Raw genomic sequence first — 72,089 nt, forward strand, 5'->3', positions numbered from 1 at the left:
TGCTTATATAGGGAGTATACATGGAAAAAAAAGACTTCTAGGTAGGGGAACGTCTGATTGGTTACTTTCTTTCAAAGGGTTGTGTGTTTGTTCTTGATTGGTCCCTATTGTCTAGGTAGACCACAAGTTCCTGAGTGTTAAGTCAGGAGATTTTGGTCTGGGGTCCAAATGGCGGTGGGGTGAGGTCGGGGGATTTCCAAAGGCTCTTTTCCCGGAACCTTACAAAATGGAGTTTTTCTTTTAACAAAATGGAGTAGTTTAGGTCCTTCAGTACCAACGAGCAACAGTTAATATATTAACACGTAATTCAGTGGGAATGAAGAACGTGACGTGAAAAGAAGTAAACATGCAATATATGAAAACGGAGCCCTTGAAATGTTTCTGGGAGAATGTAGATAGAGTACAATGGCACATTTTGAGATGGAAAACAGTCTCCGCATATAGCTCCATCTTTGATCCATCCCACTTCTTGGCTATCTGTTTCTAGATCCTCTGTTGGATGCCTTCTCCCACCATCATGTCTCTTTTCTTAGGGGCTCATCCACTCTCCCATGATTCTCCCAAGAGCACTCCGGCAGCCCAGAGCTGACAAGGGACAGTGGACTGAAGCCAGAGCAGTTCCATTCTTTGCGGCCAGTTAAAGAAGCTGACAGCAGTCACCCGCTAACTCAGGGAAACAGAAAGCCAATAGCTAAATACTTTCTGGGTTTGCCTAAACCTATGACCACATGTAGCAAGGATATAGTCTAATGAAGCAAAAAAAAAATAATAATAATAATCCAGGTTCATCACCAACCATCCTAAAAAGGTACGTATTCATAATAAAATCAAGCAAAAACTCAATGTTACTTGCTAAAGCTTCATACACAATAAAAATAAACCACTTCTGGAAAATTTTACAAACATATTTACTTATTTTATGGGTCATCAATATTAACCTACATAAAGGTATAGCTGAAGTTCAGCCCCAGACAGTAAATCACAAGGTACTAGAGAAGCAGGAAGGTAGTAACCTTGTACCCTCACTTCTGGTGAAATTTGTTACCTGTTGATCATGTGATGGTAAGGAAATCACCTGCAATGTGGTAGACCTGGGTTCAATCCCTGGGTTGAGAAGATACCCTGGAGAAGGGAACAGCTACCCACTCCAGTATTCTGGCCTGGAGAACTCCAAGGACAGAGGAGCCTGGCAGGCTATAGTCCAATCCTGTGCCACATTCAAGCAATCCAGGGTCAGATAAAGCACAGCCTTTTTTCCTTGAAGAGTTTACAGTCCCCCAGGGAAAGAAGAGACATTGACAGAACTTTAGAAGACTATGTAATATGAAGCTGGCCTGGACCAAAGTGAGGCTCAGACGCTACCAGAGACCATCTGTTACTCATAGTGGAGTCTCCAGGGACAAGGTTTCCATGAGGAAGTGATGCTTGACCTGAATCTTAAAAGATGACTAAGAATTAATAGGTGAATGAGAAGGATATATAAAAAATGCACTGCTGTAAGACCCCCAATTCCTGACCACAAGAGCACAAAAGCAATGGATGAAGCTTTCAGATGAAGCTAGAGAGATGGAGCAGGTAAGATCACAAAGCATGCTGTCACAGTCAGCAAGGATTTCAGGTTTGAATCAATGCAAACAGATTATTTACCATTTTAGAAAGATGGCTTATAATTTATTTATAGTTTCATAGTGCTCATACTTTATTTTTTTAATTGTTATTGAAGTGTAGTTGATTTACAAAATGTTGTGTTAGTTTTGGGTATGCACCAAAATGATTCTGTGGTATATATATATATATGGCTTCCTTGGTGGCATGAGGTAAAGAATGCAGTGCAGGAGCCCCAGGAGATGTGGGTTCAGTCCCTGGATCTGGAAGATTCCCTGGAGGAGGGATTGGCAACCCACTCCAGTATTCTTGCCTGGAGAATCCCATGAACAGAAGAGCCTGGTGGGCTACAGTCCATAGGTAACAGAATGTTGAACATGACTGAAGAGACACACACACAGAGACACACTCACGCATGCACACACATACACATACATATAGTGAAGCGTAGTCACTCAGTCGTGTCCAATTCTTTGTGACCCCCTGGACTGTAGCCCACCAGCCTCATTTTTATGGCTGAGTAATATTCCATTATATATGTGTATCACCTCTCCTTATAATTTAAAAGGAGGATGGATTTTAGTGAGATAAGACTCATTAGCATTAAAGAGACTACAGGAAACAAAAGAAGACACATCCTTGGGTCTCAAGCAGTTGATATTTGATTTAAAAAGTGGTTTGATATTTTTGTGCATGCAAACATACAAACTGGTTACAAGAGCAAAAGTAGTAATATACCTATTAAATGCTGATAAAATTGTCTGAAATAATTTTAAGAGAGGAGTTCAGCTATAACAGATTGCTAGGATTGTCACTGAAGAGAAGAGGAGTAAGAATATTTCAGAGGGCAGAATGGAATACAAAAAGCATGGACTGGAAAACAGAAAACACATTGCTGTGTTTGGAACAGTGAGAAAATCAGCCTAACTGGAAAGATAAGCAACAGACAGTTGCAAACACTGCTTATTTTTTTAAAACAGACCCAAAATTTCTCACCAACAGGAACTGGGGTGTTAGCCTGTCTGTAAGAAAGATATGGATTTTCTCAATATCTCATGAAAGTATGATCGATATTTTTAGCAATGATCATTACAGTTCAAGTTAAACTTCAAGAGAGAGAAAGATAATGGTAAAGGTTAAACAGTGATGGATCATTTTTATTTTAGAATGGATGTGACATACAAAATGGGTACTACAGGAGTTAACTGATGCTTATAAACTCTGAGATCATTCAGGATGCATGCTCAATGATGGAAAATAGGCACAGGCAAATGTTTGGCAAAGAAGTTTCTTCAAATTCTCTGTCTCCAAACCAGTGATTTCCCCCTTGTGAAGATATTGTTTATGTGCAAAGCCAGAGGTCATAACAAAGGTCTATTGTGTCCCTTGCAGTTATTCAAATTTTATATTCTTTCTCATGCAATAGCAATACCACTGGCTGGATGTAGGGATAGAAATGTGCCTGAGGTTTTGATTGACAGGTTTGGAGCTTGGTCTCCCTTGAGGAATTTTCTTCCTATAAGTCTTTGTTTTCCTGGCATTTTACACATTATACCATAATGCTTATCAGAGAATTATATCAGGTATAAGTACTGGCATTTGACTATAAAGTTTTATATATAAAAGATGCTATTTGGCTGTTTATAACATAAATGCAAGTTTATTTCTTTGGGAAGGGGCACAGAGAATAAACCAGTAATTTTCTTTCATTGACATCGGGGGAAACTGCTTCCTGCTAGATCAATGCATAAAAATTCAGTTTTAATACCTTTGTAGTACCTTACCACTGACATTTGTATGTTTAGAAATGAGTGTGGAAAACCTTCAGTATTATATGAATGAAAAGACAAAAATGATTTAATTATGAGTAGTTTATACAATATTATGATTATTATTGCTAGTGATAATAACACTGACAGATGATCCAAAGGCAAATTAACACATATTTTTCCAATTTTTATGTTGATAAAGTCCCTTAAGTGAATTAAAACCTGGTATTCTCTGCAGATCAGTACATTATTCTCTATCCTCACAAATAACTATGAAAGGATTAGTCAATTGTAGGAATTCATTATGTATAGTATTCTACCTTGCATCTATCATGCAATGAAACATTAAAAGGCAGCTTATGGAGAAAAGAATATCTTAAATTATGGAGTTGTAAATACTCTGCAAACCATTTCTTTTGATGAACTGATTTCCTGATCAGAGCAATCTTATATAAATTTTTATCATTTTATATTTTTTCCATCTGTACTTCTTTCAAGTTCAAGTCTGGATAGTTTGAGTTTGTTGCTTGTCCCCCATTAAATTGCCTGAACTCTATCTTGAAGACCGAATCATGCTTATGTTACATAACACCCAAGGGGAAACGTGTTTCCTGTGGGGACTCAGTTAAAAAGATGCCTTTTCCACATAAAGATCTTTAATATATCTGAAATCACATTTTCCCTGAATGTTAAAATCTGCTTTCCATTACACTCTAATGGTAAAGGTTTTTGCATGGGCATCTGTGATCGGAAGGTTGCCTCAGCAGGGTCACATAACAGTCTCTCAAAGTAAACCCGTGGGGCCTCTCAGGAGGCCGGCCCACCAAGCCCCCATCCTTGGAGGCAGTAGCAGGCTGGGTTGCTCAGAGTAGAATCAGATCAAACCACCAGTACAGGAATTCTCACTGGGCTGCAGCAGTTCTTAGTGAGTGGTTTGTAATGAAGTCCACATTCCAAAGACAACACATTTTAAACCGTATATGTTTAGGAGTGAAAGGTGAAGAAAAGAAAGTCAATATATGAGGTACCTGGAGTCCTCCAATTCATAGAGACAGCAAGGAGAGTGGTTTGCCAGAGTTGGAATCAGGAGGAAAGAAGGGAGAAATAGAGTTGACTGGGTACAGGACAGGATGCTAAAAATAATTCTGGGAATGGGTAGTGGTGATTGTTGCACAACCATGTGAAGTTACTTAAAACCCTGCACTGTGTTCATAAAATGGTTACAGCAGAAAGATTTATGCTATGTGTAACTTGCCGTGAGGCTTCCCAGATAGCACAGTGGTAAAGAATCTGCTTGCCAGTGCAGGAGACCGAGGAGACTTGGGTTTGATCCTTGGGTTGGGAAGATCCCCTGGAGAAGGAAATGGCAACCCTCTTCATATTCTTGCCTGGAAAATCCCATGGGCAGAGAAGCTTGGCGGGCTATGGTCCACAGGGTCACAAAAGAGTCAGACAAGACTGAACACGCATGCATCCACCCTAACACAATGTTTCCAAAAAGCCCCGTGTTAAAAAAAGAAGAAAGCAAATAAGAGGCAGTCATAGCGATAACACTTATCGTCGTGTGCCACTCTTTGTGACCTCGTGGACTGTAGCCCGCCAGGCTCCTCTGTCCATGGAAATTTCCAGGCAAGAATACTGGAGTGGATTGCCATTTCCTAGTCCAGGGGATCTTCCTAACCCAGGGATCGAACCCGCATCTCTTGCATCTCCTGGATTGGCAAGCGGATTCTTTACCACTGGCGCCATCTGGGAATCGCAAATTTTTATCTCATCCAAGTCAAAAACGTTATTCTTTCAGTTTTTCATGATCATTCAGGTTGTTTCCCTTTCTGAGGTGAGAATAATAATGACTTTGCTAACGTTTTTTCTCTTGGACATCTATATTTTCTGCCTTTTCAAGTCCCTGAGTTGCCTGCACAACCCTCAGGCATTGTGATGCTTCAGGACCTAGAGAAAGATGTTCAGTGTCTACCACATTTGTGATCTCAAGTTATCATTTATTATTAAAACTCAGGAAGTATCTAGGTGGCTTGCAGAACCAACTACCATGACTGGTTCTCTCTGGTTGAGGGATTGGCACTTTTATTTCCTATGGTGACAATTTTCCTTTGCTGAGAGCTGCAAGCTGTCAGGACTTACAGTTTCTAAATTTGGGTGCCTGGACTGTGTCATATGAGCTGGAAATGCTGCTCCACGATCCAGAGAGGTAGACCCACTTCTTCCTGAGGGACTTTAGCTGTCTACGCCACAGATGGAGCCACTGAGAAAGTTAGCTGCTATCTGAACTCGTTAATATTCTGCTATGAAATCTGTTACTAGGCAATTATGATTCAAATGGACAAATCTTTAATCTCTTATGTTTAATGACACTCGCAAGTGGAAATGTGCTTCTTCTATTTATGGTTAAATATTAAAACCAGACTTTCTTTTGAGACAATAACCTCAGTTCAAAGAAAATCAGCCATAATGCAATCACACATATGTAAATGTTAAACATGTACATAAACCGGAAAGACAATTCATGTTTGATTGTGGCAAAAATGGATTATGATTCTTTTGTAATCTTTTCTTTGAAATTAAAAATCTAAAAAAGAAATACACAAGTTCTAGTTATAGTTCCTCTTCATCATCAAGAGAAAAAGGTGATTAAATATTTAGCACTCAGAGCTCCCTATGGAGTAGTTATTATCATGCCCATTACAAAATGAGGAAAAAACACTCAGAAGAATTAAATAAAACTGCCTAAGGACAGCTAGATAGGGGCACAAACAGGGTTCAAGCTTGTATCTAGCTTAACACATATTCTCTTTTACTTCTTTATGTTTTCTTTCAATAAATGATTATTAAGATTATATGTAGGATGGGCTTCTCTGGTGGCTCAAATAGTAAAGCATCTTCCTGCAATGCAAGAGACCTGGGTTCAATCCCTATGTGGGAAAGATCCCCTGGAAAAGGGAATGGCCGTCCATTCCAGTATTCTTGCCTGGAGAATTCCATGGACAGAGGAACCTGTTAGGCTATGGTACATGGGGTCACAAAGAGTTGGACACAACTGAGCAACTAACACACACACACAGGAGGATATTGCAAACAGCCTATATAGGCTAGAAATAAACACAAGACACAAGCTCCTGACCTTCTATAAATTAGCTAATATAGCAAATGTGTTGATAAAGTGATACAGCCTTTATATATGCAGAAGAGTCTCAATCCTTAAGACTAGAATGTTTCAGAAAAGTCTTCAAGTGAAACTAGGAAAAGAGCAATTGACTGAAGGGAGAGCATGTTCACAACCAGGTGGGTTGGGGATCTGCTTCCTTGCAGCCTCAGAAGCATCACAGACACAAGATCCTTGATCTTATACACGGTGGATTATAAGTAGGTAGTTATTGAAATAATGCACAAGAGGACTAATTAATAAAATCATTTGGCTGGAAAGTTTTGTGAAGAAAAATAAAAACAAAGATAAAATTGGGAAGATGAAAAGGAAGCCTGTGGAATGGTTTCATAGCAAGAATATGGGCTTTGAACTCTAGGCAGTGGGAGAGGTCACAGGTGTGTGTGCTCAGCCACCCAGTTGTGCCTGATTCTTTGCAAACCCATGGACTGTAGCCAGCCAGGCTCCTCTGTATGAGAGTCTCCAGGCAAGAATACTGGAGTGGGTTGCTGTGCCCTCCTCCAGTGGATCTTCCTGACCCAGGGATTAAACTCACGTCTACTGCATTGCAGGCAAATTCTTTACTGCTGAGCCACTGGGGAAGCCCAAGGTCACATAACATGGATGATAATAGATGGAGTGAACATGTTGTGGTGGAGGGACTGGAAGGGGGGAGATTGGTGAAAAGGAGAAAATAGCCCAGACATGAGAACTTGTGCTGGCAGGCGGGAGAAGTGGGGAATGGAAGGATTACCCTTACTTTGAAATAATGGAAAACTATTTCAAGAATAGGAATTCCCAGCTGGCACAGTGGTAAATAATTTGCCAGGCAGTGCAGGAGACACAGGAAACATCGTTTGATCTCTGCATTGGGAAGATCTCCTGGAACAGGAAACGGCAACCCACTCCAGTATTCATGCCTGGGAAATTCCGTGGACAGAGGAGCTTGGTGTAGCTACAGCCCATAGGATTGCAAAGAGTTGGACATGACTGAGCACACAAGCATGCATTTCAAGAAGTATGGCAAGTAGATCCCAACAAAATGGATAAATCACTGTTAACAAATTTATCTTACAACTGAAGATTTAAAAAATTGGTGTGGGAGGGGGGTTCATGTTTGGGAACGCATGTACACCCGTGGTGGATTTATGTCAACGTATGGCAAAACCAATACAGAATTGTAATGTAAAATAAAAAATAAATTTGAAAAAAAAAGGAAAGAAAAAAATAAAAAATAAAAAATTGGTGTGAATAAATTTATTTAAATTTTAAGATATATGTTTTAAAGAAGTTTCATTATTTGATTGTTATTTACCATTCAGTTAATTAGCTGTCTATATCCTTTTGCACACAATAACTCATATTCAAATCTTATGGAGTCTATACAGAAAAAGGGCATCAGCCTTTTCAATTAATTTAATAAATTTGCTCTTAATTTTTAAGAACTCTTAAAAATTTGCTCTTTCCATCTTAAAGAAAACAATATAACAAAACCCTAGCCCAAGAAGATAATGTTTTACTTCAGCATTTATGAAATTACGTTTTTAAAAAATGAACATCTTTTGGCTTTCTCTAATTCCTTTTCACGAACACAACTGAGTGACTGAACTGAACTGAACTGAATTGAAGTCCTTTCACTTTGAAAAAGAACGGCAAAAAAGTTCAGAAGTGTAAGATCTTCCACTATTTGGACTGAATATAATTTCATATTTAAGTGAGTATTTCTTTTTTTAATCCTGGCCTCCTACTATAATCAAAATAAAGAGTATTGGTTACCTGCCAGGAGTCAAGTCTGACGCCACGGTACAAGTGCAATAGATTGCTCTTTGACTTCTCACGGGGCACTCAGGGTAAACTAACACCCTAAAGTCATCCTGAGTTGCCCTTCAAAATCACTTGCAGCTATTCGTTATTTAATCTCCACATCAGTGCTTCTATGACATAGGTCAGGATCTCTTTGTAGGCAACCAGGTGGCTGAGGCAAGTGACACAAATGTCAAGAGTTTCCCGGCTTCATCCAGCTGCTCAATTTTCATCTCTCTATTTATTAGACCAAAGTAGTAAGGCTTAACCCAATCGTGCATTAAAAATGCATCATCATAAAAGATAGATGTCTTGGCTGCAATAAAAAATGTTTAAACCCCCAAATAAATAAAACAATGTTTCATACAGCTGGGGTGGGGGGGGGTTGACTTTATAGAAAAGTATTTGTTAACACAAAAATGATCTTAGCATTAAGAGCTTATATTTCTTAAAAGCCCTTCAGAGCTTAGAGTACTCACCAATACATTGGGATAGATGGTGTATCAACGGACCTACTTCCTACTTTGTTCCTCTTTTGCTTTAAATGTTCATCCACAAAAGAAGCCAAGTGAAATGTTTTCTATGGGAAAAGTGTAAAAGCTGAGTGTATGAAAATATATATATATATATATATGAAGACTAGTATAACAATCAGTCCTGAAAAATGGGAGATGAATTATTGTTAAAAATCAAGAAAAAAATTAGGAGAGAAGATTGGATTTTTCTGTTTTTGATGTGAAAAGAAACGGGTGGCTTATCTTCATCTGTTTACTTCCAGACTCACCTTTCCCCAGATATGTCAGTTCTGAGTTTGAATATTAAATGTCTATCAATGTAGTAGAAATAATGAGATCTATTTGTCTATCTATTTATCTGTCTACACATGCACATTTAAATTCAAAACATACTATCATTTGATGCATTCATTTTTTTTGAAATGTCAGCATTTCATTTCATATAAAAAGACACAAAAAATTAAGGGAATAAATTAAAAGAAGGGTCAGAGATATGTGACACAATAATAGTGACACAAAGGACCCCTGGGAGCCATAGAGAACCTTTATTTGTCTCTAAGAAGCCTGCAGCTTGGTTATTTAAGATAAATACTTGTCTCAGGTCTCTTGATCTGTGCATTCACAAAGCAATAGACTGGGAAGCCACACACCCACTATCAAGTTCTCTCTTCGCTGTTTAATAACAGTATACTTTTTGCACAACCACTGAAAATTTCTGTGTCTCATGTTTAGTCCTAGGGAAAATCGTACTATAAACTTTTAGGTGTCCTCTATCTTTAGGAGTAAGGGAGAATAAAACAAAAATTAAAGAGATTTTTCTTTCCTTAAGTTGAATTCAAGAATTTTTATCATAGCTAATAAATATATTTTCAAGAACAAAGGCCAAGTTCTAACAGCAGATACATTATCCAACCTTGTGTGCATTGCCAAATATTTCCAAGGAGAAATGCAAGCATGTGTGCCTACTGCATGTGTATGTGTGCACCTGGTATTTGCCCACACCAACATACAGCTGTGATTACAAAGTAATAGCACAGCATAATGAATTCTATGAAAGTGAAAGTGTGTTAGTCGTTCAGTCATGTCTGATTCTTTGTGACCCCATGGACTGTATAGCTCACCAGGCTCCTCTGTCCATGGAATTCTCCAGGAAAGACTCCTAGAGTGGTAATCATTCCCTTCTCCAGGGGATCTTCCCAATCCAGGGATCATTGCAGTCAGTTTCTTTACCATCTGAGCCACAAGGGAAGTCCATTGAACACTATAGGTGTAAATTATTGTATAAATAATAAGTACCTTGATGCTATGGGATAGTCTTTTGGGTTTATAAAATTTATAAAATGTAAATCATAGAAGGTGTCAAAATGTAACAATTCTATTAATAATTTCAAGGTGGTTAAAGTCATACCTGCAAAAATTGGCCAGCTCTTACTCTACAATGAATGGATTAAGTAAAGACATTTAGGCTTATAGTCTAAGTGTATAATCATCCTCATTGAGAATAATATCTTTTTAAAGTTGACTGTTCATGACTTAATCTACTCTGCATTGTAGGGACAAATAAATTAGGAGTTTGGGATAAACACTATTGTATGTAAAATAGGTAACCAATAAGGACTTACTGTATAGCACAGGGAACTCTATTCAATATATCATAACAGCCTATAAGTTAAAAGAATATGAAATATATATATATATATATATATATATATGTAATATTCCCTGGACAGAGGAGCCTGGTAGGCTACAATCCATGGGGTCACAAAGAGTCAGACACGACTGAGTGACTAACTTTCACTTTCATATCTATATATCTACAGATATATATCTTGGGCTTCCCTGGTGGTGGAGCATAAAGAATTCTCCTGCAATGCAAGAGAGATGGGTTTGATCCCTGGGTCAGGAAGATCCCCTGGAGGAGGGCAAGGAAACCCACTCCAATATTCTTGCCTGGAGAATCCCATGGACAGAAAAGCCTGGCGGGCTCTAATCCATAGGGTTGCAAAAAGTCAGACATGACTGACATGACTTAGCACGCATGTATAGATATATACGTATAACTGAATTACTTTGCTGTACACTTGAAACTAACACAACATTGTAAATGAACTATACTTCAGTTTAAAAAAGAGTAAGACAAAGATGCCTATCCCATCACGTATTGTGGGTTTGCAAGGTTTCAAAATCTAAGATGGTGCCAGGGCCTAACTGGCAGGGTCACAATAATTTCAAAATTACTTAAATTTTAAATTCCAGAAATTCTATTAAGTAATGAAGTGAGAAGTGTATGAGTCCTCTTGACCACAAAAGTATTCAATGAAATATATTACAGTTTTTAAGAAAGAAGGTCCTGAGCCTTCTTGCCTTTGTTTCAGTGCTGACTCTGACACTTTCTAACCAAGTGCTTTGGACAAGTTATTTAAAAATCTCTGTACCTTGATGTCTTCCTCACTACTGAAAAGGAAATGACTGTAGTTTTTATCTCATAAAGTTAGAATCTTCTGTGTGTTCAGGAAAAAGAATCACTAGCACAGAGGAAATGTGTGAAGGATGTCTGATGTCTGTTCCATTGAATGTCCTATGTCCTTCAACAGCCTTTAGACAGTTCTGAGAACAAACAGCTAAAGCTCTGTGATTTTTTTGTTTTGTTTTGTTTTTTTGATGTTGCCTTTTGGGGACACTACTTTCTAGCTCTTTAGTCTATAGCTTTCTGTGACAAGTTGAGACTTGGTAAGATTTCCAGGCCTTTATTCTTCTTCACTTGTAATGAAGGCATTAACTAATTTGATAAAAGTTTACTGACTAAATACTATGTGGCTGATACCATGGTAGATACAGTGGATATATGAAAACTGTATTAGTTGTTATGCTGCGAAGAAAAATTGCAAGAGCTAGGGAGTGTTCATTTTCCAATGAGTTAACATTTGAAAACAAACCTACAGAAGAGAGTGAATAATCCAGGGGCATATTTGGGCCCTGAATGTTTGAAGGAAAAGTAATAGTAAGCACAAATACCCTGTAGCAGAATCACGCTTGGTGTATTAGGTATTGCAGAAGTCAGAGTGTCCGGAGAAAAATGAGGGAAGAAAAATGATTGTGACCCTCCAGGAGATGGAATCATGCAGTTTGTTTTTTTGTTTTTTTTTTTAAAGAAATGTGGCTTTTACTCTGAAGAACGGGAGTAGAGAACCATCATTAACCATGGCTTGCAAAGTCTTTCACTGATGTGTTGCAAATAGACTGAAAGAGGGCAAGAACCGATGCAATTAGAAGGTTGTTGGAATAATCCCAACAAGAAATGATAGTACTTAGGATGGGGGTGACAAGGATGAAGATGGGAAAAGAATTTGTATTCAAAGTATACTGCCTTTGAGCAAACTCTGGGAAATAGTGGAGGGCAGGGACATCTGGCTTGCTGCAGTCCATGGCGTCGCAAAGAGTTGGACATAACTGAGCGACTGAACATACAGCCTTTGGGAACAGAACCAATGATATTGGGTGGATTTGGTTGTGAGAGAAGCAGAGAGGTTGTAGACAACTTCAGTGTTTTGGTATGAGTGTCTGGGAGGGTGGAATTGACTTTAAACACTACATATCTCACAATTTTGGCAGCTCATTAATTATTAGATACTTAAGTGAGAGGATCAAGGAGAGTGCAGTACACTGTCAAGATCTGGATGCTTTGGGTATAACATCAAAGGGATGGACTTATTATTGTCATGATGTTTTGGGTTTGCCTGTGACTTTCATGCACTGACCACATATTATTGGTCATTCCTCTCATGCAAGTTAGCATGACAATAGGTAATTGGAATACCTTTTAGAAATACCCAGCAAGGTATCAACAGTGCTGTTAAGAGATCATCTCTGAAAGCATGATGGGCAGCTGCATGGTCTGAGGCAAAGGGACAGCCTTACCAATTCTTGGTACCATTTTTCGACATTTCTCCACATATAGACATTACTTGCCTTACATTATATTTCTGAATCCACAGCTCATTAAATCCAATCTCAAATGCAACAAGATGTATGGGGTGAACACTGACTCCAAGCAGAAGGAAAAAAATGAACAAAACAATTGACAAGCTTTGACTATTCAGTTTAGTTAGATAGTGATCTCCAAGATGAAACATTTTAATCTACTTTCATTTCATCCATCTAACTGTGTTGCTCCCATTACCAATTCTTACTTTTTTCCTCTGACTTGCCTTTACTTTTAATGTTTTCCTAGTCTGTTTTAAGTATGTTTAACTACATGGGAATGGAACTGTATTTCCTCCTGAGAATTAATGATTTCATACACTGCATTAATGTGCTTGTTATTACAAACTGTAAGATAAAAGCATGTTTTCTTTTATATTGTAAAGCTCTTTCTAAATATGCACACACATTCATATGCAATGCCTGCAAGCATTAGAATTGCTACACTTTGTATTTTAAATATTTTCCTTCTTCTAGTGTACCTGTTCTTTGTCTCTTTTCATGCTATGCCATTTATTTTTAATTAAGTATAAGCATTTCTCACCAGGATGCCTCTTTTTACTCTAGATGGATTCCTCTAAATTCTTTAGAAGTTCAAAACCCGTGAACATTTACTAGTATAGTGGGATCCATTCTTTGGAATGTCTCTAAAACAATGCTTGTTCTATGCACCAAATCAAAATATGCATACCACTGTCCCTGTACTTCCAAAGCTGTTTCTGATTACTGATCGAAATTCCCCTGTTCTTCATTAAAGGCTGAGATTCTTTTAAAATGCTTATTTACGGCTGCCTGGTCCGCAGGGGCAGGCTGTGGATTTAATCGCCTACAGCACCAAATCTCTTTTAACATTTGGCCAACTGAACATTAGGCACCTTGTTGGCTGGGGGGCGCCACGTTCCTACTCAGTGTTTAGATAAGGTAGCCACAAACCAATATGCTTCATTTATTTCCAAGAATTATTAGCACTAATGAGCATTACATCCACACATCAAGAAAAGATACAAAATAGAGTCACTGCTTCTCAGACTTCATTAAGCTCTGCATTGCTTTATTCAAGGGGCAAGTCTCTAATTTTAGAATGTTCTATAAAGATGGATATAAACAAATACACCCTAATTAATAAAAAGTATTTCTTCCCTGTTTAATTGGTAGCCATATTCAGATACAGCTGAGAGTTTAAAAAGATACTTCCTGAGGGTAAAAGGAGGAGATAATTAAGTGTACTATAATAGAAAGTATTTCCCTGAATTAAAATGAATTTTATTTTCTCCTGAAATAAGTAAAACAGTCAGGTGTCCACATTCATTTTGGATCTTCTTTTGTGACTGCAATATACCACAAAAGTTTTTCATTTAAATTTAATTTTTGTTATATGACTCATATTATATTACTTACTCTATGTGTTTAAGTGCTTTAAGCTCTGAATCTACAATATAAATTTAAAAAGAAGTCTTTCCTCTTGGAAATGTCAGGGTTTTTTTTTTTTTTTTCCCTCCTAAATCCAGAGTATGTTTTCAAGGTCTCTTCTAAAATGATAACCTTCATATGAGTCATAGGAATTTAAGAACATCTCTGGATTAGTCTGGCTTCAGTGAGGTTAAACGCAGCAACAGTATGCTTACAAAGAGATACGATAAGCAGTTATAATGGGTATCACTCAACACAGCACCAAATATAAATCAAAACTAACAAATGCCCTCCCCCACAAATCCTCTCAAGTTCAGTTCCTTGAATTTAATTATTATAGCAAATGGTAATATAACAAGAGTGTCTACTGTCAGAGGAAAAAAATGTTTAAAACAGATGTGAGCCATACAAAGCATATGTAAAACACATGTGATCCACAGCAAGGTCACAGGACCCATTGACAGAACACACGTGGAGTACGTGAACCACATGTGGACACATGTTGTGAAATCACGTGTTTCTGTTCAATGCCAAGACTCGTATCATATTCTAAAGAAATCAGGGGCTCTTAAATAAACTTTGTACTTCTTAAGGTAAATGGATACCTTTTTGTTTAAAATCCTGTAGTGTAGGCAGACAAGGGTCCTCAAATCTAATATTGGGCTTGAAAGTACTCAAATCCTTGTTTCACTCCTGTTTTCCTATCCCAGGGTGATTCACTTGATTATTCTCAGGGAATAAAGATTTCTTCCTTGCCCACAGCTAATTCTTTGAGAACGCCATAGCCTATAATGAAATTTAAGTAAACAGAGCTTAAGTGTGTGAATTAGGAGCATCCGTGGTTTGAATGGGTTTTTTCTTTCCTAAAACACTTGAACTGGCAAAACATTGCTACCTTATCTTACATATCTGGAATAAAATTAAAATCTTCTATACTTACAAAAAGTCATCAGCATAAAAACTCAAGGAGAACATTTATTTTATCTTATAATTTGGGGGAATAAAATATTAACCATACAATTTAAAGTGAATGTGAAAAGTCTCAGATATACATGGATATAAGCATAGATATATTACATTATTTGCTACAGCACGCAAACAGTAATAGGACCTTACAGATAGACACTAATTTAATTAGAATCTGAATACATTATTTCATGTGGTCTCTTCCACAGCCCTGAAGAAATGCAGTGCAACTAGAATTCAGTAAGGCAACTACATGGTGTTTTAAAAGAACCTACTATACGAAAACAAATGAGAGAAATAAGTTTGGCTTCCTGAATTATTAAACTGTGACTTCCAACAAGTGATACACTTTTTTGAGGCTCAGTTTTTGTACAAAGAAACAGAGAGATTATACAATTGCTTACTTAATATGTTAGTTATAAATTATGCAAGCTATTATGTGCAAAATTGTGTTGTAAATGCAAAGATGTTTTATGTATAGGTGTTAGCTGTTTCCACTCACAGTTTACACATGAAAAACACTGAGATTCAGAAGGGTAAATGGATTGTCACATCACTGATAATTAATAGGGCTAAGATGAGAAGATAGATAGTTTTGCTTAAGATTCCCCCATTCTCTTCCAAAAGAAAAAGCTGAGCAGAGTACATTTCTCATTAACAGAATATTCATTCTGCCTCTGCCTAAAGAGACATGCATTGATATCACAGATAATCATTATTATAGTAATGTCACATTCACATTTACAACATTTTATATTTTCAATGTAAAGTCTGATCCAGTGAGCATTTGTCTTCTACTTCAGGGAAACTACCTCCTTTATAAAGATAAGTAAATTAAGTCCTAAGAACACAGTAAATACATTACCTGAACTTGTATACTTATTAAGAAACAAAACTAAGAATGTAATTCAACAGATGAAATTCAAAGTCCAATAATTATTTCCCACTGAGCTAAAATATTTAAATATATAATTGCAACAATGACAGCAATATGGTGGTTTAATATATAATTTATATATTATATCCAAAATAATGTTTCTAATAATGGTGCTATTAAAAATGAGTTTGTGATGAAAGAAAACCATGGCATTAGGAGAAATTTTATCACAGAATAAAAAGAAAGATTTTCCTTTGTTACTGTTCTTGGCAAAATAAAAGTAGACTACCCAGCATATTCTGAAAAGACAGACTCCAAGCTGCTTACTGACTTCAAATGTATCTGTTACCTATTGCTTACTATTGTTTTCGAGTCATTCTATTATATCTTAAGATTTTTAAAATATTTTTCTTAGATACATTTTTAAGCTACAATTTCCTTGTTGGTATGACATTTTCTTTTAAACTTGGCTCATTGCCATTCACACTTCAAGACAAAAATTCTAATATCACTTCTGGGAACCCCTCTTGAATGATTCTAGAAAGAATTGTTTCCATCTTTCCATTGTAATTGCCACATCATGTTATTGAATACAATCAATCTCTTTGCATGCCTACTTTTTATTTCTACAGGCCTGAACATTCCTCAAGAATGGAGTCATTGTTTTTATTAACTTTGTATCCACAGTACACAAAGTTACTTAAAGCTACTTAAAATGGTGAATCTGAGGAAATAGAAAATGAATGATTGAATGATACGTTGTTGCTTTTCCTTTCTGGAATTGGTTGACTTAGAAGCTTACATGCTCAGTTCAGGTGCAATGTCATGACCGGCTATGTACAGTACTAAGCTGCTTCTATCCTAAAAGAAAATAATTCAAATAGCCACTGTATTTTTGTTCATTTCCTATTGTCTAATTATGAAACATCCCTTCAAATAATCAGCTAAAGAATTAGTCTGTCTCTTCTTTTAGATGCTTATATATTATATATATTATAATTTCTTGAGAGATATTACTCATGACACCAGAAAGAATCTTTATGTCAGACTAGCACAAAGAATCACAGACAATATCGCTACACTGGTCTGGAATTTTTTTCTGGATTTTGACAATGGATTATATACACAGATTTTTCATACCCTGCACCTCCATTGGAAATTTAAAAAAAAAAAGGGTAATCTTTTGTCGTTCCAATTTGCCACCACCCATTGACATTTCTCTATTAAAGATGTGGAGCTGAAAATGTGAGTCTCCCCCCTTTCGTCTCATATTAATGAGCCGTGAGGAATGAGCCTCCCTCACTGTTTTGACTGTGCAGTCTCTACCATGTGCAAAGCAGACGCAATGTCAGCCGCACTCTGAAGGGTCTGTAGACTTGCATGCTTTCCCATTTGATCAGTGCAAATCTGACAGTCTGCTACTTGCTTTCTTCCAAGGCTGGTTCTCACACTTAAAAACAGGAATAAGATTTTCAACTCAATCAAAACTGTCCTGTTTCTCCTTTCCTATCTAATCCTCTCCCCATCATCATCTATGCACTCCATATAGCACAGATACTATGACAAATGTTTTTAAAATCCCCTCTTATGGATCAGGTGAGGTCCAAACTACTTTCGTATTCAGACTTGGTTTGTTCAATCTAGACCCTCACCCATCTGATCACGGTGACCCTTAATCACTTCTTCTGTCCCCTCTTATTCTCCTTTATTCTCCAGCCATGTGAGGTTCTTACGGCTTTTGAAATGTTAAGTCTACTTGATGTGACTGACTTGTCCAATTTCTGCCTCTTCCGTAACAATCCTTACTGATCCTTCAAAAATCAACTGAAATATCACAAAATCTCTTCCTGTTCATGCTTTCATAGTACCTTGTACTACTTCTCTGTAATAAAATTATTTGTTTGTGCATCATATTTTATATGAGATTGGAAAATTTATGAAGGTAATATCATATGTGTATTTCCTATATCTCTGCATTCACCCAGTGATTAAAATAGCAGATGGTAAGAGTTTGAAAGATTAAAGGAAGCAATGGAGGGGAGAGAGTAGCTGATCTTATGTGAGAAAGAGCAGATACTGCACACATATCTCAAAATAGGCTTTGGATGCAAATTTAGAATTCTTATTCCTGCTTAATCTTTAGAAAATCATTTTTTGATAACGATGCACCTGAAGATAAGGTATATACATGAGTTCTGAATAAGTTTGTTTCCATCTTAAAGAGCATTAAGTTTATTGGGGAGAGGAATCTTAGGTACCCCAGTTACTATAAGTGTTAATGGAACTTAACTTCTGTTTTTATTACATGTCAACTCCCAATATTAGAGCAACTACTAAAGCCAGTAATTCTTGTATTTATCTTTTTTCTTTGTGCTCATTATTATCCAAGTTAATTTATCACTGGATTTTGGTTTCCTTATGCAATCAGGAGGGTGGCGCTCATGAACCCACCTCCAGATGGTATCAGCCAAAGATAAGATGCAGTCACATCATATTTCTAATGAAACAAACCAATACGGAGTAATTGCAATATACAAGGTGCCCTGGAAAAGAGTCACTGTTGGCATAGCTGTGAGATCTTAATTAACAAAAGGAGATCATAAAGAACATTTAAAAGTCACTAAAGCTTTATTTGTGTTATGGTTTTCTAATAATGTAAATACTAACAGTAGTATAAATGTGAAGCAGTTTTGATCTCTAAGGACCTCCCAAACATAGGACTGTCCTCCTAAACAGACAGAATAGAGTGCAATCCCCATTCAGTGTGTTATACCTCAAGAGAACTTTTCACTGCCCAGAATAACCCACACACACACACTCACTTGGACATTCTCTTTATTTCTGAAGGTCACTCTAAGATTTTAGCTTAAGCCAGATAGCTAAGTGGATTTCTTAAAATCCCAAAGGCCCAGAAGAGCAGTGATCTTTAGTCCCTGGAAGTATGAATTAATTTACATTTCAGAGACAGTTTTGCTTAAGGAGCAAGGCTGAGAAAGGGCTTAACGGGGTGGGGGAAGGGCAGGTAAGGGCAACTCCGTGTGGCTCTATGTAGACCAAGTGACATGCCACCTTTCTCACAGCTTTGTCCTCGACAGAAAGAGCACTCTTATGTTTAGAATTACCAACCCTGAGACTAATAGGAAGATGGACAATATCACAGTCAAAAAGCTTTCTCTCCAAATCTTCCCAGCAACGGGCTGGGGAATAATAATTTCATACAAGTCCCACAAGTGGCAAAGCTTCCCTGGTGGCTCCGTGGTAAAGAATCTGCCTTCAATGCAGCAGACGTGAGTTTGATCCCTGGGTGGGGAAGATTCCCTGGAGAAGGAAATGGCAACCCACTCCAGAATTCTTGCCTCGAGAATTCCATGGACAGAGGAACCTTGTGGGCTACAGTCCACGGGATGCAAAGAGTTGGACATGACTAAGCGATTACACCATGACTACCATCTACAGATGGCACAGGGTTGAAGCTTCATTCAATGTGTCATCCTTTGTCCTAACTGCCCTCTTCTTTGACTAAAAACAAATATTATTTAGGACCCTTCCATTACTAACAAATTGAGATATTTTAGTTATATATAAACCTCCTACTTACATTTGTTGAAGCTCATACCACAAGCCAATAGAATAACATTTCCATTTTAAGTCAAATAAGACTTGTTAGCATATAAGAAAGTTGTGTTTCTCATGGTGGCATACAAAACAACTGATTATGAATCACCAGAAGCTATAGGACAAAGATCATGGGAAAAAAAATAATTTATTATAGGGTAATATATTTGGTTTTAATTTTTTATTCATGTTGGCTTTTTGATGGAGCACTTTACTGCTGCTGCTGCTGCTAAGTCACTTCAGTCATGTCCAACTCTGTGCGACCCCACAGACGGCAGCCCAGCAGGCTCCTCCATCCCTGGGATTCTCCAGGCAAGAACACTGGAGTGGGTTGCCATTTTCTTCTCCAATGCATGCAAGTGAAAAGTGAAAGTGAAGTCACTCAGTTGTGTCCGACTCCTAGTGACCCCATGGACTGCAGCCCACCAGGCCCCTCCGTCCATGGGATTTTCCAGGCAAGAGTACTGGAGTGGGTTGCCATTGCCTTTACTAAGGACCATCTAAAATGTCTATTCACTGCTGAGAGTAGTATCATTCTTTTTTCCTTATTAACAATTTTACAAAGTTAAGTGTACATGGGAAAGTTTTGTTTGAAAGCAATTTGTGACAGAATCCTTTGTGCTTACACTATTCAATGAACGTAATCCTTTTTGTTTATCTCTCTTAAAAGAAACTGCAGGTCTTTTGGTATTTGGAAGCCATGTCTGGCTTTTAAACATTAAATTATGTTTAATTTTTTGCATTTTTTAAACTATTTATAAATATAGTTTAACATACATTATATTTTAATATAATATAAAGATTATATATATTTTTAAATTTCACTGGAATTTATAAAGAAATACCAAAGACTTCTTAAAACAAATCTGAACTCCCTTTTCTCCAACACATACACACACACCCAGGAGCACACACGATTATATAAACCTATCAATTTTAAAATCTAGTCTGTTATAAATCAAAGTGCACAGTGAATTGTGCACAGAAAGCTACATGTGCACTTAATTGTGCCTCAAATATGAGACATTCCACCCCCCAACCCAAAGCTTGCTGCACTATACTGTGAGATACATAAACAAAAGATTTATATCACTCAGACCATATCTGGCCTTGTGTCTATATTGTTATAAATATTCTCTCAATACATGTTCCTAAAATCAGGAAGCACTAGCTTGTGAAAACACTGCTAGATGTAATACTTTTGCCTTTTAATAACCTCGGCAGTCTTCAAAGAATTTTAATTGGGTAAAAAATTAAAACTGACACACTTGGTTAAGTTTTGTTCTCTTGGAACATGCTGGAGTGTTCCAGATGCCTGTGTGCACATCTAAAACTTTGCAAAGTAAGAGTATGTGCACATAAGCAACACAAAAAAAGATGTATCTTGATATCATTTGATGCTACTGTGGCTTGTTCAAAAGCTTTCTCATAAGAGAAACGGCAAGAATAATTTTTAGGGCCAGGTATGGAAATGAGGCACATAATTCTGGCTACAATAGTGGGAGTGGTGAGTCTAATTCCACCCACACACCCTTATTAACTGAAAACATTATTTCCAGGCTGAAAGGCTTGAAAATCCTGGTTCCAGCAGCAATGCTGTCTGCCAGTATCCCATAAAGCTTTATTTCCCCAAGGTTTCCACAATATGACATATTTGGATCATGTTCAGTTCTTACCTTCCCCTGTGTACATTTGTTTCGTGTATTTTTATTGTTCTCTTAATTATCTGCACATAGATATTAATTCCAGAATGTACAAATGGTCTCCATTGTGACTTCCCCACCACACTTTATATGATAACATCACTTATGTATGCTATTTACAAGTTTCCAGGCAGACGTGTGGTTGATCTAAATTTGTGGGATAACAGTGTTCAGATATCTGCTTTCAATTTGTGTGCGTGTTTTCCCCTGTTATTTTCCCTTTTTTATGACTGTATTAATTGTTACCAGAAGTCTCTATGAATGACTGAGCAACCCAACAATGGAATGTAGCAGATTAGAAATTATTGTTTTGCTCCATCTGAGAAACGTGTCATTGCAGCCTAATTCTCATGTCTTGGAGACATTCGTGGAGTGATACGCCACTTGATTCTACGCATGTGAGCACTTGCTGACCACCGGGATATGAACTGTCCTACTACTGATGCTTTTATCGACCCATTTGACACTTATGATGCTTGCAGAAAAGATGAAGCAAAAACTAATGCATCACTAAGAGAAGCAGGACATGTGGGAATTGGTATGTTGCAGCTCACTAAGTCTTAAGGCATTAAGCCTAAGGATTAACCCAAAGAGGCTGTGGCTGGCTTCAAAGCCATACCCTAACCTCATGCCTCGGTGAGTAAAGCAGCAGAATGGGGAGCAAAGAGCCCTGTGGTCTAATCTGGAGCATCGACTTACTATTTGGTCAGGTTTATTTTTGACACCATGTGATATCTTCTTTCTTTTAAAAAGAGAAATTTAAGGCAGTATAAATTAAATTACTAATCACTTAAGAATTTGATGTGAACCGAAAACCTAACTTGTAAAGCATGGAACCTTCATTAATCTAGGCTGAAAGACCCTGGCAGAGTTCCTGTGATACTGACACTGAGGCTTTGGTGTGGGTCTTTCAGTTCAGTTCAGTTTAGTTGCTCAGTCCTGTCCGACTCTTTGCAACCCCATGTATCACAGCACGTCAGGCCTCCCTGTCCATCACCAACTCCCAGAGCTCACTCAGACTCACATCCATCGAGTCAGTGATGCCATCCAGCCATCTCATCCTCTGTCGTCCCCTTCTCCTCCTGCCCCCAATCCCTCCCAGCATCAGAGTCTTTTCCAATGAGTCAACTCTTTGCATGAGGTGGCCAAAGTATTGGAGTTTCAGCTTTAGCATCAGTCCTTCCAAAGAATACCCAGGAATGATCTCGTTTAGGATGGACTGGTTGGATCTCCTTGCAGACCAAGGGACTCGCAAGAGTCTTCTCCCACACCACAGTTCAAAAGCATCAATTCTTCAGCGCTCAGCTTTCTTCCCAGTCCAACTCTCACACCCATACATGACCACTGGAAAAACCGTAGCCTTGACTAGAAGGACCTTTGTTGGCAAAATAATGTCTCTGCTTTTCAATATGCTATCTAGGTTGGTCATAACTTTCCTTCCAAGGAGTAAGCGTCTTTTAATTTCATGGCTGCAATCACCATCTGCAGTGATTTGGGAGCCCCCCAAAATAAAGTCTGACACTGTTCCCCATCTATTTCCCATGAAGTGATGGGACCAAATGCCATGATCTTTGTTTTCTGAATGATGAGCTTTAAGCCAACTTTTTCACTCTCCTCTTTTACTTTCATCAAGAGGCTTTTGAGTTCCTCTTCACTTTCTGCCATAAGGGTGGTGTCATCTCCATATCTGAGGTTATTGATATTTCTCCTGGCAATCTTGATTCCAGTTTGTGCTTCTTCCAGTCCAGCGTTTCTCATGATGTACTCTGCATAGAAGGTAAATAAGCAGGGTGACAATATACAGCCTTGACGTACTCCTTTTCCTATTTGAAACCAGTCTGTTGTTCCATGTCCAGTTCTAACTGTTGCTTCCTGACCTGCATATAGGTTTCTCAAGAGGCAGGTCAGGTGGGCTGGTATTCCCATCTCTTTCAGAATTTTCCACAGTTTATTGTGATCCACACAAAGGCTTTGGCATAGTCAATAAAGCAGAAATAGATGTTTTTCTGGAACTGAGACAAAGTACAATGTGAATTAGTCCATCAAGACATAACATGACAAGAAAATAAATGCTTCTGACCCTTCCTTGTGCTTGTGCTTAGTCATTCAAGCATGTCCAACTCTTTGAGACCCCCTGGACTGTAGCCCACAAGGTTCCTCTGTCCTTGGGGATTCTCCACACAATAATACTGGAGTGGCTTGCCAAGCCCTCCTCCAGCAGATCTTCCCAACCCAGGAATCAAACCGAGGTTTCCTTCTGTCAAACAGTTCAGGTAGACACACAACTTTCCACTGACCTAAAATATGGATGGAATATTCTGTCTCTCTCTCCTTCTCTTTTGCATGTTACCAATTGCTTTTAATCCTGATTTCATTTTAGAACATCCAAGAAACTTTTCTAATGGTGGAAAGTGAAGAAGACCTAATGAGTCTCTTGATAAGGGTGAAAGAAGAGAGTGAAAAAGCTGGCTTAAAACTCAGCATTCAAAAAACTAAGATCATGGCATCCAGTCCCATCACTTCATGGCAAACAGAAGGGGAGGATGTGGAAGCAGTGACAGATTTTATTTCCTTGGCATCCAAAATCAGTGCAGATGGTGACTGTAGCCACGAAAGTAAAAGATGCTTGCTCCTTGGAAGGAAAGCTATGACAAACTTAGACAGCATATTAAAAAGCAGAGACATTACTTTGATGACTTGAACAGCAATGAGATCAAACCAGTCAATCCTAAAGGAAATCAACCCTGAATACCCATTGGAAGGACTGATGGTGACGCTGAAGCTTCAGTACTTTGGCCACCTGATGTGAAGAGCCAACTCATTGGAAAAGACCCTAATGATGAGAAAGATTGAAGGCAAAAGGAGGAGGGATCAAGAGAATGAGATGGTTAGATAGCATCGCTGACTCAATGGATATTAATTTGAGCAAACTCCAGGAGACAGTGAAGGACAAGAAGCTTGGTGTGCTGCAGTCCATGGGGTTACAAAGAGTCAGACAGGACTTAGTGACTGAACAAGAAACTTTTAAACATACTAATGCCTATACTCATCCAGGACAATTGAGTCAGAATCTCCAGATGTGTGACAAAGGCATGGGTATTTGTTAAAGCTCCCCAAGTGACACAGATGAGTGTCCAAACTTGAGAGCATTTTGGAGGTGCTAATCAATAACTTACTCAGTGTAAATAGCAGCATGAGATATATGAGTATGTTATGTATCCATGAACAATTCCCAGAGTAGATTACAAAAATAATTTGTTCCATAGTAATATTAAGCAGCCACGGCCAACTGCTTAGTAATGATGTTTTTTAACTGTTTTGGATTTTATTTTGCCTTCTTTCCTTCATATTTCTCTTTATCCTTAACCAAATAAGGGGGAGAATCCCTTATATTCTCTAAAAAACCCCAGCTTGATTGACAGTGCTAAACTTACTTGTACATTTATTTAAAGGGAAATGCCTCTGTATGATGCTAATAAGTGACAAATGGTTGTTGGCATGGGACAATGCTTTTCCCTTCATAGAATACAACTCTCAACACCCATCTATGGTGTAAACTGCTATCTTCACTCACTGTTAAAATGAAGAGCCCTTTTTCTCTTCCTTCTGTCCACACAGGCTAATAGCTGTTTACACTCATTCAGTTCAAAAGATGAAAATAAAGTAACACAGCAAGGGCAATAAATGATGGCTGCTAATCTTTGTCCTCATGCACAGTCCCACAAATGTTCACTCAAAATATGTTTAAGAACTATTTCCTGAGTCCCATTAGGTGCATAAGAGAATATCATATTGAATTCTCTTGGGTTACTCCATAAATTTATACTCTGACTCATTTTGCATTTGTGGAAAAGCAGATGGTAAGGTGGGATTGGTTTTGCAAGAGATTTATTAGTGGAAGGAGCATGAGAAAGTAAAGAGAACTTTCAGAATATTGTAGATATTATACCCATTGAAAGACAGAGGAAAAGATGAGAGGTAACTTGGCTAGGCACGTACAAAGTATGGTCTTCTGGTCGTAATACTATGCTATATACAGTTCTATGCTTACAGATGAGGTATTACATAATCCCCTGGATAGTTGTGCTGGATGTCTGAAGTAAAGAAAGGCAAACTCACATTCATAATAAGTATTTAACTCTATAGGGATGACAGCTAGTCCTTCCAAGGATATGAGACAAGTGTACACATTTTAAAGTAGAAATAGAGACATATCAAAGGTTCAGCTTTGGCCATCCTTTTTTCCATGTTTATAAAAGGTTCTCTAGCAGTAAATGTTAGCCAGGTTTATAAAAGTTTCTGTAGCAGTAAAACCCAACATTCAGAAAACTAAGATCATGGCATCCGGTCACATCACTACATGGCAAATAGATGGGGAAACAGTGACAGATTTTCTTTTCTTGGGCACCAGAATCACTGCAGATGGTGACTGCAGCCATGAAATTAAAAGACACTTGCTCCTTGGAAGAAAATCCGTGACAAACCTAGACTGCATATTAAAAAGCAGAGACATTACTTTATCGACAAACGTCCATATAGTCAAAGCTATGGTTTTTCCAGTAGTCATGTATGGGTGTGAGAGTTGGATCATAAAGAAAGCTAAGTGCCGAAGATTTGATGCTTTTGAACTGTGGTGTTGGAGAAGACTCTTGAAATTCCCTTGGACTGCAGGAGATCCAGCTAGTCAATCCTAAAGGAAATCAATCTTGAATATTCATTGGAAGGACTGATGCTGAAGCTGAAGCTCTAATACTTTGGTCACCTAATGCAAAGAACTGACTTATTGGAAAAAACCCTGATGAAGGGAAAACTTGAACGCAGGAGGAGAAGGGGCTGACAGAGGATGAGATGGTTGGATGGCATCACCAACTCAATGGACATGAGTTTGAGCAAGCTCTGAGAGTTGATGATAGGGAAGCCTAGCATGCTTCAGTCTATGGGGTTATAAATTGTCGGACTTGACTGAGTGGCTGAACTGAACTGAACTGAGCAGTAAATGTGCTCCATTCCCTGAAATTCTTGCCAGAGTATTATATTCCATGCCCAGAAAATGTGTTTCTAAGCCAATGGGTCTTGAAATTTATCCAGTCTTAAACTCCAACCACCTTGATCAAATACCATCAATGGAGACACAGATATAGAGAACAGACTTGTGAACACAGTGGGGGAAGGAGGAGGGGATGAATTGAGAGCATAGCATTGAAACTTATACATTACCATATGGAAACAGATAGACAGTGAGAATGCTGTATGATGCAGAGTGCTCAAATCCATTTCTCTGTGACAATGTAGCAGAATGGGATGTGTTTGAGGTGGGAAGGAAGATCAAGAGGTGTGGGACATGTGTATATCTATGGCTGATTCATCTCGATGTATGATGAAAACCAACACATCAATGTAAAGCAATCATCCTCTAATTAAAAATAAATTAATTAAAAAATCCAGTTTCAGGGTTGCTTCCTTGACTCCAGCTAATTTTTGCAATGTCTCCAATATGTAATCTATCTCTTTTATCATACATTGTATATCCCTTACACAAATTATGCTGAGATTTAAACTACTTATTAGCTTGTGGGTCAGCAGAAGGAGTATTGGAAGCTACTGAAAGTTTACAAGTCCTTTATGGTGGACAAGCTTTTGCAACATCTTGCAAAAGGAGAAGCAATAGCTCTTGGACAAAATAAATAAATAAATAAAGTGGGATATCTCTTTAAACTCATCTGTTCAAGAGTATGCAGAATCATACTTTCAGATATTCTTCTAGAAGTTGCAGCCCCACTTTCACTTTCAAAGGGATTCAGATCTGCCTTGGCAGAGTATTCAAATATCTCTTGGTCTCTACTGGAACATGTCTTTGGTTTAGTGCTCAGCCTTTACTGTGGGAGTTAAGGGGCATTTTCTAAATTACAAAAGAGGTCTCTAACTGCTTGTTAATTGCCCTTTGTTTCTGCCATAACAGACAATTCTGCTCTATTTATAGACATGGTTCCCACCATGTCTGACAAATGTCTGAAATCACCTGCATCTTCATAGATATTTTCCTCCACAAGTTTACTGCCCCAGGTCTTAAACAGGGAAATATTTAGTTAGTGAGTGACCATCTTGTATCTGACACTATTTATGCTCTGATACTTCTCAGAATGATGTACCTTTCACCAGCCCAGTGGGGAATGAATCAGTCTCTAAAACCTCATTTTACCATCAGTTTTCTTAAATTATTCCAGCTATCATTTACATAAGTTTGGTTCTCCAGATGACCAAAAGGGATTAGAGATGAAAATGAGATAGAGGAGCAGCAGAAAGTGTAAAGAATCTTTAATTTTTGATATAAATATGAATCTTGTGTAAGAAAAGGGTGATTGGAATGAAGGTTATTGTAGGACATGTTGCAGATTACAGCACAATTTGAAGAATGCTGCAGTTGGACAGCTGACTGCTCTCAAGAAAAAGCTGTGCCTTTTCACTGAAATGGGTCCATGTTAATACTTCCTTTGTGTTTAGTTGTTGACTGGGAACAGGACATAGAAGATATAGTCTCAATGCTAGTGCAATGGTGAATCCATAGGGCAGCAACTGGGATCACTGGACAGTATTGTCCCTCAGAGCATAAGATCTGACTGGTCTCTTTTCATAACCACTTCCACCTGGTCTCTACATGAAAGTCTAAGTAAATTGTATTCAGGTAGGTCCCTGTTACCAAAACCAAGGAAAGAAATTCAAAAGCTGCCAAGTAAATAGACCATAATATTGATTTTTACAGAAGGGCTCCATGGAAAATCAAAACCTTGCACTAAGAAGAATCGATACCATTGTCATACACTTGGTGAGACTTCTAAGATCACACTTAAAAGAGAGGGAAAGAGAATAATTTCACTTGACACATATTGGGCTCAAGGCACTGGTGAATGTGAGTCACTCGGTCATGTTCAACTCTTTGTGACTCCATGGAATTCTCTAGGCGAGAATACTGGAGTGGGCAGCCATTTTCTTCTCCAGGGGATCTTCCCAACCCAGAGATTGAACCCAGGTCTTCTGATTGCAGGCAGATTCTTTACCATCTGAGCCATCAGGGAAGCCCAAGGAACTGATAAGAATATGCAAAATGTGGAAAATGTCCAAAAGAGTCAGAAAAGCAGAATGCAAGCTGGATAGACAATCTAGGGAAGGAAAGTCAATTTCTATCCTCTCATATAGGTGCTTTAGTGGAATGCATAATAGATGTAAGGACCCAGAAAACTGATATAAATATATATTAGTGTGTGCATATGTGCATGGAGGAAATAGTTTAACATCACTAATTTAATCTCATAAATGTCCACAAATTAAAAGTTGAGATACAGAAAGTATCTTGAAAATTTAAAAATGACACTATAGTTTAAGATTATTTTTCAGCTCATGAATTGTTTATATGTGAAATCCTAAAATAAACTGTGTTTTCAAGATACCCTCAGTTACATCCCTCAATGAGCACAGTTTCAAAGAAAATAGATACAGAAAAATAACCTTTAAAATTCTGATCTTGACAAGAACATTTTGAGTAAACATAGGTAGAACATACCCAGTACTTCTGTTTTACGACAGAAAATTCCCTTTGTAAAATGTGTACACACATATATGTTTATCTAGATCTGTATATATATGTACGAAATTATTAAATAAGACTTTATGTTTGAAATAAGAGCATTAATTCATGAAAATCCTGCAAAATATATGAATGCAAACCTTTTCAAAACAGTTTCAGTCTTACAGCAAATGCAAAAGTCAAAAGTTTCAGGTATATAAATGAAAACATCCAAGCTATAAAGAACAAAAAAAAAGAAACTAGTTAAAAATATCTTCTCAAACATTCTAGGGTGCCCCAGGATGAACCATTTAGAAAGCCAACATCAGAGCAGATCTCTGAATGTAGATCAAGTTTTATCAAAGCAGACTACTTGGTCTGCAAGTGGAACAAAAGACATAGTTTAACAAATGCAGAAATAATGAGGGTTTCAAATATCTGACCAAGGCTCCAAAAGATACACTCCAGTCTAAAGTATCAAAGCATAGGAGTTCACAACTGAAACTGTACTATTGCCACACAGAATGTCTGCATACCATAGGCCAGATGTATAAAAGCAAAAATTTCTGTCACTTCCTCTTTGCATTTTTATAATGAGAAGAAAATGTATGGTAGGTCTAACTTATGAGAAACTTGCAAATTTCAGTCTTTTTTTTTTTTTTGGTTGACCAAAGAAATCTGTTGATTCTATGGAAAATTACACTCATTACTCTCCTGGAGATTCTCAACATGCTAAATTTGAAAATACCAGTACCAATCACCGAAAGATCATATTTAAAGGTGAGAAATTTGAAGTTGCATCTTTGGTGATGGCAATACTTTACAATGAAACAAAAAAATGCAGATGAATAATAAAGATAACTAAATTAATTAATTAAATGCACAGAACTTTTTTTGAAATCTGAAAAGTAAATTCAGTCACGTTCTTGTTAACATTGTTCAGAGCACAAGAAATGGAATCAGATCTAGAACCTCTTAAATTCATATGTTTGATCTTCTATTTGTTAGCTAGGTGACTTAATCCATATAAATCTCAGTTTCTAAATATTAAAGCTGAAAATACTATTATTATGCATCTTGTATGCCTCCTTAAAATGTAATAATACAACTAAACTACAGTGCCTTGCTGGATGCTTAAAAATGTAGTCATTATTATATTGTTACTAATACCTTGACATTAAATGTGTAGCAACTTAAATGTTCAAATAATTATATAATGACTTCTGCATTAAATAAATATGCATTTTCATAATGTATCCATTAAAATGTCTCTTGATTGCTGAAAAGTTTTCTTTTTTAACATTTACAGCAATAGTTGCATAGTATTAATAGGGATAAGAACTTATAAGAACATGTATTTTGGATCTGTGAGCCTGAATTTTAAAGAAGCACCATAAATATTTTTATATATGTTGATTTGGAGAAGAGGTTATATAAAGATTTATAGGAATAATTTACATGCAATAAGTAGCATTCAATTTTAACTGAGAATCTTTTTTGGATTTTTGTAGTGAAGTAAGTTTATTAAGGACAGAATGTTTGTTCCCCCACCCCCAGTATATTCACATGTTGAATTCCTAAGCTCCAATGTGATGGTATTAAAAAGTACCCTTATAGCTCAGTTGGTTAAGACTCTGCCTACAATAGAGGAGACCCCAGTTCAATTCCTGGGTTGGGCAGATCCCCTGAAAAAGAGATAGGCTACCCACTCCAGTATTCTTGGCCTTTTCTGGTGGCTCAGATGATAAAAAACTCACCTACAATTTGGAAGACCTGGGTTCAGTCCCTGGGTTGGGAAGATCTCCTGGAGGAGGGCATGGCAACCCACTCCAGTATTCTTGCCTGGAGAATCCAGGCAACAGTTGGACATGGCTGAGTGACTAAGCACAGCCCACAGCATAGTCTTTGGAAAGTAATTACTTCTGTGTGCATGCTCAGTCGTGACAGTCAGGTCAGACTGTTTGCAACCCTATGGACTGTAGCCCTCCAGGCTCCTCTGTCCATGGGATTCTCCAGGCAAAAATACCAGAGTGGGTTGCTATGCCCTCCTCCCGGGGATCTTCTCCACTCAGAAACTGAACCTACATCTTTTGTCTCCTGCATCTCAGGTGGATTCTTTACCCACTGAGTCACCTGGGAAGCCCTTAATTAGATTTAGATGAGGTCATAAGGATAGAGCCCCAAGATGGGGTTGAAGGAAACAGCTATCCACTCCAGTATTCTTGCTTGGAGAGCCTCATGGACAGAGATGTCTAATAGACTACAGTCCATGGGGTTGCAAAGAGTTAAACACAACTGAGGAGCTAACACACACATGAAGAAGAAAAGACACCAGAGCTTCCTCTCTCCATGTGTGAGTACATACTGTGAGAGGCTGGTTATCTGAAAACCAAGAAGATAGTTATCACCAGAACCTAATCATGCTAGACACGCTGATCTCTGATTTCAGCCTGTAGAAAGGTGAGAAAATAAATGTATGCTTTTAAGTCCCCTAGGGAATTATATTTTATTATAGCAACAAACTGAATAAGACAAAACTCAAATTATCCAAAGCATTTGTTTTCCTTAAAACATGAAATAACCCTACAGTGAGATACAACCTCACACCTGTCACAAGGGCTAATCATTAAAAGTCTACAAATAATAAATATTGATGAGGATGTAGAGAAATGGAATCTCATACACTGTTGGTAGGAATGTAAATTGGTGCAACTACTAGAGCAAACAGTATGGAGGTCTGAAAACCTAAAAATAGAACTACCACAGGATCCAGCAATTCTGTTGCTGGATATATATCTGAAGAAACCAAAAACATTTATTCAAAAAGATATTTACACTCCAACATTCATGGCAGCGTTATTTGCAATAGCTTAGATATGGAAGCAAGCTACATGTCCATCACCAAATATATGGATAAAGAATATGTGGTATGTGTGTGTGTGTGTGTATATATATATATGAATTAATGCGTGAAGAGACATATTTAAGATTAATGAAATAAAAAGTTATGTTAAAATATATTTGCATTCAAATGGCAAAATATGTTTTCATAGTAAATTTAATTTAATATAATGTAGTAAATATCCCTTATTTCCTACTTCATTTATACAATAACATTCAATACTCAATATCTGTATTCTTGCTATTTGTCTTTATGTAAGTTTGCTTGCTGATAGTTGTTTAGGAAGAAATTGGTCAGAAAAAGTTATATATGTAAATATAACTTTCCATCTGTATCTCTCAAGTTTTCATGTCTGTGTCTGTATGTATGTGTGTTCACATAACATCTAGGATTTTTAGCTGTATTTATTGGAAGGAACAGTGTTGGTCTAATACATATTGTCTTTGAGTGGGAAACTTTAAAGAAGAAAATGTTCTGAATTACCAATAAAACTATCAATAAGCTCTCAGCAACCATACATGTACATCTATCCAGTGCTGTGAATCAAACACTGAAAAAACCAGCCCCCTGGGATAAAATTATTGAGTCTGGAGAACAGAAAGAGAAAAGATTGAAGACAAGTGAACAGAGTCTAAAAGACCTGTGGGACACCATCAATGAAGCAATATACACATTGTAGAAGTCACAGAAGGAGAAGAAAAAAAGAAAGAAGAGAATACAATATCTGAAAAAAATATGGTTGAAAATTTCCAAAATTTGATGAAATATTTAATTGCAAATATCTAAGAAACTATATGTATTCCAAGTATGGTGAACTCAGAGACCAACATTAAGACCCATTATAATCAAACATTCAAAAAACAAAGAGAGAACCCTGGGAGCAGAAAGAGGAAAGTGGGTCATCGCATACAAAGAATCCTCAATAAAATTATTAACAGATTTCTTAATACAACCTTTGGAGACCAGAAGTCAAGGGTCTATATATTTAAACTGATAAAAGAGAAAAATATCTTAACCAAGAATCCTATATCCAATAAAAAATGTCCTCCAAAAGTGAGGCGAAAATTAAGACATTCTCAAACAACATAAACTGAAAGAGTTATTACCACTAGACCTGCCCTCGAGCTGGACCTACTCAAGAGTCCTGCAGGGGTGAAATGAAAAAACATAAGGCAACAACACCAAGTCACATGAGGAAATAAAAACAATTCACCAAATGTAAACATGTGGACAATTGTAGAGCCAGCATTTTTCTAACAATGGTTTGTAAGTCCATTTATTGTTTTCTACAAGATCCAAGAAATGAAAATCTTGTTTAAAATTATTACTCTAAAAGCTAATACTATTATACCTGTGGTTTATAATTCAATGTTTTGTTTAAAACACAGCTTAAGAGAGTGTGTGCTTAGTCGCTCAGTTGTGCCTGACTCTGCAGCACCATGGCCTGTAGGCTGCCAAGTTCCTCTGACCCTGGGGATTCTCCAGGAAAGAATACTGGAGTGGGTTGCTATGCCCTCTTCCAGGGGATCTTCCCAACCCAGGAATCAAACCCAGCTCTCCCGCATTGCAGGAGGATTCCTTCCTGTCTGAGCGACTAGGGAAGGAAGCCCTTAAGAAACTGTTTGAAAGTTTCCTCTAGGTCTACCATGTATAAAGAGGGTGCCCCCTGTGGTTCACATGGTAAAGAGTCTACCTACAGTGCAGGAGATCTGACTTTAATCCTTGATTCAGGAAGACCCCTGGAGAAAGAAATGGCTACTCACTCCAGTATTCTTGCCTGGAGGATTCCATGGACAGAGGAGCCTGACAGGCTACAGTCCATGGGGGTCACAAAGAATTGGACATGACTGAGTGTGAACAAATACATACACACACATACACACACACACACATAGCCAGCTCTGACCAACATGAAACTGACATTCACTTAGGGGTAGAAAACAGCAACCCACTCTAGTATTTTTGCCTGGAAAATTTCATGGACAGAGGAACCTGGTGGGCTACAGTTCATAGGGTTGCAAAAAAGTTGGACTCAACTGAATGTGCACAGATGAAGATGATGAATGTATAAAGATGAAACTTTGTGATATCAGCAACAAGAAGGGGTGAGGATACAGCTTTAAAAAAGCATGCTGTCGCTAAGTCGCTTCAGTCATGTCCAACTCTATGCTACCCCAGAGACGGCAGCCCACCAGGCTCCGCCATCCCTGGGATTCTCCAGGCAAGAACACTAGAGTGGGCTGCCATTTCCTTCTCCAATGCATGAAAGTGAAAAGTGAAAGAGAAGTTGCTCAGTCGTGTTCGACTCTTAGCAACCCCATGGACTGCAGCCTACCAGACTCCTCTGTCCATGGGATTTGCCAGGCAAGAGTACTGGAGTGGGTTGCCATTGCCTTCTCCAGTAAAAGAGCATACTTACTGAAATTAAAAGTGACCATTCAAATCAGGACTGTGTGTTAGCACCATACAGCTCTGATAAAGAGCTGCTCTTCCAAAGTTTGAGTAACTCAGTGGACCAGCTTGATTGGCAGTGAGAGTTTTTGCCTCTGCTAAGGGAAATAGCACATCATCATCTTTGCGGAACTCAGCAACTGCTCCTGTGAATCAGATCCAAGAAGCAATTTCTGATAATTATGTGATGATTTTCTCAAAAACATTTTGTTCTTATAGTACAATGTTAAACATCTTTTTGCATGACATGAATGTTAATTATAAAGTTGTGGGATTGGACATGCTTGAATATAGAAGCCAGATTCAAGATGTTTTTTACAAAATGACCAGTGAAAGAAGTGTGCTAAAAATACTTGTCAATGGAACTTTTATTGAAAGTGCAATAGATACTTATAGGCTTCACAGAGAAGAGAAATTGCTTCTACTATTTCATCAGTTATTTTTTTTTAAGTGTGAGGAAAGAATTTTAGTGATAGGTGCTTATAACTTTGCTAGTAAAATATAAAATTATAATACCGCTATATAAAATTATAATACCTCATAATGTACTTTAAGAATTTGTGAGTATTTTACATTTTAAAATTATCTTTATGAAAAAGCTGTATAAACAATGGATAAATATCTATGGAAACTAAAAAACTTAAATTAGTGTTGTAACTTTAAGATAATAATCCTCATGGCAACTGTGAGATATAGAATATGCACCAAGGGAAAAGAGAATTAAAATATTCTACTACAAATAATGAGCAAAACTCAAAAGATAACAGCCATACAGGGAATGAGGGATTAAAAAGTAGCTGTAAAGTATGTAGAAAGCAAATAGCAAAATAGCAGTCTTTGATTTTCAGCATACTTTAAGTGTAAACGGAACAAACTCTTTAATCAATAGACAGAGGTTGGCAGAATAGAAAAACACACATGATCCAATTATATGCTGTCTATAGGAGAGTCACTTCAGATCCAAATACAAACTTACCAAAAGTGAAAGAATGGAAAAAGATATCCTATGCAAATAGAAACTTAAAGGGAGCATGGTGGCTATACTAGCATTAAATAAAATATATTTTAAATCAGAAAAGTTTAAAAAGACAAAACAGTGACATTATATATTATTAAAAAATTGAATACAGCAGAAACAAAAGACAATTATAAACATTCATTTACACACAACAAGAAACCATCAGAATATAGGAAATAAAATTCGACAGAATTGAAGAAGAAATAGCTCTACAGTAATAGTTGAAGATATTAATAACTCACTGGGTTTCCCTGGTGGTTCAGATGGTAAGGAATCTGCCTGCAATGTAGGAGACTGGGTTTGACACCTGGATTGAGAAGATTCCCTGGAAGAGGGCATGGCAACCCTCTCCAGTATTCTCACCTGGAGAATCCCCATGGACAGAGGAGCCGGGAAAGCTACAGACTGTAGGGTCACAAAGAGTCAGACATGACTGAGTGACTAAGCACAGCACAGCAATAACTCACTATTGACAATAGATAGCAAAACCAGATAGAAAAGAAGTAAAAAATAGAAGACTTAAACAGCACAATAAATCGACCATATCTAACAGACATATATAGAACACTTTACCTAATGACAAGAATATACACTTTCTTCTCAGGTGCACATGGGATGTTTTGGGGGACATAACATATATTAGGTCATAATGTGAGCCTTAAGAGATTTTAAAAGCTATCATACAAAGTAATTCTCCAATCCAATGGGACTGAGTTATAAATCAGTAAGAGAAGGAAAAGTGCAAAGTTAACAAAATAGGCAAATTAAACAGTATTTTTTAAACAAATGGATCAAAGAGAAATTCATAAGGGAAATTAAAAAGTACAGATGAATAAAATTAAGCTACACCATAATGAAACTTATAAGATGAAGCTAAAACAATACTAAAGGGAAATGTATAGCTATACAGCTTACATTAGAAGAAGTTCTCAAATCAGAAAGCTAATTTTAAAACTTAAGGAACTAGAAAAAAGAAATGAAATAGAATAGAATAACTATAAAAAATTGTCAATGAACCCAAAAGTCAGTTCTTCAAAAAGGTCAACAAAATTGATAAACCTTTAGCTCTTTAAATAAGAAAAAGAGAAGACTCAAATTACTAAAATCAGAAATAAAAGTGGACATATTACTACCATTTTTACAGAAATAAAAAGAATTGTAAAAGTATTATTAACAACTGCATGCTGAAAAAATTGGATAAATTATATGAAGTGGACAAATTTCTAGAAACAAAACCTACAAAGACCAAATTATGAAGACACAGGAAATCTGAATAGACCTAGGAAGGAGGCAGAAGCTAGGAAGGAGGCAGAACCAGAATCTGCATGTCACTCAACAAAGAAAATCTCTAGGTCTTCCATGGTGACTTCTATCAAACATTTAAAGTGGGACTAATAACAACCCTTCTCAGTTTTTGCCAAAATATTACAAAGAGATCACTTTCTAACTCATTCTATGAAACCAGAATTACCCTGATACCAAAGACAAATTCAAAACAAGGAAAAGAAAATTATATACTAATATCTTAAAGAACCCTTCTGCTATTGCAGGAGACATAAGAGACTTGTGTTCAATTCCTGGGTCAGGAAGATCCCCGAGAGGAGACCATGGCAATCCACTCCAGTTTTCTTGCCTGGAGAATCCCATAGACAGAGCAGCCTGGTGGATTATAGACCACAGGGTCTCAAAGAGTTGGACACCACTGAGCAACTAAAACACACACACACACACACACACACACACACACATCCTTTATGAATATTGATGCAAAAATCCTCAATCTAAAAAAAAAGTGAAAGGGCTTCTCTGGTGGCTCAGATGGTAAAAATCCGCCTGCAATGTGGGAGACCCAGGTTCAATCCCTGGATCAGGAAGATTCCCTGGAGACGGGACTAGCTACCCACTCTAGTATTCTTGCCTGGAGAATTCCATGGACAGAGGAGCCTGACAGACTACAAGAAAAAAAGAAAATTATATACCCATAATGCAAAAAGCCTCAATAAAATACTACCAAATTGAATTCAACACCACTCATTTAAAAATGATTGTACACTATGACCAAGGGGAACTTATTCCTGGAATGCAAGGATGGGGTTCAACATATGAAAATTTATCAGTGTAATACAGTACATTAAGAAAATAAAGGGGAAAACTCACATGATTATTTCCATTTGACAAAATTCAACACTTTTTCGTGATAAAAGCATTCAGTGAACTAGAAATAGAAGGGAGTTACCTTAACACAATAAAAGCAACCAATGAGAATGCACAGCAAACATTATACTCAACAGTAAAAGATGAAAAGTACTTCTTTTAAAATCAACAAAAATGCAAGGGCGCCCACCTTTGACACTGTACTCTACAAATTCTGGAAGTTCTAAAGAGAGCAATTAAAAAAGGAATAGAAGACATCCAAATTGGAAAGGAAGAAATAAAATTGTTTTTCTTTCCAGATGATATAATTTAATATGTAAAAAACACTAAAGATTATTCATACACACAAACTATAGAACTAATAAATGAATTCAGCAAAGTAGCAGGACACAAAACCAGTTGCATTTGTTTACACTACAATGAATAACCTGGAAGGAAATTTTGAACATAATTTTATTAACAATAGCATTAAAAAGAGTAAAATATTTAGGAATTCCTTTAATCTAGAAGTGAAAGAGTTGCTTAATAAGAACAATAAAATGCTTTAAGGAATTTTAAAAGACATAAATAAGTGGAAATATCTCTTTTTCATCGATGGGAAGATTTAATATTGTCAAGATGTCAGTACTACCTAAAATAATCTACAAATTCAATTCAATTTCTATCAATACCCAAAGATGTTTTCTTCAGAAATAGGAAAACACATTCTGAAATTCACATGGCTTACAATAAGCATGACAGCCTCAAAAAGGAAGAATAACCTTGGAGGATTCCCTCCTAATTTCAAAACTTATAGAGCTACAGTAATCAAAATGTATGGAACTGGCATAAAGACCAACATACAGGCCAATGGAATAGACTAGATAGTCTAGAAATAAATCCCTACATATATGTGAAAATGATTTTTGACAAGAGTTCTAAGATTACTCAAAGGGAAAAGGGTAATCTTTTCAACAAATAGTGCAGGGAAAACTACATACCAGACCAGTATTTTATTTTTGAATTATTCTAACCAGATAATTACTCTGTAGGCAACAATTTGTTTCTGTCCTGGGTTCTAGAAACAATGTAATAAATTAGCAATTTCCAAAGGTTTCCTTCAGTCAGTCCATTTTAATGTTTGCTCTGGTCCTGTTTAAGTGAAGTGAAGTGAAGTGAAGTCGCTCAGTCGTGTCCGACTCTTTGCGACCCTGTGGACTGCAGCCCACCAGGCTCCTCTGTCCATGGGATTCTCCAGGCAAGAATACAGGAGTGGGTTGCCATTTCCTTACCACTTTGTTAACATGCCTCCCTGTCTCTGACAGCCAATGCTGTACAAAGAGTTCCAGAAGGACCACCACTAGGGAAATTTTCATGAATGCTGAGATCCTCTCATTATTGCATAAAGAGAGTATACCTTGAACCCCAGAGAGAGGAGATAGGTAGCTATGAATGGCTCTTTCAGGATTAATCCATTTAAACATTTCTTATATTCCTGAACCTTTGGATTCATTCCTCTACACTGTACCAGAGAATTCTGCATCCTCAGTTGCATTTAGTGTAGGTTATATTTTGTTCAAGTGCCATTCAAGCAACAGAGTAAGAGTTACATCCCACTTGCTTCTTATTCAAATCAGGAATCAATCACTTATAATTGTGTGCATATCAATTATGTCAACCTGATCAGATTATGTTATTCCCTTCTTTGTTTAACACTTACAGAATTGATTCTCACATATATTTCTCAAGTTTCTGTTAGCAATCAAATGTTAAGCAATTTCTCATTGAATAAGCTACACTGCATTTGGGGGAACACTAGATGTGCCTCTAACTATGAAACTCAAGTTCATGACAAGGTAGAGGAGATGAGTCTTAAGGGGACTTGGAATAACTAAGACAAGATAGGCAGATTTATTCAGGCAGGATAAGTAAAGGATAACTTTCCTGATAAGAAATATTAGTGAATGGGATATTGGGAAAGGGCACCAAGATATTCAGATTTTTAAAATCCACTGCTGATGCTGCTAAGTCGCTTCAGTTGTGTCTGATTCTGTGTGACCCCATAGACGGCAGCCCACCAGGCTCCCTCGTCCCTGGGATTCTCCAGGCAAGAACACTGGAGTGGGTTGCCATTTCCTTCTCCGATGTGTGAAAGTGAAAAGTGAAAGTGAAGTCACTCAGTCGTGTCTGACTCTTAGCAACCCCATGGACTGCAGCCCACCAGGCTCCTCCATCCATGGGATTCTCCAGGCAAGAGTACTGGAGTGGGGTGCCATTGCCTTCTTTGTAAGAAGCTCTAATTAAAACACTGAAGATATGGATCTTTCCCAATCAATGCTCCAAACTGCACTGTAATTCAGGAACATATAGGATCAGACTTTGGGTCTGTATTTTGAATATTTTAGTCCTTTGGCTAGAAAAGTTTAAAAAAATTATTTCAAGGTCAAATGTATATGCCCTCTACTTCCTTGCACATGCCTTAAGCAGAGATTATAGGCTTGTATTTTCCATCTCCACTCTATAAACTCTTCAGTGAAGCCAGAAGCAGCTAGATATAGTTCTCATTATGGCAATGCTCTATTGCTCCTGCCACTTAGACTATCAAACAGTGCATACAATAAGCACTTCACTACACACCAACTGTAACAGATAAGTCACAGTATTGCCACTGCAACACATTATCAGTATCCTGTTTCCACTGGCAGTGATTTCATCCCGGTTTTTAAATATAAAAGAATCAAATAATAAATCCTAGAATCCTATATTTATAATTGGTTTCATGAAACTACTTATGATAGTAAAATTCTCAGTTTGTGTTTGGTGAGGATGATGGTAACCATGCTAGATATTTCAAGTGGAAAAAGATTTAACACAGTAAAACAGATATTTTAAAAAAACTGATGAAAAGGCTAGATGTTTCAAGATTCAGGAAAATCTGATGTGGTTCTCTGATTTGCCACTAACAGTTAGGGCGTCATGATGATGCATAAACCAAAAAACACTTTTGGCCACAAAATACATCTGACTCCAGATACTAGGCAGAAGATTTTCAAAAAACCTTTCAGAAACTCCAGCAAAAATTTCATGTCTGATAGAGCTCATATTTGTGCTTGTTTCTACTAGAGAAATTATAATAAGACTTCCTTCTTCCAATTCTTCTTTCTCCAATTTCTTTTATTTGTTGATGCTGCTGCTCAGTCACTCTGTCATGTCTGATTCTTTGTGACCCCTTGGATGGCAGGATGCCAGGCTCCTCTGTCCTCCACTGTCTCCCAGAGTTTGCTCAAATTCATGTTCATTGAACTGGTGATGCTATCTAACCATCTCACCCTTTGTCACCCCTTCTCCTTTTGCCTTCAATCTTTCTCAGCATCAGGGTCCATTCCCATGGACCTCTGCCTATCAGGTGACCAAAGTATTAGAGCTTCAACTTTAGCATCAGTCCTTCCAATGAATATTCAGGGTTGATTTCCTTTAGGATTGACTGGTATGGTCTTCTTGCAGTCCAAGGAACTCTCAAGAGTCTTCTCCAAGACCACAGTTTGAAAGCATCAATTCTTTGGCACTCAGCCTTCTTTATGGTCCAACTTTCATGTCCATACATGACTACTGGAAAAATAACAGCTTTGACTATATGGACCTTTATTGCAAGGTAACATCTCTGCTTTTTTTTTTTAATATAAATTTATTTATTTTAATTGGAGGTGAATTACTTTACAATATTGTATTGGTTTTGCCATACATCAACATGAATTCGCCACAGGTGTACACGTGTTCCCCATCCTGAACCCCCCTCCTTCCTCCCTTCCCGTACCATCCATCTGGGTCGTCCCAGTGCACCAGCCCCAACCATCCAGTATCATGCATAGAACCTGGACTGGCGATTTGTTTCATATATGATATTATACATGTTTCAATGCCATTCTCCCAAATCATCCCACCCTCTCCCTCTCCCACAGAGTCCAAAAGACTGTTCTATACATCTGTGTCTCTTTTGCTGTCTCGCGTACACTGTCTATGTTTGTCATAGCTTTCCTTCCAAGGACAAACATCTTTTAGTCTCACAGCTGCAGTCACCATCTGCAGTGATTTTGGATTCCAAGGAAATAAAATCTGTCACTGCTTCCAATTTCCCCCTTCTATTTGTTATGAAGTGATGGGACCAGATGCCATGATCTTAGTTTCTTTCAAGTTGAGTTTCAAGCTAATTTTTTCACTCTCTTCTTTCACCCTCAAGAGGCTCTTTAGCTCTTCTTCACTTTCTGCCATTAAGATATTATCATCTGCATACATGAGGTTGTTAATATTTCTCCTGGCAATCTTGATTCAGGCTTGTGATTCATCCAGTCCAGGATTTTTCATGATGTACTCTGCATAGAAATTAAAAAGTAGGGTGACAATATACAGCCTTTTGATACTAGTTTCCCAATTTTGAACCAGTTAACTCTTTCATGCCCGGCTCTAACTGCTGCTTCTTGACCTGCATACAGTCATCTCTTTAAGAACTTTTCACAGTTCGTTGTGATCTACACAGTCAAAGGCTTTGGAGTAGTCAATGAAGAATTTTTTTTTTTTTTAATTCCCTTGCTTTCTCCATGATCCAATGAATGTTGGCAATTGGATCTCTGGTTCCTCTGCATTTTCTATACCCAGCTTGTACATCTGGAAATTCTTGGTTCACATACTGCTGAAGCCTTGCTTGAAGGATTTTGAGCATAGAATGTGAAATGAGTACAATTTATGGTATTTTGAACATTCTTCAGCATTACTGTCTCTTATTTTCAAATCCTAAACCTTGGTAGAGATTCAGACTCTTGGTAGTGATTATAGGGAAAAACGAATTATGGACTTCCAGCTGGAGAACACTTAAAGGTGAAAAGTTGTGCTGAGAAGGTATATTGCTTTTAACTTCTGCTTGATTGTGTTAATAGTTATTCACAGGGAAGATTAAGACTTGCTTATAGAAGATTCTGTATGCCACCTTGAAAAATTAGGATCTTCTTCCAACCTTAGGTTTCTAAGTAACACCTGATGTTTCTAAAATAAGGAAAAGTGAGATCAGATTACTTTAGGAAGATATCCTGAATTACAGAATGAAAATAAACTAGAAAGGTAAGATACTGGAAGCAAACAAATTGCTGAAAAGACTATTGTAATATTCCAGGGAAAAGAGATGATGAAGGCTCAATTAAATAAAGTAACTACAGAGTTTAAAAGAAGGGATGATTATAAGGTATTTCAACATAAAATTAACTTAAATTAGCAATTGAATAAGTTTCCTCCCTTTTCCTATACCACCTTCTGCTTTTTCACACCTACGTCCCATTCAATCGATTACTGTTACAACATATATTCTTCCCATTTGTTAAATCCCTACATCTATATCTATAGCTACTGCCTGTATAGAATCTCTCATCATCTCCCGCCAGGATGACTCAGGCACCTTCTACAAAAGAGACAAACAAATGAATCACTCCTCAGAGCAAAACCCTTCAATGGTTTCATATAGTTTAAAGGGGAAAAAAATCCAAACTCTTTGATAGAATCGGATACACATATAATATCTTTATTAACAGCATTCTGTCCTCCTCTATTTGTGGGCATCATCTTTTCCATCTTCTAGAAGAGACTTATCTTCCTAATTTCCATATGATTTTGATCAATGTCATCAATTACTTTATGGTCAGAGAGGTTTCTGGGAGGAGAGCATGGCAACCCACTCCAGTATTCTTGCCTGGAGAATCCCCATGAACAGAGGAGCCTGGCAGGCTACAGTCCATAGGGTGCAAAGAGTCGGACATGACTGAAGCAACTTAGCACACATGTACACAGAGAGATTCGCTATATAAGAAAAACAGAGACAGTCGTATTGTGCCCCTGCTTCACCTCAGAGATATATCCAGGTATTGGCATTTGCACTTCATGACAAATAGATGGGAAAACAATGGAAACAGTGACAGACTTTATTTTCTTGGGCTCCAAAATGACTGCAGATAATGACTGCAACCATGAAATGAAAAGACTCTTGTTCCTTGGAAGAGAAATGATAACAAACCTAGATAGCATATTAAGAAGCAAACACTTTACTTTGCCTACAAAGTTCCATATAGTCAAAGCTATGATTTTTCTATAGCTTTGGATGTGAGAGTTGGATAATAAAAATGGCTTTAAAAGTGGGGGGGGGTAGTGCTGAGCGCCCCTCATGTATGGATGTGAGAATTGGATAATGAAAAAGGCTTAAAAAAAAAAAAAAAGTAGGGAGGGCTGAGAATCTTCAAATTGTGGTGCTGGAGAAGACTCTTGAGAGTCCCTTGGACTGCAAGGAGATCAAACCAGTCAGTCCTAAAGGAAATCAACCCCAAATATTCATTGGAAGGACTGATGCTGAAGCTGAAGTTCTAATACTTAGCCCACCTAATGTGAAGAACTGACTCATTGGAAAAGACCCTGATGCTGGGAAAGATTGAAGGCAGGAGGAGACAAGGATGATAGAAGATTAGATGGTTCAATGGCATCACCGACTCAGTGGACATGGGTTTGAGCAAGCTCCAGGAGATGGTGAAGGACAGGGAAGCCTGGTGTCCTGCAGTCCATGGGGTTGCAGAGTTGGACACGACTTAGCAACTGAACAACTGGCATATGGCTCAAACAGATCTAATCAATGTCTCCACCTTTTTTTTTTTTTTTTTCCTAGCTGGAACTTCTGTTCCAGCTACTCTTGGAATATCTTGACTGTCTGATGTTATTCTGCATTTTGAGAATATGAAACAAACATACAAGAAACTAAATTTAAAGAAGAAACTTCTATCCTTGGTTTGAGCTATACTAGGAAGTTTGTGATTTTCAATGTTTGAATAAGAGCAAAAAGTCTCTTTTTTATTTACAACTGTTTGAATTAAAATTCTGCATCATATTATGGAAGAAAAAGGAGAGGAGAAAAAAACACTGATTAATACTATGCCAAAACACCTGCATTTCAGTGATCTGGATAGGCAGTTTCATGTTTTCTGACTTTATATATTTTGCCCTTTTCTCAAAAATTCTTTCCATCCCTTAGCTAGATTCATTCTATATTTTTTACTAATGTGCTCAAGTCTCTACTTCCATTAATCCTTCTCAAACTTTTCTTTCCAAGCACATTCCCTGTGTGTATTTCTATCACAATCCTTGCCATATTATAATTTACCCACATTTATATATAAATTTTGCATGCAACTAGGAGTCCTTGAAAGGAAAGACCATCCCATATTTATCTATTTATTACTTTATAGGAGACTAAGTTTTGCTCAACACAAGCTTACTGAATAAATGTTGCTGCTTAGTCACTAAGTCGTGCTTGACTCTTTGAGACTCCATGAGCTGTATGTAGCCTGCTAGTCTCCTCTGTCCATGGGATTTCCCAGGCAAAAATGCTAGAGTGGGTTGCTATTTCCTTCTCCAGGGCATCTTCTTGAAACCAAGATCAAACTTGTGTCTCCTGCATTTGCAGGCGGATTCTTTACCACTGAGCCAACAGGGAAGCCCTAAATAAAGTGGGATAATTCATGTCCATGAGAAAATATTATTTTTTCCTTATTGCATCCAAGACAGAATTTTATTATTTTTAATCATAATAGATATTTGTTTCTGGAGAAGGCAATGGCAACCCACTCCAGTACTCTTGCCTGGAAAATCCCATGGGTGGAGGAACCTGGTAGGCTGTAGTCCATGGGGTCTCGAAGAGTCTGACACGACTGAGCAACTTCACTTTCACTTTTCACTTTTATGCATTGGAGAAGGAAATGGCAGCCCACTCCAGTGTTCTTGCCTGGGGAATCCCAGGGACGGGGGAGCCTGGTGGGCTGCCGTCTATGGGGTCGTGCAGAGTCGGACACGTCTGGAACGACTTAGCAGCAGCAGCAATAGACATTTGTTGCATAATACTTGCTGTAATTTATCTACACATTATTTAAGAATCAAAAAATAAATGAATTAACATGAATATCTGCATCAGCATCTTAACCCAGGCATATGGTCAACACCTTTTTTCGATTTTTCCTCAGTTCTTTTCTTGTATATTGATATTTACAGAAAAAAAAACCCTATATGTGACTGACAATATGATATATTTGCCAATGTGAGGTCATGGCAAAATGAAAGACCAAAAGATAGCACGTAGTAGCACTGAATGTGATTTGATTCAACTTTATTCAGTTCAATTAAACATTCAGTTTATATCACCTTAACAGCAGGCATTGAACATCTGCTACAAGAAATGAAGTTTGTTAGACACTATAGAAGATACAAATATAGGAAATTGTCTACAAAAAAAATGTTAATTTTAGTGACGCATGGAGGAAAAGAATGTACACTTTGGGAACTACATCTTAAAGTTCAATTTTGAAACACTAGAATCTTTTAGATTAACATGATGTTACAATGGGTCATTAATGAATTCAACCAACAGCTGGTCAGGTCTTTATGAACTTTGAAATCATGCCTTTGATACTGCAAAGAAGTATATAAGAAGTCTACACATATAAACATAGCATTGCCATTAATCCAGCAATTCATTTTATATCAGATTTGTGACAAACAAATTGAGCAGGGACTTTTACACCAGTGTGTACTTATTTTGTGGCTGTCTCCCACTGTTTTGGCAAGCCTTTCAAATGTTTTCTTGCTCCATCATCTTCCAGCAGGAAAGCCAACAGCTGTGGCCAAGGCAACAATTTTGGCAGTATTAATGCCCAGATGACAACCTCTGGAGTATCTCTCTCTCCAGCAGTAGCAGTGACATCTGGACCACTTTCCACACTTGAGAACATCTTGGCTCAACTCCACACATACAGCTGCTGTGGAGCCATCAGAAATAGGCTCCAAGTAGGGAAACGGCAATTTGAGAGACAATCGTTCTCTGATTAGGACACTATTCACGTTGTGTAAGTGTGGATGCATAATTACTCTTTGTGCTTTGTGAATAGATTTAAGGCTATAGTTTGTTTGTTTTAAAAAATAGAGAATTAAATATACTCATGTCTCCAATGCACTGTATTTAGTTATGTCTATATATTCCAATTTTTCATATATCTGTGTACATATGCAAACATATCATCATCAGAGTCAACCTTTCAGACAGTTTAGCTTTTGAGGGCTTCTGACTCTTACGGGATGAAACAACTTCCTTTATGAATTCCTTTGGTACATGGTGGTGGTGGTTCCAACTGTTACTACCCCACGGACTGTAGATTGTCAGATTCCTCTGTCCATGGAATTCTCTAGGCAAGAATACTGAAGTGGCCATTTCTTTCTCCAGAGAATCTTTCTGACCTAGGGATCAAATCCAGGTCTCCTGCATTGCAGGCAGATTCTTTACTGGCTGAGCCACCAGGGAAGCCCACTTTGGTGCATAAATACTGAATATTTACTGCTAAGCCAGACATGTTTTGAAAAAATAACATGCAAATTACTTAAACACAGCCCTACTACTGTTGAGGATATTATAATCCTACCGCTGGGGAAAAACATAAGAAATTCAAAAGAACTGATAAACTAAACAGCATCTCAACATATGCATTCCTTAAAAACCTTGAGGTGCATCATTTCTTTAGTTTTAAATATTTATTTTTCAATATTCATTTATTTACTTGATGTCTTGATTGCAGCACACAGCATCTTTTCTTTGTGGCATGCAGGCTTACTTTCCCCAGCACACATGGGATCTTGGTTCCTCCACCAATGATATCAAACTTATGTCCCCTGCATTGGCAGATGGACTCTTAACCAGTGGACAACCAGGGAAGTCCTCACATCGTTTATTCTTAATTATAGCATCAATTACTACCTATCCATCAAGAATTGTGTGATTAACTACACATGTTTTTATCTTCCTTAATTCTTATAAACCTGTGAAATAGATACTCCCATTTCATGGATAAGATAAACAAAGCCCAGAGAAATCAAAGGTAACATAACTAATAAGTGGTGGAGCTAGATTTCAAACCTCCATCTGCTTTCAAAGGTCACTATCTTTATCTCCGTTCCTCCCCTACAGCACCTAGAACAGTTGTTTGCCAATCATTACATTTTCTGAAATACATTTTATAAAGAGTCAGTTGTGTATAAATACAAAAGCAAGAGCTAGAGAAGAAGGATTTCCAATTTGAATAGGGTAAATTATTAAGAAATAATCGAAAAAATGTAATTGATAATTTGTCATTAAGAGATAATTGGAAGTTGACAAGGCAGATTAGCAAGCTGATGGGCTTGTCTGCAATCACAGTTTCAAAGTGATATTTTGATATCACTTTGTAGTGGTATCAAATGTAGTGCTGAATGAAGCCCTCTGAATTATCTTTATTTGGTAGCAATATTTTATTCTAAAGTTTGCCATTGCTGACAACTATTGTTTACAAATCATCTTTTTCTACTTCTCTAGTTCCAGCAAAATGTGAGTATTCCACTTAATAAGCTCCAGTGCAGTCAGCTGTTAAGTTGTTTCTCCCTCTACTTTTTCAAGTCACTTTTGGTTTATAAGAATATTTCTTAAAGAATTAAATTATTTTTTATTGAATTCAGTCACTTAAGAAATCTGAGGGGAAAATTAATGACATAGATTATTGGATAGTTTTTACAACTTCACCAATAGAAAATACTCCTTAATTTAAAAAAATATATATTATTTTAAATAAAAGTACTAAATAACCTGGATTTTTAAGATGATATCAGATGATATAGTGTTAATTTAAGTCAAAAAAGAGAATAGTACATGAAATTAATAAAGATCAAACAATTAGATTGGAAAAAAAAAAAAACAATGCCAATGTATTTAAAGTTCAGGCTCAGTCGCTAAGTTGTGTCCAACTCTCTTGCAACCCCATGGAGTTTAGCCCACCAGGCTCCTCCATCCATGGGATTTCTCAGGCAAAAATATTGGAGTGGGTTGTCCTTTCCTTCTCCAGGGGATCTTCCCAACCCAGGGATCAAACTCACTTTTCCTGCATTGGCAGGAGGATTCTTTACCACTAAGCCACCTAAGACAATTTACAAGCATTTACTTTATCTTTTTAAAACTGTCTGTGTTTTCAAGGTCTCACATCCCAACAGGTACAATTAGCTCACTGAGGACAATTAGCACTTTGGGTGCAGATTTGACTATGCTACAGCCTTCTAGCTCAGGTTTTGATCAACACTTGCTTTGCCTGTCTTGGTCCCCAAATCTCTCTGCTAAATTTCTGATGGGTCTCCTGGTCTGCCACTCATCCCAACTAGTATCAAAAGTACAAGCTAGCTAGGCTGTTGTTTTCATTTAGTTGCCTAGTTGTGTCTGATTCTTTTGCAACCCCATGGACTGTAGCCCACAAGCTCTTCTGTCTGTGGGATTCCCAGGTAAGAATACTGAAGTGGGTAGCCATTTCCTTCTCCTGGGGGTTCCTCCTTACCCAGGGATGGAACCTGCATCTCCTGCTTTGCAGGCAGAGTCTTTACCACTGAGCCACCAAAGCTGGGCTGTTGTTGGTCTTCCATTTCTGCCACTGAAATCTCTATATGTTTTAACATCTTTGCAGGTCCCAGCATTTCCAGCATTCCTCTCCAATAAAAGCAGTCCCCACTCATCATCTTTGCATCACTTTTGTGCCACAGAACTGAGGTAACTAAAGAGTCATCCCACTGTTACCACTGAGATTCAGTAGATTTTCTTGAGTCAACACTTTCCATTTTGCTATATGACTTCCATTGATTTTCCTCTTTAAAAGGCTATTCTCTAATAATTTCATGTGACTTATCATTTCAATTTGGGAAAATGATTTGGAGAAAGCGCCGGGGTCCAGCCCCAGTGGATCAAGGGTGATTCGAAGGTGGGGACGGAGTCGGTGTCCTTGGAAATAACTTATTTAATTACAGATAGAGAGGGGTTAGAAAATTAGCAGAGAAAAAGAGGCTCAATAACTTGGTTTACCAAGTAGTGGTTCACACCTACGTAGGTTGCAGGTGTCTTCCCGTTCTCCCAAAGGAGCCTGGCTTTGAAATCATTCACTCTGGGGTACCAATCAGGTGAATGAAGCCATCCCACATCCCCTAGGCAGCCCATTTCACAGCTGAATAATAACTTAGTCTATGCTGTATGAACAGATGTCTTAGTCCATTGGGCTGCTATAACAGTAATATCAAAAACCAGGTGAGTGATAATCAGCAAACATATTTCTCATGGCTCTGGAGGCTGAAAGTCCAAGATCAAAGCACTAGTATATCAGTGTCTGGCTGAGAGCTCACTTCCTAGCCAGTCATATTTGTGCTATAACTTCACACGATCAAAGGGGCAAAGGGGCTTCCCAGGCTCTCTTTATCACATTTAAGAGTGCTCTGACTTCATGATTTAACCACCTCCAAAAGGCCCCACTTCCTAATGCCATCCCATTGGCCATGAAGTTTTAACCTATGGATTTACAGGGACACAAATATTTATCATACAGCAGCAAGAAAAAGTTTTACATTCCTGAATTATCACATGTTCAGTTGAGATATACAGTTGAGATTCAGTTGAGATTTACTGTCTTAAACTGATAACATTTTGGGGTGATTGTTATACAATAATGGGTAACTAAAACACAATGTAAGATAAAATAGAAAGAGGGGTTAAGAAAATTTTCAGATTTCTGACTCAGTCTGTTGTCTAATTTTGATATGTTGTTTTTAGGTGTAAAATTGTTGGGGTTATCAAAAAAAGTCTTGAAATTGTAGAAGGAACTAAGTGGTATGCCAAGGAATAACAAATAAACATGATCAGATTTGCGTTTGAACTGTGGTGTTGGAGAAGACTCTTGAGGGTCCCTTGGACTGCAAGGAGATCCAACCAGTCCATTCTGAAGGAGATCAGCCCTGGGATTTCTTTGGAAGGAATAATGCTAAAGCTGAAGCTCCAGTACTTTGGACACCTCATGCGAAGAGTTGACTCATTGGAAAAGACTCTGATGCTGGGAGGGATTGGGGGCAGGAGGAGAAGGGGACGACCGGGGATGGGATGGCTGGATGGCATCACGGACTCGATGGACGTGAGTCTGAGTGAACTCCGGGAGTTGGTGATGGACAGGGAGGCCTGGCGTGCTGCGATTCATGGGGTCGCAAAGAGTCAGACATGACTGAGCGACTGAACTGAACTGAACTGAACTGAGAGAAGAATGATAAGGGTTGGTGAGACCAAATAAAGAAGAGAGTGTTTTTGTTTTTGTTTTCTTTTTCTTGTTCATTTTTTCAATAATTGTCTTTATTTATTTACTAATTTTATTTGTTTATTTACTCTTCTAGTTGCAGTGTACAGGCTTCTTGCTGTGCAGCACATGGGTTCAATAGCTGAGACTTCCAGGCTCTGGTGGATAGGCTAAATAGTCATGACAGCATGTGGGATCTTCTCAGATCAGGGATAGAACCAATGTCTCCTGCACTGGCAGGCAGATTCTTTATCACTACGTCACCAAGGAAGGTCAGAAGAGAGTGTTTTTTAAAAAGCTAATGGCAGGAATGGGAGATTAGGAGGGTGGGATGGTGATGGAAGGTTTTCCTTGAAGTTGGGAGTGATCAACAGAGGGAATAAGTTAAGTCAGTTGTGATGTAGACTACAAACAGTTGATTACCTTTGACAGTTAGACGACCGAAGTAATTGCATGCGATGCACCTCTTCCTACAGCACCCAGTCTGTTTTACTCCTTTGTATTGCTCATTCCTACTTAAATTCAAATTTTATTTCATGTGTCCATGGCCCACTCTGCCAGTTGTGAAAGAACTAGACCCCATGAAGGTCTTGGAGCTCCTGGGAGCACAGAATTCAGCAACATTTCCTGGACTAAGTCTCAGAGCAGAACCACTGAGATACCAAAGTTGTATCACAGATACTCCTGATTTGGTTACAATCACGTACAGGACAAATGAAAGCTACACCATCGCAGCTTCCCTCCAAGGGGTCCGAGTATGCACAGTTTCCTTGGGTATCACCTCTCCCAGAATGCCAGGCATGGGAGCCATTTCTCCTCATAGCATATTCTGCTGATTCTACTTCCCTTTCTCCTTCCTGCCCTCTAGTGTGTAGGTGTGTACTGGCCTCATGAATAAGGTTTATATCTTTAAAACATATGAGGCATAGGCTGCCCACAGTAACATATGCACATATATATCTATTAGGTATGTATATGTTTATAATAATATTGTTTTCATAATATTTGTCAGAACTGTCTAAGGGTAAGTTGCTTATATAATAAGTTGCTGCTTATTATATGTTATTATATGAGAAATTATATAATAATTATTAGACAATTCTGAAAAATATAATGAAAACAATAATGTTATTATAAATATACATACACAACCTAATAGATATATACAAACATATGTTATTGTGCAGCGGGTGCTATGCCTCATATATATAATGATACCTTATCCTGAAACACTTCAGTTTGTATTTCCTAGGATAAGCACTCTTCAAATAATTTCTGTAACAACTTTTGTAAGTCTCTAGACCATAATACCATAAAATACAGTATATTTAATGAAGAAATAATACCACACACAAACTAAAATACCAGTTTTGTGAAAAATAGTTTCTACCAACTAAGATGAACACTTATCTATATCATACCAAAATATTTGATTTGTCATTTAAAAAGGGCTAAACAAAACTATTTGATCTGAAGAACTTCCTTCTTCAGTTTTAACACTGGCAGAAATGGAATAGCCAGATTAAGAAGCTACAAATTCAAAACTAAAGGTGTTTAATAGAATGAAACAATTTTGCACTGCATTGCTTATTAGCAACACATTAATTAGACATATTAGAATATTTACAGTGCAATTTATAAATGTAAATGTGCAGCATAGTACTCTAGTCATAAATGTATAACAACTGTGGTTTTGTGAAGTGAGTTCGTGCTTTCCATAGTATAAAACACAGAACAATACAGATGACTAATTTGAATCAACGTGGTTTCACATGGCATGTCACAGCAGGAATCTTCATGATCTTCTACCTGGATTGTTTGTCTGCCTCACATTTTCTGTTCTGTGATGTGTGGATGTGAACTATGCTGAACATAATTTGAGACTAATTACTAGCCAAGTCAATGGCAAGTCACCTTCAATGATCAACCATATTTTCCCTTTTAGAAAATCTTTCTCAGCTAATGACAATGAAAATAAGGAGATTTCAGACTGTTTTCTGATTTCTTTGTTCCCAAGAATGTTTTTCTTCCCTTTGAAAAACCAGGAATCACTTAATCATAAATAAAAATTTAGATTTTATTTGCACTTAAAATGGATGCTGAGGATGAAAACAGAAGTCTAATGTGGCAAATGTGTACAAGGGAAGAACTCAGTCCCAATTATTATTTACTTTATTAAATGAACTTCAAGCAGTCCAGAGGGAAGTATAGTGAATACTAAATGATTTAGCTAGATTAATATTTACTATTGTGTTATCTTGCTTTTTCTTATACTTTAACCTTTTGAAGAGTAACAGGCATAATAACCTAATAAGTGCAAACTTTGTAACTATATGAGAGAGATTTATGAAGTCATTACAATGGAAATACTAAGAAAATAAAACTGGAATTGATTAACTTGTAACTTATACAAGATTTAAACATAATTTTGATAATTCTCTGGAAGGTACTGAGGGACAGGGAAGCCTGGCTTTCTGAAGTCCATGGAGTCACAGAGTTGGACACAACTTAGCAATTGAACACCAACAACACATATAATTGATACCTATATGTATACACACTTTGTAGGTTTAACAATTTTCCCAGTTAAAATAATCTCTTTAAATTTTAATATTTATTTAGTAATTGATCACCAAGACAAAATATTGTATTCAGTGTGTATAATCATTAAAATTGGACCATATTTCCTTCAGACAGCAACTTTCTTTTGGTATATATGGAATATCTGATTAGATTACCTGGAAACAAGTGTGGATAGGATAAATAAATTTACTTTAATAAACTAGAGATTCCATGTACACCACAAAGTACCATGTGGTAGAATTTTTTATGAAATAGCATTAGGCTCATGAAAAGTCACTGATATCTAAAAAATAGGGCATGTTGTATTTATACTCAGTCATGTCCAGCACTTTAAGACCCCAGGGACTATAGCCTGACAGGCTCCTCTTTCCATGGAATTTTCCAGGCAAGAATACTGGAGCAAGTTGCCATTTCCTTCTCTAGGGGACCTTCCTGACCCAGGGATTGATCTTGCATCGCCTTCATTGGTAGGTGGATTCTTTACCATAGCGCCACCTACAAAACTTGTAGTAATCAGTTCGTGTTGTATATAAATCAAATCACTATGCTGTTCAGCTTAAACTTATACAGAACTGTATTTCAATTATATATCAGTTAAGTTGAAAGTAAAAATAATATCCAAAGATATGTAAAAACTCAAACTTTCAAATAAAAATTTTACAGATAAAAAGAAAAATTAGCAGCTTATTGCATATTTATTGACTGTTACCATAACTGGTAACATTCATTGACTGTTACCATTAGTGAAGAAAAAATACAGATAGAATAATTTATATATATATATATATATATATATATATATATAAAACTTGACATTTATGAAATACAAAGATTTGGTATATAGCTCATTAGTAAAACATGAGAATATTCATGGCTAGAGAAATTATGGATTGGGAAAGCAAAGGCCAGGGTCCCATGTAAACAGATCAATTAAAGATGCTGCATAATTTTTTGTTTTTGTCTTTTGTCGACTATAATACTTAAATATGCTTTGTGTAAGAACAAAAAAACAGATATTATTTTATATCCCCATTTTTTCATATACAAAGTTGAGATATTTAAAAATCTGTAAAAATAAATATGTTGAAACATATAAAATATGTTTATTATTTATATTTTAAAAAGCAACAAAATTACCCTTATTGATCACCTTTGTAAGAAAATAGATAACCAACTCATTAGTTTGAAAATTAGTACAAAATAATAAAAAGGAAGAGAAAGAGAAAGACGGGAGAGCAGGCAAACATTTTCTGGATTTTTTATACAAGAATTGTCCCTCAAATTAACTTAAAAATTTATAATAAAAGTAATGAATATACCACCTGTGATTTAGTTTTTCTACAAATATCTCAAAACTGGATCTCATTAGGATTATAAACCTAATTATCAATTCACAAGAAGTATAGAAGCAGAACCATGTTAAATGGGGAAGCAATTGACCAAATCTAGAGTATGGGAAATAGGGCACATATTCTGGGTTTGTTCCAAGCACAATAATAATAGTGACTTTCATAAATAAGGGGCAAAGAGAACTGAATAAGATTTTATAAGGAGATACCAACAAATAAACAAATGACAAAATGTAAAAGTTATTTGTGTCCTGAAAAAAATCCTACCTAAGAATTATGAGACAGTTGGTGCAACGTGAATACTACAAGAATATTTGATGTTAATAAAGAATCATCTTAAATTTTAGGTGTAAAATAATCTTTGAATGTGTTTTTGAAAAATTTTTAAGTTCTTATCATTTAGTTATAAAATGAAATACTTGCAGATAAAATGATTGGTTATCTCAGATTTAATTCAGCATTGACTTGGAGAGGTCAGGGAGGCTAAAGAACAAAATGAGCTTGGTTGGGAAACTGATCATTGTTGTACCTTGATGATGAGTACATGCATCATGTTATAATATTTTTTTCTCTTTATTCATATAATGTCTATAATAAAATTTTAAGAAATAAAGAGAACACTTGAATCTTTAGACAAAGAGTTGTCTGAAGACAGTATGATCTGTGGAGAATGAAACCACTCCTGCTGTGTGAACATTTGCAGACTCAAGACTGGGACCAGGTCTCAAGTTAACATGCATGAAGAGCTGGAAATGAGAACCCTACAAAAACTGCAACCCTCAACGACAAGACAACCTGGGAAAAGTACATGTTTACTAGAAAAAAATGGTAACAAAGAAATGAAATTCCATCTATCTAAGGGAAGATAGATGGACAAGCTAAAAGGCACCAAAAAGGGGTGAAGCTAAAGACTCTTGAGAGTCCCTTGGACTGCAAGGAGATCCAACTAGTCCATTCTAAAGGAAATCAGTCTCGGGTGTTCTTTGGAAGGAATGATGCTAAAACTGAAACTCCAAAACTTTGGCCACCTCATGCGAATAGTTGACTCATTTGAAAAGACTCTGATGTTGGGAGGGATTGGGGGCAGGAGGAGAAGGGGATGACAGAGGATGAGATGGCTTGATGGCATCATCGACTCGATGGATGTGAGTTTGAGTGAACTCCAGGAGTTGATGATGGACAGGAAGGCCTGGCATGCTGCAATTCATGGGGTTGCAAAGAGCTGGAGACGACTGAGCAACTGAAATGAACTGAATTGAATAGAACTGAACAGACAAACCCAGATGGTATTATATGCTGTAGGTTAAATTTTCTCCCTCAGTGGATTAAAAAAAAAAATCTACTGAGGAGACTATTACATATTAAACAGACTTGAAGCATGATAAACCGTGTACTGAATTGTTAGGCTGGGTTTGTATGCATTAAGTATAAAAGTAAATTATTATAATTGGGAATATATGATTATGGTTTGTGAATCAGATGACAATAAGGGAGCACGGGCACAGGAGGGCCTAGAGGAGCCATCCCACATTGAAGGTCAGAAAGGGCAGCAGTGAGGAATACCCCTCATCCAAGGTAAGGAGGAGTGGCTGCGCTTTGCTGGAGCAGCCGTGAAGAGATATCTCACACTCAAGGTAAGAGAAACCCAAGTAAGATGGTAGGTGTTGCAAGAGGGAATCAGAGGGCAGACACACTTAAACCATACTCACAGAAAACTAGTCAATCTAATCACACTAGGACCACAGCCTTCTCTAACTCAATGAAACTCAGCCATGCCAGCGGGCAACCCAAGACGGGCGGGTCATGGTGGAGAGGTCTGACAGAATGTGATCCACTGGAGAAGGGAATGGCAAACCACTTCAGTATTCTTGCCTTGAGAACCCCATGAACAGTATGAAAAGGCAAAATGATAGGATACTGAAAGAGGAACTCCCCAGGTCAGTAGGTGCCCAATATGCTACAGGAGATCAGTGGAGAAATAACTCCAGAAAGAATGAAGGGATGAAGCCAAAGCAAAAACAATACCCAGCTGTGGATGTGACTGGTGATAGAAGCAAGGTCCGATGCTGTAAAGAGCAGTATTGCATAGGAACCTGGAATGTCAGGTCCATGAATCAAGGCAAATTGGAAGTGGTCAAACAAGAGTTGGCAAGAGTGAACGTCGACATTCTAGGAATCAGTGAACTAAAATGGACTGGAATGGGTGAATTTAACTCAGCTGACCATTATACCGACTACTGCAGGCAGGAATCCCTCAGAAGAAATGGAGTAGCCATCATGGTCAACAAAAGAGTCTGAAATGCAGTACTTGGATGCAATCTCAAAAATGAAAGAATGATCTCTGTTCGTATCCAAGGCAAACCATTCAATATCACAGTAATCCAAGTCTATGCCCCAAGCAGTAACGCTGAAGAAGCTGAAGTTGAACGGTTCTGTGAAGACCTACAAGACCTTTTAGAACTAACACCCCCAAAAGATGTCCTTTTCATTATAGGGGGCTGGAATGCAAAAGTAGGAAGTCAAGAAACACCTGGAGTAACAGGCAAATTTGGCCTTGGAATGCAGAATGAAGCAAGGCAAAGACTAATAGAGTTTTGCCAAGAAAATGCACTGGTCATAGCAAACACCCTCTTCCAACAACACAAGAGAAGACTCTACACATGGACATCACCAGATGGTCAACACTGAAATCAGATTGATTATATACTTTGCAGGCAAAGATGGAGAAGCTCTATTCAGTCAATAAAAGCAAGCCCAAGAGCTGACTGTGGGTCAGATCATGAACTCCTTATTACCAAATTCAGACTTAAATTGAAGAAAGTAGGGGAAACTGCTAGACCATTCAGGTATGACCTAAATCAAATCCCTTATGATTATACAGTGGAAGTGAGAAATAGATTTAAGGGTCTAGATCTGATAGATAGAGTGCCTGATGAACTATGGACGGAGGTTCGTGACATTGTACAGGAAACAGGGATCAAGACATTCCTCATGGAAAAGAAATGCAAAAAAGCAAAATGGCTGTCTGAGGAGGCCTTACAAATAGCTGTGAAAAGAAGAAAAGCGAAAAGCAAAGGAGAAAAGGAAAGATATAAGCATCTGAATGCAGAGTTCCAGAGACTACCAAGAAGAGATAAGAAAGCCTTCTTCAGCAATCCATGCAAAAAAATAGAGGAAAACAACAGAATGGGAAAGACCAGAGATCTCTTCAAGAAAATTAGAGATACCAAGGGAACACTTCATGCAAACATGGGCTCGATAAAGGACAGAAATGGTATGGACCTAACAGAAGCAGAAGGTATTAAGAAGAGGTGGAAGAATACACAGAAGAACTGTACAAAAAAGATCTTCACGACCCGGATAATCACAATGGTGTGATCACTCATCTAGAGCCAGACATCCTGGAATGTGAAGTCAAGTGGGTCTGATAAAGCATCACTACAAACAAAGCTAGTGTAGGTGATGAAATTCCAGTAGAGCTATTTCAAATCCTGAAAGATGATGCTGTGAAAGTGCTGCACTCAATATGCCAGCAAATGTGGAAAACTCAGCAGTGGCCACAAGACTGGAAAAGGTCAGTTTTCATTCCGATCCCAAAGAAAGGCAATGCCAAAGAATGCTCAAACTACCACACAATTGCACTCATCTCACATGCTAGTAAAGTAATGCTCAAAATTCTCCAAGCCAGGCTTCAGCAATACATGAACCGTGAACTTCCTGATATTCAAGCTGGTTTTAGAAAGGGCAGAGGAACCAGAGATCAAATTGCCAACATCCGCTGGATCATGGAAAAAGCAAGAGAGTTCCAGAAAAACATCTATTTCTGCTTTATTGACTACCCCAAAGCCTTTGACTGTGTGGATCACAATAAACTGTGGAAAATTCTGAGAGAGATGGGAATCCCAGACCACCTGACCTGCCTTTTGAGAAATCTGTATGCAGGTCAGGAAGCAATAGTTAGAACTGGACATGGAACAACAGACTGGTTCCAAATAGGAAAAGGAGTATGTCAAGGCTGTATATTGTAACCCTGCTTATTTAACTTATATGCAGAGTACATCATGAAAAAGCTGGGCTGAAAGAAACACAAGCTGAAATCAAGATTGCCAGGAGAAATATCAATAACCTCAGATATGCAGATGACACCACCCTTAGGGCAGAAAGTGAAGAGGAACTAAACAGCCTCTTGATGAAAGTGAAAGAGGAGAGTGGAAAAGGTGACTTAAAGCTCAACATTCAGAAAATGAATATCATGGCATTTGGTCCCATCACTTCATGGGAAATAGATGGGGAAACAGTGGAAACAGTGTCAGACTTTATTTTGGGGGGCTCCCAAATCACTGCAGATGGTGATTGCAGCCATGAAATTAAAAGTCACTTACTACTTGAAAGAAAAGCTATCACCAACCTAGATAGCATACTCAAAAACAGAGACATTACTTTGCCAACTAAGGTTCATTTAGTCAAGGCTATGGTTTTTCCTGTAGTCATGTATGGATGTGAGAGTTGGACTGTGAAGAAGGCTGAGCGCCGAAGAATTGATTCTTTTGAATTGTGGTGTTGGAGAAGACTCTTGAGAGTCCCTTGGACTGCAAGGAGATCCAACCAGTCCATTCTGAAGGAGATCAGCCCTGGGATTTCCTTGGAATGAAAGATGCTGAAGCTGAAACTCCAGTACTTTGTCCACCTCATGCGAAGAGTTGACTAATTGGAAAAGACTTTGATGCTGGGAGAGACTGGGGGCAGGAGGAGAAGGGGACGACTGAGGATGAGATGGCTGGATGGCATCACGGACTCGATGGACATGAGTCTGAGTGAACTCCGGGAGTTGGTGATGGACAGGGAGGCCTGGCGTGCTGCGATTCATGAGGTCGCAAAGAGTAGGACACGACTGAGCGACTGAACTGAACTGAAGGAATTATTTTTAATTTTTAAGTAGGTTAATAAGCACGTGTTTTGTAAGAAAATGCCCGGACTTTACAAATGTGTATCAAAGTGGGTAGTGCCGAAACATTATTGCATTTGAAGTATGCTTTACAAATGTGTTACTTAAAGTGTGGTCCATAAACCAGCAGTGTTAGATTCACCTGGGCCTTATGAGAAATACAAGATCTCAGGACTTCCCAGGTGGCACTAGTGGTAAAGAAGTGAAATGAAATGAAATTCGCTCAGTCGTGTCCGACTTTGCAACCCCTTGGACTATAACACAGGTCTGCCTGCCTGCTAAGGCAGGAGACATAAGAGATGAGGGTTCAATTCCTGGGTGGGGAAGATCCTCTGGAAGAGGGCTTGGCAATCCACTCTAGTACTCTTGCTTGGAGAATCGCATGGACATAGGAGCTTGGTGAGCTACAGTCCATAGGGTCGCAAAGAGTTGGACATGACTGAAGTGACTTGGCACTCAGCATGCACAACCACAGATCTATTGAATTAGAATTCACATTCTAAAAGGATTCCCAAGTGATTTTTATAGACATTAAAATTATATAAACTTTGATGGCAAAATCTTCAACAAAGAAAAAAAGATGAAAATAAATGAAAGTAACCTGGCAGAATTTTTGTTAAGTGTTAAATTTGGAAGGACACAAGATTGATTGTACCATTATTTTTACTTTTGTATGCATTGAATATTTTATTATTAAATTTAAAAATGAAAAAGAGCACAAAATTCAAAGTCCAATAGACAAATTTGCATAATTTTTCCTGTTCTGTCTCTAAAACATGTAATTTCAAAATTCAGTTCTACTATATTGATGTTACTAGAGATATTGCTGTACTACTTAAACTAGAGGGTGTACTGGAAGGCAGAAAATTCTGATAAATAAGGTTAACTTTCCCTGAAACTCATGATAAACTAGAAAATTATGTCATGAAATTACTAGAATGTTCAGCATTAAATTATGAACACAAGTTGTGGTTTATGATAATGTAATTATATTTAAAGCATAACTATAATAATGGAATATGTTTATAATGCATCTTGGCAAGAATCAATATTAAATTATACTGTATTTGACAATTATAGAATCAAAGTTGTAGAAATAAGAAAAACAAAAAGAGCTAACATTAAATTAGATGATTCTTAAAACGGTCAGAATATAATAATCAAATTATATTTTTGTGTACATGATAACTGTGAGGGAAATTATTTTCCATATTATACCAAAGTAGAAAAAATGCTGTATATATAAGTTTGAGACGCTGTAGAGATATAACAAAAAGACAAATTGAAAGCAAAGAAAATGACAGTTTCCATAAATGCAGCATATAAAAATTATATTACTAAGCAACCAGGCTATAAAATGACTAGAATCTTCATTCAACTCATGTGCAAACTTGTATGACCAACATCATTCTTATGCCTACTTAATATCTAAAAAATATTAGAGAAAAGACAGAAGACAAAGTCATTTTTGTATTGTATATATGTAAATTCACTTCCTGGGTAATATTCTAAACTCATTCCCATGTTTATTTGTGCTTGAAAGTACAATTTTATTCAGTAATTTTCTTTTAATTATTAAGGTAAAGTCAATATTTCCCCCAGGAAAATTTCTACCTTTCCTTCAAGGAACATAATGAACATACTTAAAGACATCTTTCACTAAACTCTTTATTAATGGAATTAATAAATCAAATCAGACCTAACAGTATTAATCAAATATAGATTGATGTATGTTTTTATTTTTTACTGTAAGGACACCTCACACTTTATTAAAGCTCAGGGAGATTTTGTTTTGTCTTGGACTGTGTGGAGTACAACAAACTGTAGAAAATTCTTACAGAAATGGGAATAGCAGACCACATGATCTGCCTCCTGAGAAATCTGCATGCAGGTTAGGAAGCAATAGTTAGAACTGAACATGGAACAGCAGACTGGTTCCAAACCGGGAAAGGAGTACGTCAAGGCTGTATATTGTCACCGTGCTTATTTAAGTTATATGCAGAGTACATCATGAGAAACCTGGGCTGGAAGAAGCACAAGCTGGAATCAAGATTGCCTGGAGAAATATCAATAACCTCAGGTATACAGATGACACCACCCTTATGGCAGAAAGGGAAGAAGAACTAAAGAGCCTCTTGATGAAAGTGAAAGAGGAGAGTGGAAAAGTTGGCTTAAAGCTCAACATTCAGAAAACGAAGATCATGGCATCCAGTCCCATCACTTCATGGCAAACAGATGGGGAAACAATGGAAACAGTGACAGACTTTCTTTTCTTTGGCTCCAAAATCACTGCAGATGGTGACTGCAGCCATGAAATTAAAAGATGCTTGCTCCTTGGAAGAAAAGTTATGACCAACCTAGACAGCATATGAAGAAGCAAAGACATTATCTTGCCAACAAAGGTCTGTCTTGTCAAAGCTATGGTTTTTCCAGTAGTCATGTATGGATGTGAGAGTTGGACTATAAAGAAAGCTGAGTGCCAAAGGATTGATGCGTTTGAATTGTAGTTTTAGAGAAGACTCTTGAGAGTCTCTTGGACTGCAAGGAGATACAACCAGTCCATCCTAAAAGACTCCATTATATCAGTCTAAGTGTATTTTAAGAATAGTATCTGTGTTTTCAAGAAGAAAAATATCAAGTAGAAAAATGGCATTATTTTGCATATTAACAAATATCTTTAATGTCTGTCTCATATCTATTTCTGGCTCATATCTACATCCAATTGATTCTGATATCACAGGACATTCTCCAAAGTGGTGATACCAGAAGTCCTGCAATTTTTGCAGTATACAATTACCACATTTTTCAGTTTAATGATTCTAGGTGATTTTCAGTGGTAATTCATTATAATTTAAATGGTATTTCTATAATGATTAATTAATTGAGCATCCATTTTGTGTGTTTAAATAGGTATTTGTGTATCTGCTTTGGGAAGTTTCTGTTGAAGACTTTGCCAATTTTTTCTGTTGGGTTGTCTATCTTTTCCTTACAAATTTGTAGGAGTGCTTTGCATTCTTTTATCAGATATATGTTTTTGGAATAATTTCTACCACTCTGTTCATTCTCTTCTAATGGATGTTAGATGAATAAAAGCTATTAATTCTAATGTAGAATAATTTGTTATTTTTTGGAAAATATTTAGCATATATGTCTATTTTTAGAAATCTTTGCTTCCTTGGAAATCATAGAGCTACGATTCTGGTAGTCAACTAAAAGCTACATTGCTTAAATTCTTATTTAAATATGCTGTTTATATGGAATTCACTTTTGTGTATGATGTGAGAAAGGGTTTGATACTTTACTTTTCCAAATGGAAAGCCATCAAGACAGCAGCATTTACTGAAATAACCATTCTTTTCCCACTATGAAGCCACTTTTTTCATCAAGTATCTTCATATATGTGTTAGGTCAATTTGATGGACCCTAATGTTCTCTTCCATTGGTCTCTGTGTTTCTTTGCATCAGTATCATGCTCCATTAGTCACTGTAGCTGTATAATAAAACTTGGAGTCAGATGATGTGTCTCTAACTTTCTTCTTTTTCCAGATTGTCTTAACTAGTCTTGACCATTTGTATTTCTGGATTTTTTTTTTTTTTTAGTTTAAAAAAAAATGTAAAATCTTAGCCATTATATATATATATATAACAGTGGTATTAAGCACACTCATAATGTTATGCGATCATAACTGCCAAACATCTCCAGAACTCCTTTTGTTTAACAAAACCGAAACCCTATGAAGTGAAAGTGAAAGTGTTAAGTCACTCAGGCGTGTCTGACTCTTTGTCACCCCATGGACTGTAACCCACCAGGCTCCTCTGTCCATAGAATTCTCCAGGCAAGAATACTGGAGTGGGTTGATACTTCCTTCCCCAAGAGATCTTCCCCACCCACAGATTGAACCTGAGTCTTCCGCATTGCAGACTCTTTATTGACTGAGCCACCACGAAAACCCTATATCCAGTAATAATAAAACCCTATATCCAGTAATAATAACACTTTATTCTTTCTTATTCTAACCCTTGGCAACCACTATTCTACTTTCTGTGTTATGATTTTAACTACTCTAAGTAATTCGTATAAGGGGAATCCTATGTACATGACTTTTTGTGACAGGCTTATTTCACCTAGTATGAAGTTCTCAAGATTTATCCACATTGTAGCGCATGTCAGAATTTCCCTTCTTTTTAAAGCTGAATAATATTCCACTATGTGTGCTATGCTTTGTTGTTCCATCCCTTCTGATTTTTTGCAATCCCATGGACTGTAGTCTACCAGACTCCTCTGCCCATGGGATTTTCCAGTCAAGAATACTGGAGTGGGTTGCCATTTCCTCTTCCAGGGAATCTTCTCGACCCAGGGATTCAACTCATGTCTCCTGCACTACAGGTGAATTCTTTACTGCTGAGCCATCAGGGAAGCCCCCATTGTATGTATATATATATATATATATATATATATATATATACCACATTTTGCTTACCCACATATCTGTCAATGGACACTTGTGTTACTTCAACATTTTAGCTATTATAAATAATGTTGCTACAAACATCGTTGTACAGTTATCTCTTTAACAACCTGATATCAATTCTTTATATATACACCCAAGAGTGTAATTGCCGGATTATATGATTCCTCTGGATTTGATTTTTTTTCTTTTTTTAAGAACTCTCCATACTGTTTCCCACAACGATGTACACTTTACATTCCCACCAATGTTACAGAAACATTTAATTCCCTCATATCATCACCAGCCCTTATTTTCTCTGCTTATATTTGTTGTTTTTGTCCATGGTAGTCATCCTAATGAGTACAAGTTGGTGCCGGGTACATTTGCTTTGTATTCCCAAAACATTAGAGATGTTGAGCACCGTTTCATGTGCTTACTGACCATTCATATATCATCTTTTGAGAAATGTCTATTTAAGACAAGCTCTCTGTCCTTTTTGAATTGGGTCTTTTGTTTTGTTGTTGGTTCCCATAAGGTGTATCCAAGTTGCTCCTGGGGCATGTACAAAAATGCCTGCCAGAGGGCTCAGAGGTGGGAGACAAGTACTCAATCCTGAGAAAAGATCTTAAGTTGACCAAAATGAACTACGATTTACCATCCAGGGTTAATTCCTTCTCCTAGAATTTTCCAGCCTTCAAAGGTTTCCAGAGTTCCAAAGTAGTTACATCAGATGGATTCTGCCTCTTTGTCCCTGTGGGGAGATAGATTTCTGGCTCTTCCCCAAGTTTGTTTGTTTTCAAAGGCTGTTTCTACCTTATGTATCAGAGCTATTCTTTTAATATTTTGTATTATTGATGAGTCTGTCATTTTCCTTTCTTTTTGTCTGGCTTTAGAATCAATAATTTTCTGGCTTCAAATAAAGACTTTGAACGTGTTCCCAATTTTTCTATTATTTGGAACCATTTATAAGATAATTGCAAATATTTAGAATCATTCACAAGTAAAGTCACCTGGGCTTGAGATATTCAATGTGGTAAAAGTTTTGCCCATGAGTTCAATGACTTTAGTAAATATCTGCTTATTCGATTTTTTATTTTCATCATGAGTCAGGCTTCTTAAGGTGTGTCCTTTTTGATGATATTGTCCATTTCATTCAAAATGTCAAAATTAATGCCTCAATAATTGTTTATAATAGTTTCTTGTTATGTTTTGATATTCATAATATCTACATTGATGTTCTCCTTTTAGTCCCAATATCGGTAACAAACTTCTGTTCTCTCTCTCTCTCCCACTTCTGTTATTCCAGACTGAAGCTAACCCATATTCAGTCTTCAGTAGTTCTTGCTTTTGTCTTACCCACTTCAGCTTCAACTGGAAGATCCTCTGCCCCTCAGGCTTTCTCAAAAGTAAACCAGCTCTATGTCTCTTTTTGCAGGTGTTCGTCCCTCCTCGATACATATACATTCCTTGAAGTTTCAATTCTCTGATGGGTTCAGGAACTGTTGCTTTTTTGTTTTATATTTTTTTCATTGTTCTTCTGGGACAATATTTTTGACACTTTCTGTTTCCTGAGCAGAAAGACCACTCTAATAGCATATATCTTTAATTTCTATTTTTTTAGAATTAGTTTTAGAAAAATTGAAGACCTTATTGGGAAAGATAAAACAGAATTTGAGACATGAATCCAGGAAACTGCAGCTGCAAAAATTTTCATGTACTCATATAGCTTTTCTCCCTTACTGCTAAATATTTTCAACCAGATAGCCATACTAAAAATATGCTTTTCTATATTTGTTGTTTAATTGACTTTCCTCATATTTCTAATTAAATAATATATATATGACAAAGAGTCAGATGATTACAAACCAACAGATTGATCCTGTTTCAGTAGTATGTAAATGTACTCAAAAACAAATCATTTAGCCTGTGATTTTTATGTGTGGCAATGTTCTAGACCTTAGAGACAGATGAGATGGTTATTTTTACAAAGTACCTACTCTTGCTTTGGGAGTTAGAAAGCAAAGAAATCTACAAATAGAAGATCAAGATAATTTCAAACAAAAATAAGCACTATCACAAAGAAAAACAGAGCCCACTACAAAGGGATATGATAAAGAGGAAAGGAGTGAGAATGTTCTAATTTGGATGTAGTAAGTGTTAACAAAGCGGTCCCAGGTGGCACAGTAGTTAAGAATCCGCCTGCCAATGCAGGAGACACAAGAGATGCAGGCTTGCTCCCTTGGTTGGGAAGAGTCCCCTGAAGTAGGAAATGGAAACCCATTCCAGTTTTCTTGACTGGAAAATTCCATGGACAGAGGAGCCTGGCGGGCTGCAGTTCATGGGGCTGCAGAGTCAGACACGATTAGCACCTGCACAAGCACGAGTGGTAGCATACCTTATTAAAAGCTGGGTTTTTAGCCGAAACCTGAATGACCTGAAGGGAATCATTAGCGTAAGAAACTGAAGAGCAGGGAAAGCAGAGCGGGTGGAAAGTGGTGATTTTGATACTATCTTTGGTCCATATTAGAAACTATTGTTCAAGTAAGTGGGCCATTATAGCAGATTACTTTCCTATTGTAAAACTTACCACGTGGCAGCCTTATATGAGTGGAGGGAGAAAAGGATTATACAGGAAGAGGAAACCTTGTTCTTAGTTAACGTTACAGCTGAGAGCAGTCACATTGTTGAAGTATCTGGATCTCGTCACTGTTTTTAAGATACAATTTCTTTGTAGTAAGACAGTGGTGACAATGAAATCAAAGGATGAACAATGTCTGGACTGTTGCATACCTGTCCAATGTGCCCAGCGGTCTTAATTTTTACAAGATTAATTTGATGTTGCTTGTCAGGTGATCACAATGTTAGAACATGCACAATTTACACCCTCTCGAAGAGTTTAATGAAAACCAGTACAATTCTTTGCCTGAATCTTCTTTAAAAAACCCAAAGACATCTCATTTCACCAGTCCATTTAGAGAACTACACCAGATGGAGTCCATCTTAGTATTTTCTCTGCAAGAATATAGAAAGTGATAGTGGAAATGCCATTTTCTTGGATTGTGGAAAAAAATATCAATAATACTTACTAAATTTTATATTTTAAATTTTAAATATTTTATATTTCTGTGCCATTTTAAATGATTAAGGGAAGAATTACAAATTATCTCTATAGCATTTATTTCTAAAATCCTAAATAATAACTTATTTTAATTATATATATTTGATTGTTCACAAGTAATATACTTCTCAGCATAAGGTGATAACCACAGGTACTGTTTTCTGGGACAAAGCCTTTAAGCTATAACAGATTCAGTTTACTATTTCTCTCTAATAAATGAAGAATAAAATAATTTATAATAAATTAATTGTTTCATCTTGTAAAATTACTAATACCACAAAATTCAGTCAGAAGATAGATTATGTTTCTAGTACATTTCTCTGATTTCACACTTTTAAAATATAAATGGGATGATAACCAACAATATTTGGCAAATGACTATCAGAGCAACTATCTAGAAGGTATGACTTCATTGTATGTCAGATAGTATTTTCAGAAATATAGATGTGTATTTAGATGGAAATAAAGAAATGGTATGGACCTAACAGAAGCAGAAGATATTAAGAAGAGGTGGCAAGAATTCACATAACAACTATACAAAAAGAAGACCCAGATAATCATGTTGGTGTGATCACCAACCTAGAGCCAGGATGCGAATCCTGGAAATCAAAGAGTCGGAATCCTGAAATGTGAAGTCAAGTGGGCCTTAGGAAGCATCACTATAAACAAAGCTAGTGGAGGTGATGGAATTTCAGGTGAGCTATCTCAAATCCTAAAAGATGATGCTGTGAAAGTGCTGCACTCAATATGACAGCAAATTTGGAAAACTCAGCAGTGGCCACAGGACTGGAAAAAGTCAATTTTCATTCCAATCCCAAAAAAACACAATGCCAAAGAATTCTCAGACTACCGCACAATTGCACTCATCTCACACAGCAGTAAAATAATGCTCAAAATTCTCCAAGCCAGGCTTCAACAGTATGTTAACCATGAACTTCCAGATGTTCAAGCTAGATTTAGAAAAGACAGAGGAACCAGAGACCAAATTGCCAACACCTGTTGGATCATTGAAAAAGCAAGAAAGTTCCAGAAAAGCATCTAGTTCTGTTTTATTGACTATGCCAAAGCATTTGACTTATGTGGACCACAACAAACTCTGGAAAATTCTTCAAGAGATGGGAATACCAGACCACCTGACCTACCTCTTGAGAAATCTGTATGCAGTTCAAGAAGCAACAGTTAGAACTGGATATGGAACAACAGACTGGTTCCAAATAGGAAAAAGAGTACATCAAGGCTGTATATTGTCACCCTGCTTATTTAACTTATATGCAGAGTACATCATGAGAAACGCTGGGCTGGATGAACCACAAGCTGGAATCAAGATTGCCAGGAGAAATATGAATAACCTCAGATATACAGATGACACCACCCTTATAGCAGAAAGGGAAGAAGAACTAAAGAACCTCTTGATGAAAGTGAAAGAGGAGAGTGAAAAAGTTGGCTTAAAACTCAACATTCAGAAAACTAAGATCATGGCATCTGGTCCCATCACTTCATGGGAAATAGATGGGAAAACAGTGGAAACAGTGAGAAACTTTTATTTTTCTGGGCTCCAAAATCACTGCAGATGGTGACTTGCAGCCATGAAATTAAAAGACGCTTCCTCCTTGGAAGAAAAGTTATGACCAACCTAGATAGCATAATAAAAGGCAGAGACATTATTTGCCAACAAAGGTCCGTCTCGTCAAAGCTATGGTTTTTCCAGTATTCATGTATGGATGTGAGAATTGGACTATAAAGAAAGCTGAGCACTAAAGAATTGATGCTTTTGAACTGAGGTGTTGAAGAAGACTTTTGAGAGTCCCTTGGACTGCAAGGAGATCCAACTAGTCCATTCTAAAGGAAATCAGTCCTGAATATTCATTGGCAGGACTGATGTTGAAGCTGAAACTCCAATACTTTGGCCACCTGAGACAAAGAACTGACTCATTTGAAAAGACCCTGATGCTGGGAAAGATTGAGGTGGGAGGAGAAGGGGACAACAGAGGATGAGATGGTTGGATAGCATCACCGACTCAATGGACATGGGTTTGAGTAAACTCTGGGAGTTGGTAATGGACAGGGAGGCCTGGTATGCTGCAGTTCATGGGGTCGGAAAGAATCAGACACGACTGAGCGACTGAACTGAACTGAACTGAACTGAAAGAAACATAACCTATATATGCAATATGTATATAGCCTATTGATACAAGATGTGGAAAAACTTCCAGAGTGTTATACCCTATGTTATTAGCTGCTCTGAAATTCAGTTATTTAATGCAAGTTCTCTCAGCACAAAGGGCATTATTTTCTGTACTAAGATTCAAAGAAAAGTTTTGCTAATAATTGCTTTTATAGCAACTAAAAATCTTGGCATCTCACCCTTCAGCATTTTAAAATCTTATAGAGGATTTTGTTAGTAAAAAAAAAAAAATGAAGGCTGATAATGTGTTTCAATTCATCATTCTTTAAATTCATTTTCCCATTTGCTTTTAAGTTGATTCATGTTTCTCAGAAAAGAAAGTATGCTAATGATTGTATCACTTTTTCTACTGTGTAGACCATCTATATTAAATAACTAAAATAGTATGATATTACTTTAATGTATTCCTCCATAGCTTAAGTTGTACTTCATATTCTTTTCATTCTATTTAGATATATATATACCTGTGTGTGTATACATAATATTCAAATTTTAGATGTTTGCATTATGCCAGACAATACCTTTCATAGACAGAGAAGCCTGATGGGCTACAGTCCATGGGGTTGCAGAGTTGGACACAACTTAGTGACTAACACACACATACAGACAATTCATAAAATGGATAGATGCTTAATTTTGATACCACTGAAGACAATTTTCATAATTTTATACATTATTTTAGAAACACAAACCAAAAAAGGTAAAATAAATTTGAAATGAAAAAAGATGACCAAGTTGGCATTTTTCATTTCAGACTTTATATTTGGGCTTTCCACTGGAAAAGATTATATTATAATAACAAAATTTTGCTTTTTCCAGGGAGGCTAATCTTGGCTTCTTTGCTCCCTCATCTCTTTTAATTCCATCAGTTTATTTTTCATCTCAGAAACTATATTTTTCATCTTGAAGAACACAATTTGGGTTATTTTTGTAGTCTCTATGTCCTTCTTAAGATGTTGATGCTTTCCTTTACCTTTCTGAACCCATGGAAATTAGTTATAATAGCTGTTTGAAAGTCATTGTTTACTGATTATACCATCTGCACCATTTTTTCAGTCTGTTTTCATTAATTAACTTTTCTCCTGTTATGGGTTATATTTTCTTTCTTCTTTGCATCCCTGGTAACAATTGTAGGCTGCCTACAACTGTCAGATATTGTGAATTTTACTTTATTGGTTGCTGGATGTTTCTGTATTTTTTTAATATTTATAATTTTGTTCTAAGAAATAGTTTCATTCTTCTGAGGCTTCCTTGTAAGCCTAATTAAGGTGCAGCTGAAGCAATACAGTCTAGGACTAATTCGACCCCATGGCTTGCCTGGTGGCTCAGACAGCAAAGAATCTGAATGCAAGGGAGGAGGCCTGGGTTCAATCTCTGGGTTGGGAAGATCCCTGGAGGAGACCATGGCAACTCACTCCATTATTCTTGCCTGGAGAATCCCCATGGACAGAGGAGCTTGGCAGGCTGCAGTCCATGGGATGGCAGAGTCAGACACAGCGACCAAGCGCAAGCACAGCACAGCACAGCACAGCATCCCTAGTAATTGAAGACTGCATGTCAGATATTGTGAATTTTACTTTATTGGCCGCTGGATGTTTTTGTGGGTTTTTTTTTTTTTAATATTTGTAATTTTGTTCTATGAGACAGTTAAATAGTTTGATCATTTTAAATCTTCCTTGTAAGCCTGATTAGGGTACAACTGAAGCAATCCAGTCTAAGACTAATTCAGCCCCACTAGTAAGTCTCTACCCATTGAATATTCTTTGTGTGTTGAATACTTAGCTTGATGCTGCATGTATTCAGTTCAGTGCAGTCACTCAGTCGTGTCCGACTCTTTGCGACCCCATGAATCGCGGCACGCCAGGCCTCCCTGTCCATCACTAACTCCCGGAGTTCACTCAGATTCATGTTCATCGAGTCAGTGATGCTATCCAGCCATCTCATCCTCGGTCGTCCCCTTCGCCTCCTGCCCCCAATCCCTCCCAGCATCAGAGTCTTTTCCAATGAGTCAACCCTTCACATGAGGTGGCCAAAGTACTGGAGTTTCAGCTTTAGCATCATTCTTTCCAAAGAAATCCCAGGGCTGATCTCCTTTAGAATGGACTGGTTGGATCTCCTTGCAGTCCAAGGGACTCTCAAGAGTCTTCTCCAACACCACAGTTCAAAAGCATCAATCCTTCAGTGCTCAGCCTTCTTCACAGTCCAACTCTCACATCCATACATGACCACAGGAAAAACCATAGCCTTGACTAGACGGACCTTAGTTGGCAAATTAATGTCTCTGCTTTTGAATATACTATCTAGGACAGTATGAAAAGGCTGCATGTATTAAATTATATCAAATCATATTTGTATAATCATAAAGCAATAATTGCAAGACATAAAATATAAATTTTAAATTAAATTTTATTAATTAGAATAAAATGTTTTCTAGTAATTGAAAATTGTAACATGTTTAAATACTTCATCCCTATGAAATTCATTTTTTTAATAATTATGAAAAGAAGAATCTAGCTTTATTTTTTACAGGTGACAAATACCTCATTTAAACACTAACATTTAACTGTATTATGAAAAACATTATGCCACTGGTTTTTATAGATTGTCATTATAATTAACAGTTTCATACAACTAATGTCCTATGCTGCTTGCTGTTAATATGTAAAAATTATTGTTTAATATATTTTGTTCATTTTTATCTGTTTAAGCCAGGAGAGTAAATTCAGTTCCTATTACTCCATCACATCCAGAAGCACAAATCTTAAGTGAAATTTAATACCTAAGTGCGAAATTTTACAACAG

This window comes from Oryx dammah, unplaced genomic scaffold (assembly GCF_014754425.2).
Source record: "Oryx dammah isolate SB20612 unplaced genomic scaffold, SCBI_Odam_1.1 HiC_scaffold_19, whole genome shotgun sequence".
Taxonomy (NCBI): domain Eukaryota; kingdom Metazoa; phylum Chordata; class Mammalia; order Artiodactyla; family Bovidae; genus Oryx; species Oryx dammah.